This window comes from Lacerta agilis, chromosome 9, assembly GCF_009819535.1.
Source record: "Lacerta agilis isolate rLacAgi1 chromosome 9, rLacAgi1.pri, whole genome shotgun sequence".
Classification (NCBI taxonomy): Eukaryota; Metazoa; Chordata; class Lepidosauria; order Squamata; family Lacertidae; genus Lacerta; species Lacerta agilis.
Genome location: NC_046320.1, coordinates 16,093,567 through 16,162,145, shown reverse-complemented (window position 1 = coordinate 16,162,145; position 68,579 = coordinate 16,093,567). Strand labels below are relative to the sequence as shown.

Here is a 68,579-nt window from a genome sequence, read left to right as displayed (position 1 = left end):
GGCTCGGGCTCACAGCTAGATCTGAGGAATTCTGGAATTATATAGATGGTAGCTACCTTGAGCATCTCACTGAGGAAAGGTGGGGTAAGTGTGCAATCCCACAGACACCTACTTGGAAGTAAGTTTATATTGTGATATTTTCAGCATCAGAATATTCCCCCCAGATTTTAAGACTATTTAAACCAGGGGTCAGCATACTTTTTCAGCAGGGGGCCGGTCCACTGACCCTCAGACCTTGTGGGGGGCCGGACTATATTTTGAAGGGGGGCAAATGAATGAATTCCTATACCCCACAAATAACCCAGAGATGCATTTTAAATAAAAGGACACATTCTACTCATGTAAAAACACGCTGATTCCCAGACTGTCCATGGGCCGCATTTAGAACTAAGGCCTCCGGGCCTTAGTTTGGGGACCCCTGATTTAAACATTTTCAGTGCTTTTGTTGGCTTTATATATTTATTTGGTTGTGTACTGTGTTTGGTTTTATTCTGGGTTTTGGTTTTTTTTGAGCTTTTGTTGATTGTTTTAATGGGGTTTATTGGGTTTTTTTTTTGGGGGGGGGGTTAAGGCTTTTTATCGTTCATTGCCCAGAAGACATTGTGAAATGAGTGGCACACAAAGTGGGAGTAAATAAGTGAATAAGTTCCACTGAAGTCAATTTGACTTATTTCTGAGGAAACACGGGTTGTAAGCCTGCAATCTGAAGCACACTTTAACTGCATCTGACTCCTTTTAAGTGTTGGACTTGCTTTTCTAACGTACTTGTGAGTGCGATGCAGAAATGTTGAACTCCGAAGAAATCTTGACATTCATAGTAGTTTGTACTCTAGACTTATGACGCGCGTGTGCACATGGTTTTGTACCTTTCACAACAATGTTGAAGTATTAGTGGCTTAAAGCCTGCACCTTGTTCCTACTTACCATGGGAGTATGCATTTCATTCAAGAGATCAGTCAACAATCCCTGTTTTGCCAAGGCAGATATGCGGGACTGGTTATTTCAAACTCTTCCAGCAGAGTTGATTTCTACAAAGCTGGGATGTTTTGCAGGTGAGATTTTCATTTGTTTCTCTCTTGTGAATACCGTACATTCCACTTTCTTTTCTGAGTATTCCTTTTGTATTTCAGTCAATATGTGGCAGCAAGTAATCAGGAGACTCTGAAAGGCTGTTTTCTCTTTCCCTCTTCCTCTCAATATCTACATCTTTTGTGCGTCTGCGGCACCTTTTATATATGGGTTCAGATACATTTTCTGCTCAAGAGCCCATTTAAAGTCCTATGTGGCCTTGGCTATACAAGAATTCTGATGCAGGTCATTGGAAGCAGTGAAACACAAGCTTATCCTACGTTTGTCTTTCTCTCTTCATGGTAATCTGTTTACGTCTCATGTTTCTGAGTTAAAATGAAAACTAACATGAAAAGGCACAATTCTTTATTCACACAAACGTGTGCAAAGCCTCTATTGTAATGCTTGTCATTAAGATAAAAAACACCCACATTGAGGTCCAAGGAACATGCCATGTGGGTTATGCTTGGCTTTAAGTGTTTTCAGTACTGTTTGCTCTATGGGGTGGGAAGGAATAAGGAGCTCATCTTAGGTCCAAACTATAGGTACATGCAAAGGTAGGCAATAGTGGGGCTGGTCGACTCTTCTGAATGGAAAAACTGTTGCCAGAGCATGAAATCTGAAATGGAGGAATTGTGGGAAGAGGCCACAACACCTTCTCTCCTTGGCACCCCCACCACCACCCTCACACACACACTCACAGAGTCCAAAATGCAATATGCAGTCAGATTTAAAATATTATGGGTGCATGTGTGTGCAGCAATTTGGAGTGGGGAAATAACAGGCTGGGAAATGGTGAGGCCCTCCCTCCCATCTTCCCCCTCTCTGCTGCTGATCCCAGTCATTGGAAGTGGCTTTTTATCAGTCAAGGTGGTCTGTCATTCTGCAGCTCACCGGCATATTTGCATGTAGCCCAAAGTTTTGTCAAGGCCAATAGTTGTAAATCCATTGAGGGAACAGCAAAATCAGGGCAGCGTAACATGTCGTTTGGGGCTTCCTTTATTTGCAGCCATTTACCAGCTTATCATCTACAACTGGATTTCATCCTCCATGATATCTATCCTCCCATTTGATTGGCCCATTTGACTGCATCAGGTTGCTTTTTAATTGTGGATCTTCCATCTTAATTTATTTCTCCCGTCTGAAACCTTAGACCGAAGTAATCTCTGTGTTCTGCCCTCCATGCATGTTTTGTTTGGGGGGGGGGGGTTGTCGCTCGCTTGACAATTACTCTTGCTCAGGTTAGGATGAAACCTGAGCCGAAATGCAGCTCCGTACCATATCTGTGTGCAGCCACACGGAGCCGGCTTCATTCTTGCCAGTTAATACTAGCACATCCATCACCAGGTTAAGAAATGCTCCCATTTACTGCTGTGACACCTCCGACCTTTTCATATGCCTTTCTCATTTATGCACTCATTTCACAGTTCAGCTGCTCTCTTTGAAGAAAGCGGGATACAAAATGCTCCCATGCCACGAAGTCCCTTTCAAATCCGGCCCATTACCGAACCAGCAATTATCACTTTCTCCACTGTCCTCCCCAGCAAAGAGCAAGGAACCTGATGCTCCCTCAATGTGATTACCGGTAGGTCCAAGATATACCGGTAGTCAAACCTGCTGCTCAAATGCCACCACATTCAGTGGGGGAACTGCTTCTGACACTGCACAGCTGTGCAATTTATTTATTTTTAATATAATTTTTTTAATTATTTTTCAACGTAAGGAACAAAAGAAATACACAAATACAAATACACATAGAAACACATAATAAACAATTCAAACAAAAAACACAATAAACAAAAGAAAACATATACCTACCTAGATAAACCAAAAACATACATTTATCCTTATCTCATTCTAGTTTCAATCTTCTTTTACCAAAGACCTCCCCCGCACACTCGGCTGCATTCAATATCAATATACTTTGGTAACTTTATATCTTTTTCCCATAAACATTAACCATACTTCTTAAAATCTTTAGGACATTAATTACTCCAATATAGTTCATCACTTAAACTACACATCCTAAAATTCTTAAACAATTAAATCGTTCATAACAATACTTCTTTTGCACAATTTTATCTAACACCATCTAGCTAAGACCAATTCATCTAGCTAATTCTGCTCAAATATTCAATTTTACACACTTATTTAAATAATCTTTGAAATTCTTCCACTCCTGATACACCTTCTCCTCCCTCTGGTCTCGGATTCTCGCGGTCAGTTCGGCGAGTTCCATAAAGTCCATTAGCTTCATCTGCCATTCTTCCACTGTCGGGATCTCTTCACCTTTCCAGTTTCTTGCAAGTAAAATTCTAGCAGCTGTTGTGGCATACATAAAAAACACTCTATCCTGACTGGGTATCTCACCATTGGTCATGCTCAAAAGAAAAGCCTCTGGTTTCTTACTAAAGGTAATTTTCATTACCTTCTTGAGTTCATTGTAAATCTTCTCCCAGAAGACCTTTACCCTTGGGCATGTCCACCACATATGGTGGAAGGTACCTTCCACAGATTTGCATTTCCAACACACATTGTTTGCTGCAGGATATATCTTAGCTATCTTAACTGGTGTCAGATACCACCTGTCACAGCTGTGCAATTTTATGGATGCCCCTGAATATGTATGGTTGGTTGGGTGCATCCCACATGTAATGATAATGATGATGATGATGATGATAATATTTTATTTTATTTAATTTATACCCTGTTCATCTGGCTGTGTTTCCTCAGCCACTCTGGGCAGCTCCCAACAGAATATTAAAAACATGATAAAACATCAAACATTAAAAACTTCCCCAAAGAGGGCTGCCTTTTAGAAGCTGTCTTCTAAAAGTCAGATAGTTGTGGCTGCAACACATCCAGAGAAGTCTTGATTGAACATTTTCAGGCGTTAAAAGCTTGAAAATGTGCTACCACAGTGCATTTTCACCAAATATCAATCTATAGAGTGTTGTGAGTTTGAAGTTGGTTGCTCTGGATGACCTCCTTGGATCCTTCCCATCACTGACTTTAAGATTTCTGTGAATGAGTCCTCTACCAGTATAGGTTCCTGAGGGATACCTGATCAGAGCACTGGAGTTCTTAATAACTGGTGATTGGGAGTGGCCGCCGAGGCCATATAACACCGGTCCTGAAAGACCAACATTGGCTCCCACTACGTTTCTGAGCACAATTCAAAGTGTTGGTGCTGACCTTTAAAGCCCTAAACAGCCTCGGCCCTCCATACCTGAAGGAGCGTCTCCACCCACATCGTTCAGCCCGGACGCTGAGGTCCAGCTCCGAGGGCCTTTTGACGGTTCCCTCACTGCAAGATGTGAGGTTACAGGGAACCAGGCAGAGGGCCTTCTCTGCAGTGGCATCCGCCCTGTAGAACGGCCACTCACCAGATGTTAAGGAAATCAACAACTATCTGACTTTTAGAAGACATCGGAAGGCAGCCCTGTTTAGGGAAGTTTTTAATGTTTGATCTTTTATTGTATTTTTAATATCCTGTTGGAAGCCGCCCAGAGTGGCTGGGGACGTCCAGCCAGATGGGTGGGATATAAATAATAAGTTGTTGTTGTTGTTGTTGTTGTTGTTGTTGTTGTTGTTTTAGTTGCAGGTAAGTAGCCATGTTGGTCTGCCATAGTCAAAACAAATTTAAAAAATTCCTTCCAGTAACACCTTAGAGACCAACTAAGTTTGTTGTTTGTTAGGGAAATTCGTTGTTGATTTTCCATTGTTGGCCCACAAGGACTAGGGAATGGGCAGAGAGAATGGGTGGGATTTCACTAAGTCTTATTCAGAGTAGACCTATTGAAATTAATGGACGTAACTTAGAATTGTTCAGGGCCTAGTCTTGTATTTCAATGGGTCTGTTCTGAGTAAAACTTAGTTAAATATCATTCATGGTTCAGGAAAGGAGGATGGCTCTTCTCATTTCACTGAGCTAGGATTCCCTAAATATTCCCCCCCCCCACTATACCATCAGCATTTTAATTATTCATCTAATTTGTCCAACCCTTCGCCCCCGCCCTGCTTTTTTTAGTTTACTAAATTTATCCCGCTTTTCCTTGAGACATATTGTCAAATGACCTTTTGCACTTGTCTTATTTCATTAGGATTGTTACTTATTGCTTTCGCCAACATGACTTTGTCTTGTGCTATTCTGACTTCATTCAGAACATTATTTCACATCCACCTCACTCATAACATTATTTTCCGCCTCCAAAGCATCATTGCTGAGGTAATGTGCATGTGTTATTTGCTTCACTTTGCACACTCTAAAGTGTTGATAACATTGATAACAATAATTCCAGTAAATGAAATGGTGTGGTTGATGTCATGACTTGTCTAGTCCACTCAATCCAAACAAATGGGATTTCTCATTCTACAGTATATACAGCCACTCCCGATTTCTAATGACTAAACTCATTTACAATCTCTTTCTGTATTTCTGGCTATAATCTGATCTTGCACACACCCTTTTATCATTTAATAGCCGAATTTATGTAATCTTCTAGCAAGTTTCAAGTTATAACCACACTACTTTTCTTTCTATAACAAATCAGCTGCAACTTCTTTTCATTTTTTATGTAGCATTTTAACAGTGTTCCGTTATAGAGCTTAGAATCTTGGATATTAATGTTTATAAACCCCGTATGAATCAATTATACGGCACGTTTTCACTTTTAAGATTGCATTTCCTTTTAATGTCTCCTTCACAAGCTCTTTTACATTTCCATTATTTTTATGTATCTATTTATAGAGATGCCACTCCATAAAGATTTGAGGATCCTTGGGGGGGGGGGTGAGGAAGAGTCCTACTATGCCAATACATAGGTAAACAGCCTTATTTATCATGGAGCGAGTTAGCTTTCTAAAAATGAAGTGATCTCATAGTGCAGGAAAAACGCTGAGCCGCGCATTGATTGATGTGGGTTCTAAAAATACATTTCCCCCCACTAAACATGCCAAACTTTGAAGGGTTGGCAAGAATCAAAGAAGTCATTCAGAACACAGAGCAAGAGAGCATTGTTGGGTGATTGGAAGTGTTTCTAGCATATTTTATCCTCACCTATGAATGGTTTCCCATTACTTGTTTTTTTTTTTTTTTTAATCCTTTGGAAATCAGTTCTCGTGATTCCTTGGGGGAAGACCAGTGCCGGATTTACGTATAAGCTAAACAAGCTATAGCTTAGGGCCCTACTCTCTTGGGGGCTCCCCCAAAAATAAAGAAGAAAAAAAACAGCTGGGTGTTCATTTCCAAAATATAAGATAAAAAACAAATAAAATAAAACCTATATACAGCAACAGTGTTTTGTATTGTGTAGGCTCCTATGATGTAAGTAATGGCCCCCGCCTGCTAGCCTATTAGGTCCATAAATTACCATATAGCATATATTCAACACAAAAAACAGTGACAATTTGTTGTTGACAAAGGACAGCTGGACATAGAAAGGGCCCCATTACCTTCAGTAGCTTAGGGCCTCATCAAACCTAAATCCGGCCCTAAAGAAGACATGTGCTTTAAATGTCAGTTCCCAGCCCATGACTAGGCTTGCATTCCGGCAGAGGTCACTTTGGTGTTACTAATAAATTGCTTTTACTAACATAACATTTTTCTTGGGTTACAAAAGTACATACACCTCCTCTATTTTCAGATCATAAAGTCCTTTCTACAGATCAGTTATATTCGGCGTGACACTTTAATGTGTAGCGGTTTGACTCCACCTCCAGAGCCGCACTCCATAGTCTCTTGAGACTCCCCCCAACTTAAGATGTTATGGCCTGAAGCTGGAATGTGCAACCTAACAAGCTTCTTTCACCTCCTCCCTATGCCAGGAGGGCCATTGATCCCAAGGAAGGACACATACATGCAGACAGAAGGAACTAGGTTCTATCACTGGCATCTCCAGTTGAATCAGGGAGTGAGGAATCCATGACCTTCTAGATATCGCAAGACTACAACTCCCATCATCCCTGACCACCGGCAATGCTGGTTGTGACCCGTGGAAGCTGGAGTCCATGACATCTGAATAATGACAGGTTCCCCACCACTGAGTTAAGAATCTCAGGAAAAGACAAAAGATCCTGAGGGCCAATTGCAAGTTATTATTGAGCTAAAATGACCAATAGTTTGACTCATTCTGAGTGTCATGTTCACAAGACACTGGGGGGGAAATCTCATCATGCAAATTTCTCTGTATTGCATTTTCCTGTCATGTTTCTGATGCCAGTTTCCTCACTGGCAGCCACAGACTTGATGGTATAGTAAGATTTGCATTATTATGAGGAAGACGCCACTGAATTCTGCATTTACATATGTTAGCTTATTAAGCTGCTCTGTAGAGCTTGTCACCTTTAACCTTATTCATGTATTGCAGCACTAACGTTAATTTATCCTTATGATGCCTTTGGGAGACTGCTGCTTTTAAATGCAGCACCTTGCAAGATGAAGTATATATACTGATTACATTGCTTCACTGCAGTATTGTGATGGGGGGGAGTAGTCATTGCTTACGATTCCTTTTCATACATAACTGTACTTGGGCAAAACCTATTGTGTCTATAATACCCATTTTTTACAAAACATCTGTGTGTGTGTGTGTGTGTGTGTGTGTGTGTGTGTGTGTGCAAGAGAGAGAAAGCGAGTATACATATAAATACAAACACATACCTGTAATCTTCTAAAGGGCAGTTCTAATCGGTATCATTCTTAATAATGGGGTCTTCCTAACAGTAGCATTTCACTATGATGCAGTCTGGTGGACAGTTGCCCATTTCCTCTGCTTGGGCAAAGGTCTTGACTGGGTGATCAGGGAGTAGATCAGGGGTCAGCAACCTTTTTCAGCCATGGGCCGGTCCACCGTCCCTCAGACCATGTGATGGGCTGGACTATATTTTTTTTTGGGGGGTGAACGAATTCCTATGCCACACAGATAACTCAGAGATGCATTTTAAATAAAAGCACGCATTCTACTCATGTAAAAACACCAGGCAGGCCCCACAAATAACCCAGAGGTGCATTTAAAATAAAAGATCACACTCCACTCATGTAAAAACACACTGATTCCTGGACCATCCGTGGGCTGGTTGAGAAGGCGATTGGGCTGTATCTGGCCCACGGGCCTTAGGTTGCCTACCCCTGGACTAGATCCAGGTGCTCTGGGAGGAAACGGGTTTTCTAAATCCATTTCAATTGGTGTAGAGGCCCAGTGTTGGCACAGAGACTGCTTTGGTCGCCCTGTACGATGACCTCTGTCAGGAGAGAGGAGAATGTGTCCCTGTTCATTCTCCTTGACCTCTTAGATGCTTTTGATACCATTACCCGTGATATCCTTCTGGAGCAGCTATCCGAATTGGGGATGGGTGGCACTGCTTTGTGGTGGTTCTGGTCCTACTTGGATTATCGTTTCCAGAGGGTGATGCTGTGGGGAGTGCTTTTGAACCCCATGGAGCCTTCAATGTGGAGTTCCTCAGGTGTTTTGGGGTACATTATCAGCAAGGGGTGGCAGGTGGCGCTGTGGGTTAAACCACAGAGCCTAGGGCTTGCTGATCAGAAGGTCGTCAGTTCGAATCCCCACAATGGGATGAGCTCCTGTTGCTTGGTCCCTGCTCCTGCCAACCTAGCAGTTCAAAAGTACATCAAAGTGCAAGTACATAAATAGCTCCAGCAGGAAGGTAAACAGCGTTTCCGTGCGCTGCTCTGGTTCGCCAGAAGCGGCTTAGTCATGGTGGCCCCATTACCTCGAAGCTGTACACCGGCTCCCTCAGCCAGTAACGCGAGATGAGCGCTGCAACCCCAGAGTCGTCCGTGACTGGACCTAACGGTCAGGGGTCTCTTTACCTTTACCTATCAGCAATATGCTGACGACACACAGCCTCCTTGGACTGGATGAGAGCCAACAAACTGAAGTTCAATCCAGATAAGTATGAGGCACGGTTAGTGGCTGGTTCCCTAAACTGGATGGATGGAAGGTTGCCTGCTTTTGATGAGGTTACACTCCCTCTGAAGGAGCGGGTGCACAGCTTGGGGGTTCTTCTGGATCCTTTGCTCTCATTTGAGGCTTCCACCAGCTCTGACTGGTGGCCACGTTGTGCCCCTATTTGGAAATGGATAGCCTAACTTCTGTTCTGGCAAACCTCTAGGTTAGATTACTGCAATGCATTGTATGTTGGGCTGCCTCTGAAGATAGTTCGTAAACTTCGGCTAGCGCAGAATTTGGTGGCCAGGTTGCTCATCAGCGCAAGGTGGTTTGTGCATATTACAGCAATCCTGGCCCGACTGCATTGGCTGCCAATTAGTTTCCCGGCCCAATTCAAAGTGCTGGTTTTGACCTATAAAACTTTGACACCGATATCGCTGACTCTTGCAATAACAGTAGCTGTGTAATACTTTGTCTTGCACATAAGTGAATGGGAATAATTTGTGCTCCATTGTTGCATGGAGTGTGGACAGCACCAAAAAGAGTAAATTATTTCTGTTTTAGAATGCAGCTGTAAATGCAGCGCACCCAGAACCAAGGCAGATAAATGGCTGGGAGAGCTACAGAATGCAGCTTTGCGTAAGATATGATAATAGATTCTGCAAGTATAGCCCCCCGTGGAGAAATATACAACTTGAAGAATTATTATTTTTTTGAGGAAAGAAAAGGTTTTGAATGGGGATATGTTGATACTTGGAAGCCATGGAAGATACAAGTTCTACTATGTCTAAACTCAAGATAAATCAAGATAAACTGGAACTTAAAAGTTCTAAAAGCAAAGGGCCCGTGGGATATATATGAAAGCAACCAGTAATGCAGTATCTCCCTTGAGTATTGATATATTCCAATGAAATTTGATGAACACTTTTACAACAGTTTTTGGGTTTGCAGTTCTGTCTTCAGCTTGACGTCCACATCTATATTTAAAAGAAGGGGAAGGAAAATGCAGAAGATACCACAGTGTGATATCTGCCTTCATGAATGAGCTATCAGAATTAAAGCTGCAGTGAAGTTGGTATAAAAGTTTTCACTTCAAGTTTGGATATTATGTCAATCATGGCTTTGGGTCAGGAAAACTCTAAAACATTTTAAAACAGTACTTTCCCTTGAACATTGAAAAATACCAGTGAAACTTCCAATTATGCAACATAATCAAATGGAAGTCTGACTTCATTCCTCCAGCATCTCCCTGCCTCTGTTTTTCAGTGTTTGGAAAATATGCAAAAATTGGTGTAATATTATTATACGAGATTTAGCCTATACTTTAATTGCCACAGAAATAAAACTTAGCTACCTCTGCATCCTTATTGGTTTTGTGTTGCAACTGTGCCCAACTCTTATCAATGAACTTCCAGAAGGCAGTGCATCCATCTTCAGTCACTTGGTTCTCATGCATCAGCTAGTTCTGGCCATTAAGATTTATATACTGATTCGTTCATTAACATAACCAAACAGAAGGCAACTTTTTATTCCATGGACAGAAACTGTTCCAGTGTCTGCAAGTATGTGACCTGCACTTGAAGGGCTATACATTTGCTGAGAATCTAATATTTATAGGACCAATATGTATCACTTTCTCAAAGATGCATTTGTACTTTGCACAATGCTCCTCCAATGTCCTTCCATGACGTCGTTGTCATTGTCATCTGCTAGACACTGGCAAAATCCTATTGTGGCTGAAGGGAGGTATTAATGTTTCAATTTCAGTTCAAATTTCCTGCCAATAACTGAATGGGATTCCCCCTCCCCAAAACTAGCAAATGCCAACACTGCATGACTACTGGGGGGGGGGCAAGTTCCTGCACAGAATTGCACCCAACAACTCCAATGAAGGGTTAAATTACCACTTGATGACTGAGCTCTGAGTCGGGAACCTTTAATAGCTCTTCTTCCTTGCAAAATGCTCCAAATATACCAATTGCATCCGGAGAGGTGCGTTTAACCCTTCCCTCGCCGTCCACTTTCGCACCCTGAAACATCTCCCCCAGCTGCTATTGGCTAAACCCTGGTCCCAAACAAAAACCCAGGCGCGCGCGCGCATGCGCACTAAGAGGTTGCCATCCTAAACCTTGCATTATTCTTACTATCATGGGACTCAGCGGACCTTATATTTCCGTGTAAACCTGCTTAGATGAGGGTTGCATGTGTGAACCCTCCGCGGCCTGGCCCCTGATCTGGAGCAGCAGCTCCGGCCGCAATGTGTTTCTACTTCACCTCTCCAATATCCCCTCACTCATAAACCGAGAGGTGGGGAGAGACCCAAAACAAGATCCCAAAGCCACCTCTCTCCCCTTCCCAGCACCACGCTCCCTCATCCCAGCAACGAACCGCGCCCGCCCAGTCCGCCCGCTACCCCGCGCTTCCCAAGAAACACGACAGCTGTTCCGTTCACAACGTCCCGGCCGCTTCTTTCGGGTTTTTTGTTTTTTTTTGCAGGCTGGGCTTGACGTCAGCGCGCCTTTCTCGAGTTGCCGTCGCGGCGGGTTGGGAGTTGGTGAGGCAGAGAGAGAGAGAGAGCAAGCAAGCGAACAACGCTGTTGCCTCACCAGAAGCTGCTTCCCGCGCTGCGCTCCCCCCCCCCCCCGACCTCGGGCGCTGCTCGGTCCGGAAGGCGCCGCTGGTGGCACGCCGCTGCGCCAGAATCCGCGGAGTGGTGCATTTAGCTCACGGCTGAGGAGCGGGAGGAGTCCTCCTCCTGCTCCTCCTCAGAAGGAGCCGAGGCGCCGGCAAGAGGGAAAGCGGGGCGCGGGATGCCCAGGAGTGAGACGCTCCCTCCTGAGGAGGAGATTCTCCTCAAGAGAAGATTCGAGCCCTCTAAGTGGGAAATGGGGGGATAAAGGGGTCTTCCTCCTCCACCACCACTCCTCCAGCGCTGAATGAAACGGGACCTGTCTCGTGGGGAGAAAACGAAGGAACCCACTTCTCCCAGAAAGAAAGAAGCCGCTTCTCGAAGAAAGTCGTCCCGCTGCAGGCGAGGGAAAAAAAAAACACCCTGTGAGGAGCAAAAAGGCAGGATAAGCGGAGGAGCGCTCGAGAAGCCCCTTTCGAGAGAGGCAATCGCCCGAGGCGCATAGAGAGAGAGGGGGGAGGCGCGCGCGCGCAATCGGGGTTGTGCCACAGAGTGGCCTCTTGTCCAATTGAGGAGAAAGCAGCCCGGCCGCTCGGGCGCGGGAAGGGGGCGACGAGCGCGCACGTGGCCACGGAGGAAGGCGAGTGGGTTGGGCTAGCCCGCCCGCCTTCCGCGGCTGCTGCGCGCGCGGCGTCCGGAGGCACTCGCTGAGCGGCGCGCGAGGCGGCGGCGGCGGCGGGCGCCGCTGTCCCTTCCCGCTCTGCACGCGGCTGGCGAAGGCAAAGCGGCGGCGGCGGCAGCACCACCGGTTCGCCCGCCTCAGCCATGGCCCTCAAGGACGGCGGCGGCGGCGGAGGGGTCGGCGGCGGCGGCGCCACCATCCTGCCCATCAGCGACATGGTGTCGTCGTGCTCCTCTCCGTCGGCGCCGGGGGTCTGCGCCTTCCCTGAGGTGGTGGAGCTGAACGTGGGCGGGCAGGTGTACGTGACCAAGCACGCGACGCTGCTGAGCGTGCCGGACAGCACCTTGGCGCGCATGTTCTCGCCCCGGCGGAGCGCCCCGCGGGAGCTGCCCCGGGACAGCCGCGCGCGCTTCTTCATCGACCGCGACGGCTTCCTCTTCAGGTACGTGCTGGATTACCTGCGCGACAAGCAGCTGGCGCTGCCCGAGCACTTCCCGGAGAAGGAGCGCCTGCTCCGCGAAGCCGAGTACTTCCAGCTGGCCGAGCTGGTCAAGCTGCTGTCGCCCAAGGTGGCCAAGCAGAGCTCTCTCAACGACGAGGGCTGCCAGAGCGACCTGGAGGACGCCAACTCGCCCGGCAGCGGGGAGCTCTTGGTGGCGCCCCACCAGCACCAGCGCAGCGCCGGAGAGAAGCGCGCCGGCTTCATCACCGTGGGCTACCGCGGCTCCTACACCACGGTGCGCGAGAACCAGGCCGACGCCAAGTTCCGCCGCGTGGCGCGCATCATGGTGTGCGGCCGCATCGCCCTGGCCAAGGAGATCTTCGGCGAGACGCTCAACGAGAGCCGCGACCCGGACCGCCCGCCCGAGAAGTACACGTCGCGCTTCTACCTGAAGTTCACCTACCTGGAGCAGGCCTTCGACCGCCTCTCCGAAGCCGGCTTCCACATGGTGGCTTGCAACTCCACCGGCACCGCCGCCTTCATCAACCAGTACCGAGAGGACAAGATCTGGAGCAGCTACACCGAGTACATCTTCTACAGTAAGTCCCCCCCCCCCTTCCTTCCCCGGCGGTGAGAAGCTGAAGGTAGAGGCTTAATAATAATAATAATAATAATAATAATAATACTTGCATGGAAAGCTCAGTTGGTTAGAGCATGGTGCTGATCATGCCAAGGTTGCAGTTTTGATCCCCTTATGGGGCAGCTTTGTGGTCCTGCATTGCAGGGGGTCGGACTAGATGATGCTCAGAGCCCCTTCCAACTCTACAATTGTATGATTCTGTTTATACCCTGCCCATCTGGCTGGGTTTCCCCAGCCACTCCAGGGCTCACAAAAGTGATTTATAAACTTTTTTTTTTAAGGCTCCGCAGTGAGTTGTGGAGCTAAATCGGTCTCTAAACACGTGCAGGGTGCATTTTAGTCTCCCTCCTAAAGGACAGGGGGCAAGGGTGGAAGAACGGGGGACCTGGCATCTTTCCATGCAGTCCTGCATTCTCTTTCAAAGAGTTTCCAACCAGATGTTGCTGGGATATGGAGGTTAGGGTGTTGCTAGGTAATGGAAAATAATTTTCTTTTATTTCATCGCTTCAAAGACTTGGTTGGTCCCTTTTAGAATTCTGCATTAATTTGCCCAGTGCTGCGGGCACTTATGCGTAGAAATGTCTCATTGCAAAGAATCTTGTCTTGTAAAGCCCACCTAGGCTCATGCATACTGCAGAGGGAGAGAAATTTCCATGTGGAAAGTAGCTAAATAAGTTACAACTTATCCATTAACTACCACTGCACCAAGTACTGTATACCACAAATCTTTATCCCTATAGTATTTAAATGTGTGTGGCAGGAAAAAGAAGTGCCCCTAAGCCCTCAGTTTCTAATGTGTAATCTATTTCGACTTGAAACAGAACATAGTCCTGGAAAATTATGATTATTATTAACACTTTTTGAACAAATTCATTGAGATTTGCATACCATTTATAAACTGGGCACCTGTGCAGTGAAATACCAGTAGGAGGGCAAATTTGACTTTATCAGGATGGGAAAGCTCTTCCCAGATGAGTTTAAGGACTTCTGATGTTGTCTCATCCCAAGGCAGATACACGTATTCATGTTCATCACCCATCAGCTTGCTATTCTTCATAACTCAGAGCCAAATATGTGAACTGTTTTCCTGGGAAAGTATTCCTTAACTTGAAACTGGGTGATACGAAAAAGTTCCATATGTGGTGATGTATATCATCACTTTGTACTTGAATGTGTGAATATGTACGTGTGAAGTGGAACTCGACCCATATATTTTGTACTCCAAGAAGTTGCCTTGACCTGATTCAAGTCGTTCTTGTTCGTTTTACTTTGAACCAGTAATTTAAATCAAGAAGATCAAGTTGAAACTTTCTGTGGTGGCACCAAGTCACTAACGGCTTACTGTATTAATATTATGGTTGTTGCAATTGTCAGTCTTTGGAAATGGGTGAATGGGTTCTTATATTTAAGGTTTTAATATTTTTCAATGCAGAAAGTTTGGAACTCCCCGTCCCTGTCTATCGAAACTATTTGAAGCCCCAAAAAACCACAGCCTTTCTCCCTTTTTTAAAGAAAGGTTTAGAGAGTGGTGCTGTTTGACTTTGAAGGTTTCACAGGGTTTGTTGAAGGAAGCTTTGCACAAGATTAAAGCAGGCAATGCTAGAAGTAAGGAAGGGTTTTTAATATTTCATCACTACATTTCCTTCCATTCTCATTAACTACAAAGTAAACAGACTCCATCTGGACACATTTCAGTAGAGGACAGAACAGCAAGAAGAGTCTCAGTTTTCCAAAGGCTACTGAAAAGATAAACCTCAAAAAGAAAAGAAAAAAGCAAGAAGCTTCTCAGTAGGAAAAATTCTTTAAATAACTCTCTCTTAGGTTCGGTGTGCATAAGCGTACCGTACAAACTTCAAGACATTTGCAAATGAAAAAATAAACTGTAGCTGCATACTGCTAGACGACATCCTTAAATCTCACAAAGTACATGTTGTGTTGAACGGTAAGTAGGAAGTGATTTGAACTAAAGAAAAGCATAACTGGATTCCAGATGGGAACGTCTGTTTGGCAGATTTTTCCTTCCCAAGTCTCAGTAAGCTTTAGGTCTTTTTAAAAAAAATGTTTGAAAGGGTTTGAGTTAAGTCCTGTATATAAGTCCTGAGAGAGAGAGTGTGTGTAATTTTTCCTATTCACTTGCTATTGTGTAGGTGCCTGTGTGTTTATGCTTTTGCAAAGGAGGGAACTATGGATAGAGGAAATTGGAGCACTCTTGTGCAGTGGCTTTGTGACTAGGAAATGACTGCAATTTAGCACTTTTAAACAAATCAAACAAAATATAATGGGAAGTCATTTATGGATAGTCACTGATTGGCATATTAAGCAGCAGCTGAGGACAACTCATGCACCCATTAGGTTTTTTGAAATTGCTGCATGTGCCAGCTTCCTACCTGTGACCATGTGCAGGAGAAAACATGTTGTAGGCCATTTCACATCTGGCCCTTTTTTGCAGTGATATTGAAAAATCTTCCCACATTTCATGTGGCGGCAGCTGGTGGTTGCATTGTTTTAAAGAGACCACCTTGAGCTTGGTGGTCATACGAATTGACTTTGAGGGCCAAGCTAGACACAAAGTTAATTGTATGAATGTAGTTAACATGCAGACACAGGTGGCGCTGTGGTCTAAACCACAGAGCTTAGGGCTTGCCAATCAGAAGGTTGGTGGTTCGAATCCCCGTGACGGGGTGAGCTCCCGTTGTTCAGTCCCAGCTCCTGCCCACCTAGCAGTTCGAAAGCATGTCAAAGTGCAAGTAGCTAAATAGGTACCACTCTGGTAGGAAGGTAAATGGCATTTCCGTGCGCTGCTCTGGTTCACCAGAATGGGCTTAGTCATGCTGGCCACATGACCTGGAAGCTGTCTGCGGACAAACACCAGCTCCTTCAGCCAGTAAAGCGAGATGAGTGCCGCGACTGGACCTAATGGTCAGGGGTCCCTTTACTTTTAGTTAACATGCACTTTAGAATACTAGTGTGTAAACAGCAGTCACAGGGAACTTGAGGTAGCATTGGAACCACAGGGAGTGGACAGGGAGAGTTTAACCCTTTCATGGTTCCCACAAAATACCCCCAGCTTCTACTTGTGCTGGAAGAGAAGCCTCAATTTTTGCCATTCCAGCACTAAGTGTACCGCTTCCAGTCATGCAGCTCACAGCTCATTCCATTCTGCGCCCCCTCACCCTTCTTTTCCTGTCAGTGTCCTCCCTATCCCACCCCACTTTTACCTTTCTAGTCTGTGCCCCTCCTTGTGGTTCATTTTGACCTTTAACCCCCAATTCTCCTACTTTGATGTCCCCGATCAAATCCTGGGCTGCTTTCTCCCCTCCACCTATCTGGTTTCATCTCCTTGATGTCCAGAGGTTTCTCTGAAAATATGGACTGCAAACATTAAAGGAGCAGACTATCCCTGGTACCTCCAGTTATTATCACTTTGGTTTGTGTCTCGTGAAAACAGCTCCGGAGAGGTAGGACAATGGAAGATGGTGGCATGATGGTGCTATTTGTCTTTTGCCACTTGTTCTCAAAATCTGCATGCTTACAAATAAGTCTCCAAATCTATTATTCCAGCTTTTTTATAGGTGTAAAAATAACTATCAGAATAATCTTTGTGTTTCAGAGTCCTGTTGAACACTGAGTGTTCAATTACTAAGTTTTTTCTCAACTTTGACTTCTGCTCTAACATACTACTGGAAAGAATTTTCTATTTTGTTTCAACTATGGCAGACCAACACAGCTACCCACCTGTATCTAGACTTAATTACTCTCTTCTTACTACCTCCTGTATCAGGAACAATATTTACAAGGACTTCTACCTGCCATATTAAGCTACTTGTAAATTCTGGCAAGACAGAGGCTCTGTGGGTGATTGGTTCTTGTATTCAAGAACTTGGCCAACAGCCTGCCCTGGAGGGAATTGTACTCACTCTGAAGGAGTAGGCAGGCAGCCTGGGTTTGCTCCTGGATCCAGCTTTGTAATCGGAGGCCCAAGAGATTTCAGTGAGGCTGGTTTACTAGCTTCAGTTGGTACCACAGCTGTAATCATTCCTGAACCAGGAAAGGTTAACCACAGTAATTCAGACATTGGTAACTTCAAGACCAGATTACTGAAGTGCACTCTGTTATAAGAGCGTTCTACTGATTTTATCTGTGTTTTGTTGTTCATTTATTTTTGTCAATATTTTTAGTCATTTTCAGATTTGTGGCTACTGTTCTATTTACTAAAATGGTTCAGTTTTATTTTGTATAGCGCTTTGAGTTGGGGGTGTTGGTGGTCTGTAAGTCTTTCTAAATAAATACATGCATCTTCATGTCAATGGGGAAAGCCCTGCTGGGTAGCTCACTGATATCAGAGGCTCTTTTGGCGGGAACATTGGACATAGCAATCTTCATTGTGGTACCCTAGCCCTGGGTTGTTGTTGTTGTTCAGTCGTTCAGTCGTGTCCGACTCTTCGTGACCCCATGGACCAGAGCACACCAGGCACCCCTATACTCCACTGCCTCCTGCAGTTTGGCCAAACTCATGCCAGTTGCTTCAAAGACACTGTCCAACCATCTCATCCTCTGTCGTCCCCTTCTCCTTGTGCCCTCCATCTTTCCCAACATCAGGGTCTTTTCCAGGGAGTCTTCTCTTCTCATGAGGTGGCCAAAGTATTGGAGCCTCAACCTCAGGATCTGCCCTTCCAGTGAGCACTCAGGGCTGATTTCTTTAAGGATGGATATGTTTGATCTTTTTGCAGTCCATGGGACTCTGGGTTACCCTTCCCCAACAGATTGGTCTTATGTTTCTGCTTATGGCATTCTGTTCTGCGCAGAAGATTTAAAAAATAAAAAAAGAATCCAACAGGGTTTTGGATATTTGGTTTTCTGACCCTAATATTATGTTGTGTACCCAGAGTCCTTTTGCTGGAAAATTTGTATGTGTGCTTTTTGTTTCTTTGATTATTTTTGTACTTTGGGCTTGTCTTAGACTTGTGAACCACCTTGAGTGTCTCATATTGAGGCAGAAGTTTGGGATAGAAATGGTTTTAATGAATAAAATTCACCCAGCAACTATAGTGCCTTTGGATACCACTCTGCGTTTCATGGGAAGTTGCTTTAAACTGAGCCTCTGTCTATGACTAGCAACCTTTTGGATGCTATGCTGGAGTCTGTGGAGGGGAGCATTTCTAACATCGAGGCAGCCTACTGAACCAGACTTGCTTAGTTTCAGTTGCAGGCCTGCATTATGTGCAGTGAAACCATTATCTGAGCTACATGCTCTGTATTAATGTGTCAGTTAAGGACAGAAGAAGAGCTTGCTGCCAATCTCCCATCTAATTCAGCATCCCGTTCTCACAGTCGTTGACACAGCCCTTCAGCTAATGTGTTTACAAGGTCAGGGTTTCTTCTTTTTAATGGTAAGAGGGGTGGTCAAATTCAGTTTGCTTCTCCATAAAAGATTGTTTACACATGGCTGTTAATGTCCTTCTTCATTTGAAAAACCCGGTGGATCTTAATGGATTTCACATTTAACACGTGAAAGGTTCTGGGGCTATCTATTCTTGTGCTACTGTGCTAAGCTTAGATTTATTCTTGCAATAAATGCATAAAAAATGTAACTTTTTTTAAAAAAATCTGTCCATATAATGTTGCTTAGTTTTCCATCTGGAATTACAATTCTCTGCTCCCTCTGGATTGGTTATTGTGGAAATTGTCACAGCCATGCAAAAGTATTTTATCATCAGCCCTTTTGGGACATGAGCTCATCATATTCTTTTCTTAATATATACCTATAAAACATATGACACCTGTCCCGAAACTGTTGGAGGGCAGACTGTAAACGTAAATGCATCACTTGGAAGAGATGAAATATTTTCTTTCTGAATCTGTTGACTTTATAATACCACTGAATATCCTGAAGAAGTGAAGCACATTGATATCACATTGATTATTGGATGTAACTTAAAAGTTTAAAAAAAAATTAAAAGGGAAAGTATCAGGACAGACTTTTCATAAGTTTACCTTTGTCAAACGGTAGCATCAAAACTGTTCTGTAATCACAAAGTTTTTTTTTAATAACCTGATATTAAGGGGCAAACCCTCTGAAGGTGGAAAAATAATAATAATCAAACAACCATATAAAAAAAACAAGTTCAAGCTGCCTGCAAACAAGTTGTAAAAGAAGTTACTTGTGCATGGCTTAGAGAAAACTGCATTTAAGCAGTATATAAATTATCAAAATAAAAAATAAATAAAACAGCAGCAATTAAAACATGAAAGCCAGCATAAAGCCAGAAGTAAAATGCCAAATCAAATATAAGAGTGTTTACAATCTAATTAAAAGTCATTAGCGAGGGTGCCATAAGAACTCCCTCTCCAGGGAACTATGAGGCCACTACTGAAAAGTCCTTGTCCATGGTACCTGCCAACCTGAAAGCTCTTAGCGGTGCACTGGGGACAGAACCTCTGAGTTCATCTCCAGGCCTGTGCTGGAGGCAATCCTTCTGGACCCCAACTATTTAAGGCCAATAAAAACTAAGAACTAAACTAGCAGTTGCAAGTGAGCCCAGAAGCAAACACAGAACCATTGCAACTGGTATTTAGTATCACATAATTCAAACTCTACCTCATGAGAAGAGAAGACTCCCTGGAAAAGACCCTGACGTTGGGAAAGATGGAGGGCACAAGGAGAAGGGGACGACAGAGGATGAGATGGTTGGACAGTGTTCTCGAAGCTACTAACATGAGTTTGGCCAAACTGCGAGAGGCAGTGGAAGACAGGAGTGCCTGGCGTGCTCTGGTCCATGGGGTCACGAAGAGTCGGACATGACTGAACAACAACAACAAAATTCAAACTCTCATCTGCCACAAGCATCTTGGCTGCTGCAAGCTATACCAGTGGAAGTTTTCAAATTGACTTTCATAGTCTAAAGTATTATAAGAATCTAGCATGGATGTAACTAGGGTGTGTATGACTGAAGCTAATAGTTAATCGTAAGAAATTCTGAAGATACATATCTGAACTCTGCTCTATCCTCTGCATCTTACTACTTAGGAGAGTTGCTTTCTTACAGTATGTTTTGTGAAAAAAGTATTCAGCTGTTTGGACTGCTCTTGCATTCATTCTAGAACAGGAGCCTTCAACTTGTTCAGACCAGGGACCTTCCCTAAGACAAAATATGCAGCTTGGGAACTATTTTGTACCATACTTGTCTCAGGGCTCAGCCACGCTTCCACTTGTCTCATGCCTAGAAAGCATAGGTGTGAGTGGTTTTCTGCTGGACCCACACTTTCTAGGCATGAAAAACCCACTCTTTAGCTTTAAATCACGGCACATGCCGATCCAGATAAAACCCGATTGATGTTTGTTCTGATAGAGCTTGTGAGGCAAGCAAAAGTCTAGGTGAGCCCTCAGTTCCTCTGCTCTCTTATTCTGTTCTTTCCTACTTTCTCTGTATTCTTTCATTCTCTTTCTTTTATGGCAACTCCCTGGGGGGTGGGGGGGTGGGGTGGGGTTGAGCGAACATGAAACTCCTGTAGGTTGCATCATGTCCATGTTGTATTCCTGATCCACTTGTTTAAAACCAGTGTTCTAGACATTCGTGGACATTCTTCAGGCTTACAGAATCTACTTTTTTTTACCAGAAGCCAGGTGCAAAATAGTGTTGAAGGAGTTAGAGCCATATGCGAAATGGCGTCTCAACTCAGGAACCACGTATTGAACAATGTGTTCCTTCAAATCAGGGATTCTAACTGCCCAAATTGGGCGGACCAGTTTTGCACGTTATTTGCCTAGGGATGCCTCTGTCGTGTGTGCAATTTGTATACAAATTGAATTTCTGAGGGGATAGGCACTGCGGTTAGGGAGTTAGGGTGAATGAAAATAGTTTTGAGTCTCCTTGGAAACTCGTGTTGTTAGACACAAAACTACAGATCATTGCCCGCTTTCGTTTATATTGTGAGCTTGGGGGAAACGTAACATTTTGAATAGGCAACTTGCTCAAGACTGCCTGGCACTTCTGGAAGTCTGAAGCGGCCCTGAGGCTTCAGGAGCAGCCTTATTTTGTTTTGGGGGTGCCTCAATGCACACCTGTTTAGCACCTTGGAAGACCCCCCCAAATCTCTCTGAAGTGTCTTGATTCAGCTCAGAGGTTTGTATGAGCACAATGAACATTCTAATGCATATACTTACAGCCCTCACCTAAGGTGACTATAGACAAGATGGGGAGCTTTGTTTCTTGATTGATGTGTGCCAAAATGGAGGCAATAAAGTTTGCCTTGCACTATTCTATTGTGTGTTTTTTTTGGTTAAAAAGGTAAAGGGGCCCCTGACCATCAGGTCCAGTCGTGTCCGACTCTGGGGTTGCGGCGCTCATCTGCTCTTAATTACTGATTCACTCTGTTGCTACGTAGTAAGCATTAGTTCTACCTAACTCTTCATACAAAAGTGCAACATTTTGTCAAAGCTTCCAGTTTTGTTTTATGGTTTATATTTTGACTATCAAAAGTCAAGTCATATCAATAACATATAGGTTTCCAAATAAATATATGCAACGTTATCCATAAAACAATTAGCATCCTTTCGGGGGGTGAGTTGGAGCATGTTGTTTCCAAATGGTGTTGTTGTTGTTTTTAATTTTAGTGATAGTGTCACCTGTATGCTAGTTAAGAAGTGTGTGCAGGTAAATACCTTCTTGTGATGCATATTTTTTTCATGTACATACACTATGCATCAGGGAAGAGTCAGATTTATTTATTTATTTGTTTGTTTCCCCTGAGTGTTCAAAGTTAATAACTACCAGTTATCAGTAAACTCAAAGCTATAAAACCCAATACTGGTTCTCCTGGATAGGGCAAAACTATTCTACATACTAATACAATTAAACTTTGGGTAACAATATGTCACCATAACAGCACAAACGAAGTCTCACTTCTTGGCTCCAAGCCACAGAAGAACATGGGGCTTCTCTCATCACCCTCTGCCAGAGTGCAATAAATCATTTGACACGAGAAGGATGGTGTTGACTCCATTACTATTCCGTTGTTAATACAGTACTGGATATCTTCAGACAGCAAAACATTGCCATTGGTTTATCACTTCCGGTTTTGCACAGAGGAGGAAGTACAGCGGTACCTCAGGTTACATACGCTTCAGGTTACATACTCTGCTAACCCAGAAATAACGTTTCAGGTTAAGAACTTTGCTTCAGGATAAGAACAGAAATCGTGCTCTGGTGGCGCAGTGGCAGTGGGAGGTCCCATTAGCTAAAGTGGTGCTTCTGGTTAAGAACAGTTTCAGGTTAAGAACGGACCTCTGGAACGAATTAAGTACGTAACCAGAGGTACCACTGTAACACTGAATATAACTGTTGCCTCTACAGTCGAAAGTGAAAACAAAGTTAAATTTTAGTGCAACTTTTCAGAATTATCTGCAGGGTAAGATATCATGCACATTTCTAGTGCTGGATAAAAAAAAGTTTTTCAAATACAGTGGTACCTCGGGTTACAGACGCTTCAGGTTACAGATTCCACTAACCCAGAAATAGTACCTCCGGTTAAGAACTTTGCTTTAGGATAAGAACAGAAATTGTGCTCTGGCGGTGCAGTGGCAGTGGGAGGCCCCATTAGCTAAAGTGGTGCTTCAGGTTAAGAACAGTTTCAAGTTAAGAACAGACCTCCAGAATGAATTAAGTTCTTAAACCGAGGTACCACTGTACTTAGGTGTCACTATTCCCCCTTTTAAGTCCTGAAAATTACTGTGATTAGGTTTGTTGGAAATACACAGCTTTTTCTGGCAATTACAGCTTTTTCACTTAATATATCCCATGTAGCAATCTTGAAGAGTGTGTGAGAGAAGCCTAGTAGATGGAAGCAAGCCGCAAATACTAAATTTTACCGGCTCAAATTCTCAGAATAATATCAAGAAATTTAACTTTTTAAAAAAAGTTCTGGAAACTAGTTTTGTTTTCAAATAATGCTAGTGTTGCTTTCAGAGTGACAAAAATGGTTAAATGTTACAAAGAGTTTTACATAATTTTCAGGGTAGATATTTCATTGTGGCACAGCTCTCTTAATGAGGGGAGTCAAATGAGAGCCAATGGCTGAATACCTGAATTACTCTCTTGGGACACATCTGTTTGCCTTATTCTCCACTCGGCAGTGGTCAGGGTTTGAGTTGTGGCCCAAGACAAATGTTTCTATTGACTATGACATAGAAAATATGTAAAAAATAATAATATAGCAATATTTACATCAAAGAAAGTAATTTGACCATAATTTCCATCCTTTTAAAGCCCCCTTGATTTCAAATGCTAATTGATCTAATGATCTTAAATGACATTTAAAACTTAGATTTTGCCCAATGTGGATCTTGAAAATACATTAACTACCAGCTTATTTTGGTACGAATATGAGTAAGATAATCATTGATGTGGAAACTATATTCCTTCCATCATTTAAAATACATGGTTGGATGTGATGATTATTATTGCTTTGTTGGGAACATACATTCTGCCCATGCTCAGAAGCAGTCTTGTTTTAATACTTCACATGTTAAGAACGTGAGGTGCCCCTTACTTAGATGGCAAAATATTTGGATTATTTTCATTAGAGCTAAAATGCAAATCAAATAATAAAACTTTCAGTTACAGGTAAGTAGCCATGTTGGTCTGCCATAGTCAAAACAAAATAAAAAATAAAAAATTCCTTCCAGTAGCACCTTAGAGACCAACTAAGTTTGTTCTTGGTACCAAGAACAAACTTAGTTGATCTCTAAGGTACTACTGGAAGGAATTTTTATTATTATTATTTATTTTGTTTTGAATAAAACTTTCAGTTTAACATATTATGTTAATAGCTTTTCATGTTCAGCCAAGCTCCAAAATGCTGCAAAATTACAGCTGTTAAACATGACATCTTTAACAGACATGTTATTTAGGCAATATAGATATGGGACGCGGGTGGCGCTGTGGGTTAAACCACAGAGCCTAGGGGTTGCTGATCAGAAGGTCGGCGGTTCAAATCCCTGCAACAGGGTGAGCTCCCATTGCTCGGTCCCTGCTCCTGCGAACCTAGCAGTTCGAAAGCACACCAAAGAGCAAGTAGATAAATGGGTACCACTCTGGCAGGAAGGTAAACGGTTCGCCAGAAGTGGCTTAGTCATGCTGACCACATGACCCGGAAGCTGTACGCCGGCTCCCTCGGCCATTAATGTGAGATGAGCGCCGCAACCCCAGAGTTGGACACGACTGGACCTAATGGTCAGGGGTCCCTTTACCTTTTAGATATGGTATGGTATCCTATCTTGTGGTTAGTTCCAGCTTCGCACCACTACCTTGGAAGATAGATGGCTGTCAGTGACAGAGTGCTGGACCTAACCCAGATCTTCAACCTTGCCTCTCCTACACTGCCAAGTTTCATATCAAACATTTTCTAGGTATAAGCTATAGAACCAACTTCTGCCCCCCCCATTTCTCATGATAATGGCAGAATGCAGTTCTCTTTCTACCCTTAACACAGGACTACAAGTGTGGCCCTATAATATTTATTTTTTCACATGCGTACTGGGCATTTTAGACTTCAAGAATGAAAGAATGCCTCCTATCCAGCAAAACAGGTCTGAGTGTGTGAACTTATTCCTTATCTTGGCTGCTTCCTCAAGAAAAAGATGAACACACTAAACAAGGCAGAGTGTGCAGCAGCAATTCTGTGTGGTTGTCTGCTCCTCGTTGACACTTTGTTGACATAATTCATGATGCAGACTCTTCCTGAGTGAGTGAAAATGGTGCTAGTATTGCCTTTCTTGGTGCTGCTCACAACTTTTTAAAAATGTCAGCATCAGTTTTTCTCTCCCATCTTCTCAATGCCATCTGACTCTCCTACCTTATAGACCGAGTGGGCAGCAAGAAAGAGGAGAGCTATTGTGAGAGGGAGTTAAAGATAAATGGTGGCAGCTGATCCTGGCAGTGTAGAGCAAACACGGGATGGAATTGTCTGCTATATTTGTTCTACACTTGCTCTCCCATTTCGTTTAGGAAAAAGGGACTAGCAGCGCTTGCTTGCTGCTGGGAAGTTGGAGTATATCGCAAGTGTCACAACAATTATGTAGTTCAGAATGGTGTTTGGGCAGCCATGCCAACTTCAGGTACAAAGCTTGCCTGGAACTATACAAAGTGCAACCATCAACACATGAAATCTGGTGCCTTTTATGTGTGTAAAAATTTCAGTTCCAAGTACACTTACTAGGGAGTGAGCCAGCCAGACTTCTGTGACTTACTTCCTTGTAATTACCATCTAAATGCCCTGCATATATTTGAATTAATAAACATATTTGGCAACATTCTCTTAGTAAAATGTTTTACTACCTTTTCTGTTCCTAGCCTGCAAACTTTCACGGTAAAAAATATATATATATCTCTGGACCTAAATCTTATTTTTAAAAATTGTACTATGCTTAACAGAATAAAACTTGACTCTATGCACTACTGCAAAAAAAAAAGAAGTAACCTAGAAGACCAGGAGAGGGATTTTAGCATCATAGTAATGAGCTCTTTAGAATGTTCTGAATAGATGGGATACACTTATTGATACTGCTCTATAAAGATGTCTGAATTTATGCTGTGATGTTTCCTTTAGTGGAAAAGCTACAGGGCTTATATCATCATTGTAAAAGAGGTCTTTGCTCAACAAGAAACAGATGCTGCAGTGTAAACATCATGCATAGTAATAAGGTTTCATTGCTGGAAATTCAGTAACTGATACTACTCTTACCTTCTGGCACCTTAAAGATCCCCCCCTTTGATCACTTCATGGGGAATCTGTTGATAAAAAGCTACAGTGACTCAATTGAAGGAAATGCTAAAGATATTTGAAATGTATGAACTATAATGCTACTTGGATCAGACTGCAAGTCGAACCCCCCCCCCCCCCCACATGACAAAGGTTTCACTTGTTTAATATTAGCATGTGAGTCCAGGAGAATTTTGCAAACTTTGCAGCGCTTGGCTGTCCCCAATCAGTGGCAAAAGAGACTGAAGGAAAGAAGCAGCATGGTTGGAGCGCAATGTTTTTTTCATGAGTTACCAGTGTAGCTTCTTGGATTGAGAACTTTGAGCGGTTACTTGTTGGCTGTTGTGAAGCTCTGAATAGTATGAATCTTAATGAAGGCAGCCTATGATGCATGCAGCTGGTTTGAGCCTGGGGACTAATTCTTGACAATACTGCAGAATAATCTGCCCTAATCAGTCTTTTGCCACGAAGCCGCTAGGTAGCCTTACACAAGCAACCAACTCTCAGTCGCTCCCTCCTGATAACGTTGCAGAATAGTGCTGAGACACAATTTTTTAGCTTCACAGCATTCCCACCTCACCACCCTTTCCAGGATAAGCTTCGGGAGCTTGAACAGAGGTAGTTCCTTCTCTGTCTCCCTCTGCCCTAATTTGCACCATAACATTCCATGGATAAACTGGGCTGAAACTCAGGGGGAGAGCATGCACTTTGTATGCAAGAATCCCAGATAAATTCCCTGGCAGCTCCCTAGGTGTCAGAAACTGGCTAGATGAGAAGTGATGGAAACCGTAGGGCCAAGAGCCCCCCCTTCCCCCAGGGAAAGCAGAGGGAGAGGATTTGAATCCCAGCTCTTGGTGGTGGACAAATGGACACACCCCAGAGGAGGGGATGAGCTGGGAAGTACAGGAGACTGGGAGCTTGGAGGTTGAGGAAAAGGAGGAAACAGGCAGGTGCCCCAGCACAGAGCAAAGACGGGAATCAGCAGCTTCACCACAGAGCCACCTTGACAGCTTTTCTGCTGACAACATGCAAGCCTTCCCTCCACCCACAAAAAACCCCAAGGCGTCCGATTCATATCACAGAGCAGAGAGCCAGGCAGAAACAGAGAAGGGTCCCTCAGGGCTCCCTGTAGACAGTGTGGGAATGCTTACTTCCATAGGGAAAAGTAGCTTCCTTTGTTCTCCTGGCTGGGAGCCAAGGAGAACATCCTTGTTGCTTCTTGAACAGATGGAGACAAAATGCTGAATGAACCTGGGATCTTGTTCCCAGGTAAGACCACACCTACTTCTGGTTCCTGTAACTCAGTCCAGGTAAACAGGAAGTTAAGCCTGGAGGACTGAGTTACCTTCATGTCCACTCTAGCAGTGTTGGGTTTGACTGCTCTCTGTTTACATCCCACAGACAGAGGGAGAGGCCTGGCACATAGGGAATGGGGTGAAGTGGGAGGTACAAGCAAGACCAAGCAACTGTGAAGGCCAAGGTGGGAGCATACCTCCGAGTTCTCTGTATGTTCTGCTTCCTTACTAAAGAAACGTAACTGCAAGTTAGCTGGTGTTTCCCTGACTTTCTCTGATCTGTGAAAGAGCTGTTCTCCTTTTCAGCTCCCCGACACCAGGTAGGGCTGGGAAATACTCCTGCATGAAACTGCAGAGAGCGACCATGTGAAGCATAGAGATCTAGGTAGGCCATGGTTTGACTTGTGGTAAGGTGCCTTCCTGTGTTTCTATGCTTTCCATATCCCCTAGGTTATATAGGCATGTAGGTCCATGTCAGGCCATTTGGCTTTTTCTTTTTCTTTTTCTTTTTAAAAAATAAATTTAAATTTATGCATTTCCCCAAGTATGTAGAACTATAAACCATACCTTGATTTTGGATATCCCACTTGGCCCATCTGAGCTTGGAATTGGAGGGAATGACAGTTAGCTTTTTGGATTGGATTTGATTGGGTTACAATACAAAATAAAAAGCTAATTTTTCTTCTTTCATCTCATTTTTTAGAAAGGGAATTTTCTGAAAATCAGTTAAACAAGATCCAAACTTGTACATGTAGTTCACTTAGCCTTTCTTTTTTCTTTTTTGAGACTGGAGAAGCTATTATACCGCGATACCTTGGAATTTGAACAGAATCCGTTCTGGAAGTCCAAATCGCAGCTTCTGATTGGCTGCAGGAAGTTCCTGCAGCTAGTCAGAAACCGTGGAAGCCCCGTCGGACATTCGGGGTCCAAAAGAACGTTTGCAGACTGGAACAATCACTTCTGGGTTTGCGGTGTTTGGGAGCCAAAATTTCCAAGTTCCAGGGCGTTCGACAACCAAGGTACGACTGTAGTAGCTATAGTTGACAACATAACTAGAGAGTGGTTTTGGGGAGCCATGTTTAGTGCAAATTGCCATAGCAGTTTACGTATAAACAGGAAAAGCAATAATACAATCGTGGCATACAGACAGCACATTTCTAAACTAAAATAGCAGTGGCAAGACAGCATAAGAAACTTCAGAGATAATCAACATGGATATGCAGGTTTCCACATTCCTGTTCCACTCAGCAGTGCTTTACTCTCCTATCTGGCGATTTGTTGTTACCTAAATCCTAGCTTATCAAATTTTGTTCTCAAAGCTAAAAGACAAACATGGCAAAACTCTTGTCAGGACTGTGCCATTTAAGCCCTTTGATTGTACATCACCCTGTATTTGACTGATTAACCCATGTAAAAAACCCAGTGCACCTAAAAAGCTAAGCCACCAGGAAGAGAGCTAAGTTCTAGAAGTGCCTTTACAATGCAGAGTACACACAGTTCACAGAAGTGGTCGAGCTGCAATACTTTCTGGCTCAGATTTTTCTTTAGTCGTTCTTTTTTTCTGCGCAGTTTTACAGAGTGGTTTTGATCTACACTAGATGGCAGTACACCAGTAGGATGGTTTGGTAATCTAGAATGGTTTAATAACCAGCTTTCTCGAGGTTAAGGGAGAAATCATCTCATTTACTGTTTTCCTTTGCATACAGAGAACAGTTTGGTCTTGACTAAAATGAGAGCAAGTAAATCAGAAGTACACTGCAAATGATCTTTCTCTCAAATGCTTATGAGAACTAGTCACATTCCTTCCGTAGAGACTCGATGCAGACTCAATTAATCTCTCTCTCTCTCTCTCTTTTGCCAAACACCAATTCATGGGCATTTGAGTAGTGCATTTCTGGCGCTATGCCTTCTCAACTTCCTTTCTGCGTCAAACCAAGGGTCCGTTTATTCTGGTATCCTTCTCCGTCAATGGCTGCACAGGTGCCAGCCTTCTCTGGGAGCTCTCTTGACATCTTTAGCTCTTCTACAGCAATCCAGTTACTGTGTGCATACATCCCACTTTGCCCATACCCATTGCTGCTTTACTCTCTCACCATGGCATCTTTTCCCTGGTTCCCCTTCATTAAGCATCTTTATGCGCCCGTTCCACCCCCCCCCCCCAAGAAATGGCTTTTGGAATTGTACTTGGCTCACCTCTCTGACCTATAGCCAGCTCATCCCTGGGTCAGAAGCCTCAGACTGACCATATTGCTGGAAAAAAGCCTGGTCCCATGAAGATTGCGATTCCTCTTTCTTTTCTTTCTCAGAAGCCCAAACGACAATCCAGCTTGTACAATTTGCTCATTTCTTAATAAGCAAATAGCAATAGTTGTTTCATGCTTTGGTGCTGTTGTATCTAAACCAGCTTATCTTTACTGGAAAGATTTGGAAGAACATTGTGTGTTTGACTTTAGGAAACAGAAATGTCTTAAATGCTCTCTGCTCTGGAAGTTTTATTATTCATTAGATGCAGTTCTGAACCTCAAAAGCTTACTTACCGTAGGTTGCATAGAAGTTGAAACTGGCAACTGATTCAAATATTACAGCCACCAAAGAACGTCCAATAGAAATGTGTGAGGGGGGGGAGGGAAAAATATATCCAAGTTCCTCACAAACTGGAGAGTCATGTGGAGAACTTCTGCATCAGTGGCTGCAAATGTTGATGTTGAAACTCTCCACATGATCATCCTTGTCCATGTAATGAATAACCTAAAAGCAAAAGATTTCTAGAACTTTCCATGTGGCTGTTCTAACATTTGATCCAATGCTTAGAATTTTGTGAAAGGAGGGTCACCAGTAATCTATTTTACTGATGAAGAACAAACTGAAGGGCCTTCCTGAAATAAGACCACATTTTAAAATAATATCTACTAGTTCACATTACTTTCTTTGATCCTTAAGAGTAAATATGTTTTTACTCATTGAGCTACAGGGCTAAATTAGACATTTTTAAAAATGAGAAATTGGCTGGGAAAGGTTGAAGTTACACACAAGCTGATTTTCACTGCATGAGAACAAATATACATATGTTAGGCAGGATTGTAGCCTTCTCAGGCTGCTTTTCAGTTAAACAACAACACTGTTGAGGAACTTGGTCTCACATTTAATTTGGCCCCTGGGTAACCTTACCATCTGTGTTGGCAAAATATCTTACATAATTCTGGGATGAATCCCATGATGCCTTGGCAATTAGTGGCCAGGTTTCTCAGATGGCACTTTTAATCTAGTGTCTGCCATAAACTGAAAAATATCCCAATTGCTTGGACCTGGCACACACCAAGTGCCATCAGTTTAGACTTGAAGGGTTTCTCAATTTCTGGTCATAAATAAATGCCTTACAGTTTATACATTTTGCTTGTTCTAGTCTTGTAATTTGTGCACCTTTTAAACTCCTAATGGATTTTAAATTATACCGTTGCATGCCACCCCAATCTCTGAGCGGTGTGAGATTCCAGGGGTTCCAGACACTATCCCAGGCTTCGTGTTTCCTTCAGGAATAAGGCACAGTGGAGACTGTGGTGTCTTTATGATATATGGTTTATCTGCACATACATACATACATACAACCTTAGCCTGCAATAGTGGGGTTCGCAGCATTAACACACCAAGAGCGTCTTCTGTAACCATAGCCTCAAACAGATTTTGTCAATGTCCCCCTTACAATATGCTTAACAGAGCTCAGTACATTTCTCCAAATATGATTTGACCAGCACAGAATAGAGTAGAATTATTACTTTAAAGCTACTAGGTAGTTTCTTTTTTTATCCTTTAATTGATTATACTCTACATTTGCCCTTCTGTTACTTGCAATCAGCATTGTCCATTTATAAAGAATAGTGAATTTCCAAGCTAAATCAAGCAACAATTTCAATACCTGCTGCGAGTTTTCAGAACACTGGACCCCAACTGTGCTTATTAATATTGCATTGTTTATTAGGAAAGTAACTTGGTGATTTCTCTCTCTCTCAAGCTAAAGGCCAAGGTTGCACCCCACTGAGATTGTAATGGTGTATTTCCTTCTACAAAAGTATTGGTCTAATTATTTTTAACTATATGAAGGAAACCCATTTGACTGAGGTCTTCTGCTTCTTCATGCTATAAGATGTCAAATACTTTTCTTAGAGCAACTGTCCTGAATTTTTAATAGGAGAAAGAAGAGAAATGATGAGTTACAAATACAGGATCAATATTTTTATTATTAACTATTGTATACCTTTTCCTTTTAAAGTGTGCATTGCATATAGGCATTTTAATTTAATCTGCAGTGTCACTTGGGAGTAGGAATAGGGCAATCATAATTAGTAGTCAGGACCAGAACAACTGCAGAATCACAGGAGCATAGGAAGGTGTTTTTCATCAAGTGAGACCATTGGCCCATCTAGGTCAGTACCGTTGATAATAATAATAATAATAATTTATTATTTATACCCCGCCCATCTGGCCGGGTCTCCCCAGCCACTCTGGGCGGCCTCCAACAAATACCAAAATACAATACAGAGTCACAAATTAAAAACTTCCCTAAACAGGGCTGCCTTTAAGTATTTTCTGAATGTCAGGTAGTTGTTTATTCCCTTGACTTCTGACGGGAGGGCGTTCCACAGGGCGGGCGCCACTACCGAGAAGGCCCTCTGCCTGGTTCCCTGTAGTTTTGCTTCTCGCAGTGAGGGAACCGCCAGAAGGCCCTCGGCACTGGATCTCAGTGTCTGGGCTGACTGATGGGGGTGGAGACGCTCCTTCAGGTATACAGGACCGAGGCCGTTTAGGGCTTTAAAGGTCAACACCAACACTTTGAATTGTGCTCGGAAACGTACTGGGAGCCAATGCAGATCTCTCAGGACCGGTGTTATGTGGTCCCGGCGGCCACTCCCAGTCACCAGTCTAGCTGCCGCATTCTGGATTAATTGCAGTTTCCGGGTCACCTTCAAAGGTAGCCCCACGTAGAGCGCATTGCAGTAGTCCAAGCGGGAGATAACCAGAGCATGCACCACTCTGGCAAGACAGTCTGCGGGCAGGTAGGGTCTCAGCCTGCGTACCAGATGGAGCTGGTAGACAGCCGCCCTGGACACAGAATTAACCTGCGCTTCCATGGACAGCTGTGAGTCCAAAATGACTCCCAGGCTGCGCACCTGGTCCTTCAGGGGCACAGTTACCCCATTCAGGACCAGGGAGTCCCCCACACCCGCCCGCCTCCTGTCCCCCAAAAAACAGTACTTCTGTCTTGTCAGGATTCAACCTCAATCTGTTAGCCGCCATCCATCCTCCAACAGCCTCCAGGCACTCACACAGGACCTTCACCGCCTTCACTGGTTCTGATTTAAAAGAGAGGTAGAGCTGGGTGTCATCTGTTGACATGGGGCAGCAGTGGCTCTTCAGGTTTCATGCAGGTACCTGTGCCAGCTCTGCCTGCAAATGCAAGGGCTTGAACCCTGGGGTCTTTTGCTTGCAGAGCATGTGTTCTGCCACTGAGCTACAAGTCTTTGTCTCAGGGGTGTGTTTCTTGTCATTCTAAGTCAGTCTTGCAACTGGGTGTTCACCTTGGGCAAGCAGCAAGTGCCCTTAAATGAGATTTAGGTACCCGAGTAGAAAACTGCTCCTGTCCAATAAGGCCATGCAATCTCTCTTTCAGGCACACACATTCTTTCACTACTACTTACTTTGTACTCACAATGTAACCTGGGAATAAGCCCCCCATGTAATTTAATGGGACTTACTTTTGGGCCAAGCTGTATAGAGTTGCATCTAACTATTCATATTGAATATAAAAAATGAATGCCCCCATTTGAGCATGTACTTCATTTTTCTTCACACAAAAAATACTCACAGAATGTTAATTCTTAACACATACTGTTCTCTTATGTTAGATAAGTAAAACTTTTCAAACTCTCACTTGAAAAACCCTGATGCTTTAGTTCGATTACATATTCCCTTAGTTGCAGATATTCAGATCATGAAAGATCTGGCAATATTTTTAGATCTAAAGTTAAACAAAATGTTCATGGCTTAACAATACTTTGTAAGTATGAAAAAGCACTTGTTTGCATGACTAAAGTGCTCCTATATATTATTTAAATAAAATTCTGGATCACCTTTTACAGACCCTCTAGGTGATTTACTCAGATTTATTCTTTCCTTATATCTGTCCCATATTTCTAGCAATGGTTTCATAAAATTTGGGGCTTTAGAATTCTTCTTTCTACCTTTATTATTTAGTCATAAAATGTCATGTAACCTTTGAAGTACGATGTTCTAACTTTTTGTAACATCCAGTTTTAAGTGATTCATCAACCCACTCTATAATCCAGGATAAACAATTGATGTGATAATATAATCTAAGACTAGGATAATTCAAGTTATATCTTTTAACTCTGCATGGTAATATTATTTTCTAATTTGATACTGTTTTGCCTGCCCACAAGAAAACTGGCAAATAATTGCTGCCCCTCCCTGTTTTAAAAATGGTACAATTCTTCTGATTTAATAGCTAAACTTTCAAATAAAAAAAAAAATAGAATGGCAATGACAACATTTACGTAGCTGAAGCCTTCCTGAAAATATTTATTATGAAAATAATTAAACATTGTGCCTTCTTTGGTAGAAATATAACCAAAGCTGTATAGATAATTGCAATTGCACAGAAGAATCAAGTAGCCTGGTTCAGATGATCATCAAAAAGCCATGATTTGGGTGATAAATAAGCCACCAGAATTGAGCCTTCATGCACCCTTGCTTTTCTGCACATGAAGTGAAGGGTGAAAGCTGCATCTCTCACTTTTGACTATACTGTATCACAGTTGGATCAAACTTTGGATTGGTACACTGCCTTGTTTCCTCATTGGGGTTACAATATGCAACAGTTACACAAATTTGTAATTAATGGGAACCTGTTTTCATTAAAACTGAAGGAGAAAGGTACAACTTTCCTTCTATCAAGAGCGAACAGTGAGAGTGTAAATATTTATTTAAAATGTTTATAAGCTGGATCATGCCCACCTTTTCATTTATATATATGGTAAAAATTATTTTGTTGAGAAAACTTTTCATCCTTCCTCATTCCTGAACTTGTTTGAAAGCTCAGCTTTTTAAAAAGTAGCTGTTAGCTTTCATTTGTATCCAGAATTAGGACAGCAGCCTGTGTCAGTAACGAAAAGTCTCTTTTACTAGTATCTTGGAAATTTTGCTTGCCTGGGGTCTTTTGGAGCAAAGTGAATTTAAATTATTACTGTAAAGTAATTCTGTAGAAAATGGATAAGGCAGTGTATTTCAGAATGCCATGCAGAGTAACTTCACTTTGCAGTGCACAAGAAGAAGCATGAGCTTTTTGATTTCACACATTTTTACAAGATGCCTTCCTCAGCTAAGTATTAAAACGATACAGGCACACAAGTTGAAAGTCCTGAGCAGTTGTCCTGAATTGATGTTGCTACTTGTATAATAAATTCTATATGTTAAGGAGATGACTACATTCGGGAAGCAGAAGCAAACTTCCTTTTTTTTTTTTTTTTTGGCTTGGAGAAATTATGTTGAAAAAGCAACAAGGAAGGAAGGCCAATAAAATATCCCTCGCCAATTGGCAGTACAATGCAGATGAGCAGTTGATTACATGTACAGGTGAAACTCGAAAAATTAGAATATCGTGGAAAAGTTCATTTATGTATGCAATTGTTTTCATTAGCTACTGGAGTTTAATATATGAGATAGACTCATGACATGCAAAGCGAGATATGTCAAGCTTTTATTTGTTATAATTGTGATGATTCTGGTGTATAGCTGATGAAAACCCCAAAGTTGAAATTATTAATTTGGGGTTCTCATCAGCTGTATGCCACAATCACCACAATTATAACAAATAAAGGCTTGGCATATCTCGCTTTGCATATCATGAGTCTATCTAATTTATTAATTTCACATTTTACGTTGAATTACTGAAAGAAATGAACCTTTCCACGATATTCTAATTTTTCGAGTTTCACCTGTATATATTGGTAAATTGCCATTTGAAACGTTGCCATCAGAATCCAAGTTCTTGGGTTTTGGTTTTAGCAGGAAGGTGCGGCAGGGCAGAATGAGAGTTATGTTTCTCAAAGTGGTTAGAATGCCAAATTTGGACTCGGACTCTAGAGGCTTTGGGACAGTTCCTTTACTTCTCTCACCCTGCAGGGTTATGTGGGGGTGGGGGGAGAAATGAATAAGATCAGATACACTCCAGATACTCCTTAGAGAAAGGGTGTAATGCATATTCTATATACTATTTGCTGTATAAAGTTTTCTACATCTTGCGGAATAGAGTTGGACTATGTGGTTTTAAGCAGTAAGCATAGGTAATACTCCATCCATAGATACAGACTGGACCTACCTAGAAACAAGCAATTTGGCAGCTAAGGGACATTGAGATTTCTGCTGTCATTGTTAGATCTTAGCAATAGATTTTTTTATTGATTGATTGATTGATTGATAGATAGATTTGCATACCACCCTCTTGCCAAACTTCAGGGCAATGCACATAAAACATTTAAAAGCAATTTTTTTAAAAAAAATATCATTGAAATGACTGGATACTCAAGAGACATTTTAAACAACTGCATAGGCCTGTTCACAAAAAGAAGTCTCTTGAACATCAAAAGCGAGAGTGCCTTCCAAATCTGTGCTGGGAATGCTCTGCAACTTGGGAGCAGCAGCACTAATTGCCAAACTTCTGGCTGAGATCAGTTGGGCCTTGGTTACACAGGGGCAACTAACAACATTCCTCCATATGATATAAGCTGGGATATAAAAGCTCAGGTGGTCTTTAAGGTATACTGGGCCCAAAATGTTCAGGGCTTTGTATATCAGCTCTTCTGAACACCATAGCATAGGTGCCAGGGAGTCAAAGAACACTCTTCCAATGCTGTTCTCTGGACTTGACCATGCATGCAGGATGGAGTACAATGCCTCCAATACCATCCCACACAGTTAACTCTGAAGGATACCATGCTCTATGGCAGGGGTAGGCAACCTAAGGCCCATGGGCCGGATGCGGCCCAATCACCTTCTCAATCCAGCCCGCGGACGGTCCGGGAATCAGTGTGTTTTTACATGAGTAGAATGTGTCCTTTTATTTAAAATGCATCTCTGGGTTATTTGTGGGACCTTCCTGGTGCTTTTACATGAGCAGAATGTGTGCTTTTATTTAAAATGCATCTCTGGGTTATTTGTGGGGCATAGGAATTCGTTCATCCCCCCCAAAAATATAATCTAGCCCACCACATGGTCTGAGGGACAGTGGACTGGCCCACGGCTGAAAAAGTTTGCTGACCTATGGTGTCAAAAGTCACTGATTCTGTAGTAGAAGCAGCGTCACACTCCCCCATTTGTCTCTTGATATAGGTCATCCATCAGGGCCACTAAAGCTATTTCAGTCCCGAAACCAGGCCTGAACCCAGACTGAAGTGGATCCAGATAATTAGTGCCATCCAGGAACACTTTCCCTCAATCCAGGGTGTTTTTTATTATTAATGTTTGCAAAACATTGAATGCTTTTTATGTGGTTGGAAATCACTCTGAATGTGATGTGTGGTACAGAAATGCAACTGTAAATGGCTTAATTTCATAAAAGCAACACTTCACTGTAGAAGCTCCCTAAACTCGAGCCAGACTTTCTGCATCCAGTTTTCAGCACAAAGTAGCCTCACACACTTGACAATTTGCTACACCTAAAACATAGAAATATTGCTATTTCTAAAAAAATGCTGGCTAAAAATGTATTTACATGAAAAAGAAACCACTGAGGCAGTGTGAAGAATCCCACAACTGAAATAAAAGACAGAATGGAAGAAGTGAGGATAAAATAGCAAATAAACTGTTGTGAATCAATTATTTATAGCTTTCTTTCTTGCAGCTAAAAACCTTCTGGTTGAAAAACACTGACAGTTTTAGGTAGCTGATAAGAAAGCAAAGGTAGAGAAATATTAATATGCAACAGCTTTATGTATTGGATCCTGAACAATAATGTTTATATTCAGCATTTTATAATACGTGGTGTTGGAAAAGAATGTGTAAGACTTCTATACAGTGCATATTTGAGCTGTAGTCACTCTCTGGAATTGGGTTTTTTTAAAAAAAATAATAATGAGAGTATTTGTGGACTAATGAGTGTGTAAAAATAATTTCCCCATTGGGAAGTTTGCGTCTGTTGGTGGGCTAGTTAGTTATTCATTTCTGTGCCTCCTATGTGTTGCGAGAGTGTGCCACAAATTTTAAAAGCAACACTAAGGTTGCTGTGCCAGTTCCAAGCTGGCGTATAGCTCACTGGGGGGTTTCAGGTTGTTGTAGCATGAGTCAAAGCTATGGACATTGCTTGGAATTGTGGAAAACAGTGAATCAGGGAGCCATTAACAGCTTCCCCTAGACACATGTCAAGCTTCCACTTTAAATCCTTCTCACTTGTTCAACTCAGCTTGCCCATACAGGTATGTGCAAGAGCTACATGAGGATAACTTAGACACTAACATACTTTAGTAAATTTTGTGTGATTGGATGGCAATGTATTGCAGATTCACTCACAAGGCAGCAGGATAGCCTCGAAAGTTGTTAGCTATGAGACAGTGACCAATGGCCAGTTTGTTTTTGCCAGACCAAGGCACCATGAAGGTTTTGTTCTCTTACCTAGTGTCCCTGAGTTCATTCCACAGCTGATATATTGAGCTGGAAGGAATCGGAGCTAGAGGGCTATTTTAGATGGAGCCCAAATAAAGGCTATGTTGAAACTTGAAGCATAGCAAGTAGGTAGACATCTCTGTGGATCACACAAGGGCAGAAAGCCAACCTTGTATGAGTTATAGTAGTCCTGGCTACTCCAGAGGCATCATGCATGCCTGCCAAGTGAAGCGAGCAATATTGCATACACTTCTTGCTTTCTATGCCTAAAGTGGGTTCACTAGACCAGGGGCCACCAAGCTTTTGGGACCTGTTGACACATTTGCAACTTGGTGAAACTGTTGTGGGCACTGTAACCATGCACACACCCCACAACCATGCACACATGCACAGCAACTATACACACCCACCCTTGCCCCCTGCCTTGTCCAGCAATTAGTTCAGAGAGGAATGACATGAATCGGCCACATCCGTTAGTTTTGAGCTCTACGAATAGAACAATGTAAAAATGAAACCACCTGGGATATAGATATCTAACAGAACTGGAAACTTCTGATAATTTCATTTGTTCTATATATTTTAATATACACTCTGCATATTTTTTCCATAGGAACTTGTGCATAAGCAGCAGCACAAGAATGTGTCTTACCCACCCACAAACATAAGACATTGAAGAATAAAAACTAAGCATTAGTGATTTCAGTGCATATGAAAAATTCATACTGCTCACAATTTTCTTTTCGGCTAATAAGATATTTATTTCTGGTAAGTATTTGAAAATTTAACCTTGGATGTCATTGGCAAACTTCCAGTTGCCTCTTCAGGTGTTACATGTACCTAAAATTTCTCAGTTTCAGCAGTATTATATAAACAATTTATGATGATCTTGTTATTCATTGCTGTGCAGGTACAGAATGTGAATTTTCAATTCTAAAGCTCCAAAACGATGAATTTAATTTGCATATTCTGTCTGGTGTAAAGTTAGTTCTTTCCATAGACATATTTACTAGTTGCCTCAAAGCTGAAAAGTGAAAAAAGAAAAACCAGGCAAGATTAATATATAATTTCACATGAATTCACATTTCACATGATAACTCTTATACTTTTTATGTGTATAACGCATTATCCAGAGATGCAGTACAGAGTTAAGCAAGTCTGGAGACAGTTCTGCACATGCTTAATGTACCCATTAAAATTAATGGAATTTAAAAGTGCCTAACACAGACGCAGGTGGTGCTGTGGGAAGGTAAATGGCGTTTCCGTGTGCTGCTCTGGTTCACCAGAAGCGGCTTAGTCATTCTGGCCACATGATCCGGAAGCTGTCTGCAGACAAACGCTGGCTCCCTCGGCCAGTAAAGCGAGATGAGTGCCGCAACCCCAGAGTCATATACGACTGGACCTAATGGTCAGGAGTCCCTTTACCTTTGCCTAACTTTGTCTAAACATCTACTTATTGCAGTAGACTTAAAGAAGACATGTATAATTGGGAGATTATCTCTTGAATTGACATGGACTCCCAAGTCATAAAAATTTAGCCTTTAAAAAACACATAGGAAATACTACTATTCCAAACTAAAAATATTAGGAATTAACACACACACAAAAAGAGTTCCTTGAAAGAATTGCCATGGTTAAAAGCAAAACTGAACTTGCAAGAGGTCCTCCCTCTCCAAGATGAAAGGAGGCAGGAGTGGGGGTGAGCTGGCACTGCTTGGGTTCATGGAGGCTCGTGCACACTATGCTAAACCATGGTTAAGCATTAGGTGTGAACTGAGTCATTCCTTGTTTGCACAGCACAGTAAGCCAAACTGTGGCTTGCACTGACTACAGAAATGTCTGGGCTCCTGGAGAGGAACTAACAACCTGTGTTGCTCCTTTCTGGTCCTTTTTACTGCCACACTGCATTGAGTAAAGGAAAGGTTTGACTTAGCATGTTGTCTGAATTTTTGGTTAATTTCTCACCTCACTAACCCTGAGCCAACGTTTGTTGTCATCCCATATTGCAGAGCTTTCCAGATTGTGTGTTGCGATAGGTTAGTGTGTCGGCTGCAATGTGCAGGTGTGTTGCGCAAATGTTCCCTGCATTCCTCCCAGGGCTGGAAAGGGGTTAGTTTAATCTTTGGTTTGCTAGGAAAACAGAATTACTGTGTCGCAAAATGGTGCATATCTAAAAAGTGTGTCACCAACGTGAAAAGTTTGGAAAGCTCTGCCATGTTGTTTCTCTTTTTCAAACTTTTTTCATTTACCTTTTTTGTTTGTTTGTTTGTTTTGTATACTGCCTTTCATCTGTAGATCTTAGGGCAGTTCACACCACAACATCAAATACAATATAAAAATACATGCTAAAAACAAGAACAAAAACCACAAACCAATAACCCCCCTCCCTTCCACAAACAGCAATGCAGCTGTTAGACTGATTAAATTACTCTGTCAACTGTTTTTACCATTTTCATGTTCCTTCATTGTCCTTTCCTTCACTGCAAGCTAATAGTACAAAATATCATATTCTAGGCGTTCTTGAGTCATCATAAATTAGCTTTTGCCAGTTTTTATTTCTTAGTTTGCTCTGCTTAAACCCTGCTGTTCTTTATATCATGCATTGTTTCATGTCATACGTAATCTATTTAAAATTTTCAGGGTGGATTTCCTTCACTTTCCCCCTATGAATTAATTTGTAATACTGTTTCAAAACTGCTGAGCATGGAGAGGCATAATGCAAATTGGTAAATGCAGCTCAGATCAGCCAGAACTCTTAGCGCTGATGGGTTTCAAACCAAACTATCTGGATTATTCCCCTGAAAATAAGAATCTCTCCTCGTGAAGTCAAGTGAAGTGTAGAATCTGATAAAAAAATTCATTTCCGGTTTAACAAAGTAATTGGTGTCTGCTGTAAAACCATATTTTATAAAATTAGGAGAAAGTTAGATGATATTAACAATGCTTTCTTTCTTGCCCGCCCCCCTCCATGAATGACCTAAAATGGGGGGGGGGGCTGCCTGTACCAAGTAAAATTTTGTTTCCACGTTACTCCACTCATTAATTTTACTTGGCATTCATGCATTCTGTTTGCAGGTTGTTGTTTCAAAACTGTTTCAAAACTTTTTGTTTCTTGTAAAAGTAACAGTCTTGTGTCATGTTAACCATTGACAAATTATTATGGCATAAGCTTTTGAGTTAATTGTTATTTTTTGTGGGTGGGTGGTATTATAAACAGTGAGGTCAGTTGGAGACAAAATGCAGAAAAGTTTGGCATGTGATTATTCCCTCAGACCAAAATATTCCATAACACCGACTTGCTGCTATCGATAAAGCCAATTAATGCATGCGGGGTGATAAAATCCATTCTGCCAATTCAACCTGTATTGAACCTCTTGATATATTCTAATTCAGTGGTTTCACAGTGCATGCTCCCTTTGAAGTTCCTTTGTTTAAGGATGCTAGCTTTAAGTTCTCGGAGGCTGAAACATTTATCTGTGGCTTCTCTGTGTTGCCAGAGTTGTGACTGACCTGTTTGCCCTATGTAGAATGCAGAGGGCATTGATAGCAGATGGTGGCACAAGGTACCTTGAGAAATGCGTATTGTTGGTGGATGATGACATATATCACATTGGAAGATGAAGGATGTGAACGAACCCCTGATGCTTTGGATGGCATTTTTAAGTCCTGTAATACTGCTGTCAGAGTAAATATGGGGACAGAGTTAGCATCTGGGTCTGCCCCAGGGTCTGTTCCCTTTGCCTGTATTCATGTTGGGTTTTAGGTGGTGTGTGTGTGTGTAAGCAAGTGCAGGCCTGCCACCCAAGGCCTGTGTGAGAGAAATGTATTTGTCCAGGATGGACTGTAGACAATAGATGATATGGTTTTAAGTGAGAGTGGCCTGTCACTTTCTTATCTAGTGCTGTCCTTGTAGTACATTGTTATTGGCCTTTTGTTCTGGTTTTCTCCACTTTGTTGGGTAAGTACAGTAATCTAAAGAATGCTTGATGTAATTTGTTTAAGTGTGAGTCTCTGTCTGATGAATCTGAATGGATGCAGTTGCTGGAAGGTAATCATAACTGCATGCTTCCAGCTTCCACCCAGAAACACCACAAATTCCACTGTCTACAGTCAAGCCCTGGATATAACCACATAAGTGGAACAAAAAATAAAATAAAATAAAAAATTCCTTCCAGTAGCACCTTAGAGACCAACTAAGTTTGTTCTTGGTATGAGCATTCGTGTGCATGCACACTTCTTCAGATACACTGAAACAGAAGTCACCAGACCCTTAAATATAGTGAGGGAGTGGGGAGGGGTATTACTCAGAAGGATTGTGGGAAAGTTAATATAAACAAACCAGGATCAAAGTTTATTTTACGACACTGGTTTTCTTAAACCAGGGTTTCCCAAACTTGGGTTTCCAGCTGTTGTTGGACTACAACTGCCATCATCCCTAACTAGCAGGACCAGTGGTCAGGGATGATGGGAATTGTAGTCCAAAAACAGCTGGAGATCCAAAGTCTGGGAAAAATTAGCTTAAACTAACTTGGGTTTGAATAAACCTAACTCTCTGGGTTTGGTCATTATAAGGAATTGTGCTTTTATTCTCATCTGTCAAAAAATATATGAAATTTTAGATTCCAATCTAGATAAGAAATTATTACTTGGTGAAGACAGGGCTGGAAGAGTAAGGTGGAAACAGAAGGACTGTTTCACAGAAAAATGGAAAGAATAGTAAATAACAGAATTACAGGAGCCATCAAAAATTCAAAGAAATGTAAGCCTTTGAAGAATTAGTACAGTAAAACAATAAATATAGATTAATACTTTCAGTACAATAATTCTCCAAATTTTAATTAATCTGGGGAGCATTGAAGGCTGTGATCAAAGAGGTATTAATACAAAAGACTTCTTTATTAAGGAAGAACAGAAAGAAAAAGGTGCAAGATATTACTTTGCAAATATGCCAGTTGGAGGAAGAACATAAAAGGATATGCTGAAAGGATGAATATAGAAAATTGGAAGCAGTGTGGAACCAATTAGATATATCTAAATTGCTTCCAGGTAAAAAACAACTCTCATGTTTTCTAAAACTGTGTTGTTGAAAAAGGCAACAAACTGGATAGACTATTAGCAGCATAATTAAGAAAGAAGCAACAGCAACATTTCGTGAGGTATGTAGATTATAGTTGTACACCCGGGAGATATAGTAAGTAAATTCAAAAAGATTTTCATTAAACTTTATTCATCTGAGAAATCTTGTGAGGAAAGTATTAAATCTTTTATGCGGAAGGTATATTTACCTCATTTATTGAAGGACAAAGCTGAGAGTCTTGAAACTCTGATAGCAATGGAACAAACACCGAATGATCTAAAAAAAAAAAAAGGACAATAAAACTCCAGGACTTGGAAGTATTTACGGATTAAAATTATAAAATCATATTTTAGTCTGTAGCTTCCCCACTATTAAAAAAATGATGACATTTATCTAAACGTGTTCTGTAAAACATAAGAAGAGGTCAAAGTTATGGTTGTCCCCAAACAGGGCAAAGATTATTTTAAACCTGAGTTCTGCAAGCTTTGAAGCATAGCAGTAAGGAACCTCCAACCCATAGGCTTCAATTTGGCCTGCAATGCTATACAGTGGTACCTCTGGTTACGAACTTAATTCGTTCCGGAGGTCCGTTCTTAACCTGAAACTGTTCTTAACCTGAGGTACCACTTTAGCTAATGGGGCCTCGTGCTGCGGCCGCTGTGCAATTTCTGTTCTCATCCTGAGGTAAAGTTCTTAACCCGAGGTACTACTTCCGGGTTAGCGGAGTCTGTAACGCGAAATGTTTGTAACCCGAGGTGTTTGTAACCTGAGGTACCACTGTAATTCAAAATCCACACCTACATGCCCCCTGCACTTGTGGGTAGGTTTGCAACACTGGAAACTGCCTAGTGTGGCTGAGGGAGAACTTTCACCGGGAACTGCCTATCGCAGAGCAATCCATACCCCCAGTCTGCCATGCTTGTCTCTGTGTGGCAGGAATCTCCTTCCATTTGGCTCTGCAGCAGAGGTGGAGCTGGCCAGCCGAGGATCCATGGGATCCAGCTACTGGCGGTGTGACTGATCCATAAGGGAGAATAACCACTTCCCACCCTGGCCAGCATAAGGAGCAGAACTTTGGATGTGGAGGTGCTTCCCCCCCCCCCACTGCTCCATTCAGCCCCACTATCGCAAGATGGGAATTAAGACTAGAGGAGCAATCCTATTGCCTCCTACAGCTAAGTAATTTAAGCCCATTAATTTCAGTGGGTATACCCTGAGTGTGATGCAATGGAGTATCAACCTTTATAATTATTATGTGGAAACTATGGGTGAGATTCAGCTAAGATTCATGTGTGGCAGAGATCTCCTTCCATTTGAATGAGGTTCACTTGCTTAATGGGACCCTCACCCCACTCTCTTCCACCTGCACCCACTAAATCTGTTCTGGAGAGTTGGGGGAAAACACAGAACAGGTTTAGAGGGCATGTGGGGTGAGGAAAGTCTCATTGCGCTAGCAGACCTCGTTCCCCATATGAATATGCCACTTAGCACTACATTGAATTCTAGTTTCTGTTTTTGTCATACATACATACATACAACACACACACACACACACACACACACACACTCACACACATATATGTATCTCTTTCTTGAAAAAATGAATCATTGATAAATACTTACCGCATTTAAAGAAAATCAACACCAAGGCAGAATCCTTTTAGAGGCTGCATTTTCATTTCATTTTAAGGATTAAGAGATTCCATTTCAGGCCATCTGCTTCTTGTCTCCCTGATTTTCATTGTACATATCAAGACTTGTCCCTCCCTTGTAATTAGGCTTCTATAACCAATTTTGTTTTCCGCAGATAGAGACGTAGGCTGGCTCAAAATAATTCTGATTTTTCAAGGGCAGTTCATACATTTTCCTTTGTAAAATGCAAAGGAACTCTATTAATATAAACTTTTACAAGCTTTTATATGTCAGCTGTTTCTACAATCAAGACGCCTTTTTCTCTTGATCTGCTCTGCTGAAAATACTCTTTCGACTTTCCAGCACAAGCAATGCATTCTTTTACATTCGGGAAATGTTCGTGGTTCAGCTTACTGATTTAATGGGGAATTTGTTGTAGACTGGTGAAAATGTTCCCTAGCCTCTGAGACTTTCGTATATATGTGAGCGTTTGAAACTGAAATATTTAATTTCATTTTCAAGTCCAGAAATTTCACTTGCATGCTTCGACCAAAACTCAGTGTAATATATTTGCAGTATTTGTAAGTTTAAAAAGTATTAGGTTCTCCAGTCTCCTACAAGGGTGTGTAAAAGGGTAGTATATTAGTGAGAAATATTCTTCAGAAATACAGATGTTTTAAAGCAAGAAGTGGTACTGTATTTTGGGGGGGGTTATAATTTTATTCCCCCCCATTGTTTTCTGTGCATATGGCTATGGGTCTATTTCTATGTTATATTCATTCTTAGGCTTGGAAAAAAATATTATTCATTTACAGCAGCTGTTTCCTTAGAAGGTTTTTATGTTTGGAGGAAGGCTTGCCTCAACCCAGTAGTATCATCAGATAAAACATTATTCATATTAAATGTGCAATCATATACATATTTACCTGGAAGTAAGCCCCACTGAACTTAGTGGGACTGACTTCTGAAAAGACATGTATGGAACTGCAACCACACAGAGCTTCCATGCCTTTGGAATAAAGAAGAAATGGTTCTCTATCAGAAGGAACATCTATATAAACTTCTGCTTGCAGTAGCCTAGTTCTTAGTACAGTGCAACAGATGAATCCAATGGGTACCTTGTACTTTCAAAATATGTTGTTGTTGTTCTCCACAGCATTGGTACACAAATTTATCAAGAGCAACTCACAGATTTCTTTCACTAAAATTACGTATGCTGCTTGGAACTATTTTGCCTGGAAGTTTTATTTCATACAAATAATAATAATATTTAATAATATCTATTATTTGTACCCCGCCCATCTGGCTGGATTTCCCTAGCCACTCTGGGCGGCTTCCAACAAAAATCAAACACATTAAAATACCACACATTAAAAGCTTCCCTAAACAGGGCTGCCTTCAGATATTTTCTGAATGTCAGGTAGTTGTTTATTCCCTTGACCTCTGATGGGAGGGCGTTCCACAGGGCGGGCACCACTGCTGAGAAGGCCCCCTGCCTGGTTCCCTGTAGCTTTGCTTCTCGCATTGAGGGAACCACCAGAAGGCCCTCGGCGCTGGATCTCAGTGTCCGAGCTGAATGATGGGGGTGGAGACGCTCCTTCAGGTATACAGGACCGAGGCCGTTTAGGGCTTTAAAGGTCAGCTCCAACTCTTTGAATTGTGCTCGGAAACGTACTGGGAGCCAATGTAGATCTCTCAGGACCAGTGTTATGTGGTCCTGGCGGCCACTCCCAGTCGCCAGTCTAGCTGCCGCATTCAGGATTAATTGCAGTTTTCGGGTCACCTTCAAAGGTAGCCCCACGTAGAGCGCATTGCAGTAGTCCAAGCGGGAGATAACCAGAGCATGCACCACTCTGGTGAGACAGTCTGCGGGCAGGTAGGGTCTCAGCCTGCATACCAGATGGAGCTGGTAGACAGCTGCCCTGGACACAGAATTAACCTGCGCCTTCATGGACAGCTGTGAGTCCAAAATGACTCCCAGGCTGCGCACCTGGTCCTTCAGGGGCACAGTTACCCCATTCAAATGGTATCTAAATTTTGTGAAATAAATAAAAAATAAAATTGGAATCAAAGTTGCCACCTTTTTATGATAAGGCTTATGTACCTTTGAACAACAGCATACCAGAAAGACATTTGGAACTGGGATACTTTTAGAAATAAATTTCGAACTGGGAGAAACTGTTTCACACAGCTTTTAAAAGCTTTGGAATCATGCCAGGAATAGCGGATGTTCATATATGCTTAATATGTTAATTTTAATACATTAAATGGGTAGGAGCAGCATTACAGCACAGGGGGCAGGGATGGGGAGATCATTCCATTGGGGAAGCCAAAATGCTGGTGCTGATGTGCTCCTTAGCTCTTGGCTGAATTCCATCCCATATGTTTAAAAGGTAGAATTACTTTCATACGCCCTTTTAAGCATCTTCCTTTCTTTCAAAGGCCATAAGATGCAAAATTTAAGGCTTTAATAGGCATTTCCTTGTCTTAATATGAAGTTGGTTTGGATTGGCTTTATACAATTTGCCTGTACTCGTAGTGGGGGTCTATCATAAATAAAAATGATCTGGTGACTCTTGAGGCTGGCATTTCCCCCAGGCTGTCAGCAGTCCGAAATGAAGATAAGTGTAAAGCTCCATTTTGCTTCTCCTGCTGGTTGTTGCACAGAGCTGCTTCCTATCCGTAGTCTTGAGACAGTCTACTATCTACTGAATTCTGCACTGCCTCCTTAAAATACTTTTAACACTTCTCTAGCAGCAGAGAGTAAGAGTGGTTTGAATCACTTCTGACTTCTACCGTAAAGTACAATTTGTTCTCAGTGATATTGTGGACTCATGAAAGTTTAGCAAAGGAATATGATACACTACTTGTCCCTTTTTCTACTTACTGTTGAGTGTGGGGGAAGTGGTACTGAAGGGAGAGAATTCAATTCTCTAGTTTTATTGTCTATAGCTTGTAAGGCCTATAGGAGTTTTTTCTTCTGTATCAATATTCTACATGCTGTGTATAGGGTGAGCAGCTAAGAGGGCCCCTCATTCTGCATAGCATGGTCATCTCGACCCAAGCTGGCGTTAAACTTTTTGGCATGAAAAGCCCATTCCAATTAAAAGGCTACATTTTCCTGGGGGCTCGTGCCGGGATTTGGCGTTCCCCGAGGTTGAGGGACAAGGGACCGGAGCTGTCTCTGCTAGGCGATCAGCTCAGGTTCGGTTTGGGGCTCCTGTGCACATCCTACTAGCTTTGTAGGAGGAGCAGCCACTCCGTTCTTGAGTGGAGACGCAGCAGAAACGGAGAGAAAGAAGAGCGGCCGCACAGGGGGTGCACAAGGGGTGCACAGGGGGTTTGGAAACCCAGAGGTAAGCTCTGTTGTGAGAGCTAAAACAGGGATCTGATCAATCCCGGCCGGTAGATTGCAGTTAAGTGCAACTGGCAGAGGAAAAGGCTGGTAGTTTTGCAGTAAGGTGCAACCAGCAGAGGTAAAAGGGAAGTGAATGTGTGTGGGGGGGGACACTCCAAGTGTGTGGAGTTTGAGTGAATGAGACGCTAGAACTCAGAGTCACTGGCAAGGCGAAATGTTGGTCTGTAATGTGAACGTGGATGTGAGAAAAAAATTGGTTAGGTGGGGGGAGTGTCCCAGGTCATGGGGAATGGGAAAACAGCTAGCCTGCGCTAGCTGAGATGGGGAATTGGAATTTTTGTTGCTGTGTAAAATTTTTATGATTTGTAATGTTATGATAATGTGAATTTTCTCTTGTGTGTGATTCTGTATGAGTCCGACTGTGTTTGCAGTGATGCCCCTTTGACAATGGAAGCAAGATGATCTGTTTGTCTACCTGTTGTGCTGTTTTTCTCATTTTTAGTTTTTATTATGTAAAATAGCCCCTCTTACATAACAATCAGAGTAAGAGGAAGGAAGGGGGGGGCCTCACAACCCCTCCAATATACTGTGTGTGTGCTAGTAGGAATTAGCCAAAAGGGAGCTAAGTTGCTATAGGCTCCATGTATGTTTTTTTTCGTTTGTCTTTTTTTTCTTTCTCTCTTTGCCTTAACACTCAACTTTGTTTAGGTCGAAGACAGCTTCGGGTCCTGGTGAGCTGGGATAGAGGAGAGAAGATTCCCCCCCCCCATTAAAGTCCACCCTCTTTCACAGCTCTATCTCTGTGTATGAGGGGGGTGGCTTACCCCAATCTTGTAAGCAGACCTTTGTCTCATCCCTTGGCCCTTCTTGTGGGAATTTGGAATTGATGGCTGCACAATGGCAGCTTTTTCAGGTGGATTTGGAATTGATGACATGTGACTGTACAGTGGCAGTCCCCTTGTATGTCTTGTTTTGTGTTGTTGTCCCTTCAAGGAATCTGTTTGAACCTAGGGTTGAGTGAATATTATTTACCACTATTTGTGTGCCAAGGCTTGTATCCCAAGTGTGTCTGCACAATTTCCCTTTCGAGGAATCTGTTTGAACCTAAGTGAGTGAGTGTGATTTATAAATTGTTTGTGTGCTAAGGTTTGCATCTTCAATAGAATGGGCTGTAAAAGTCTCTTTCTCTGCAAGGTTCAGGTGAATGTGAATGCCATTCTGAGAATTATTTCTGTGGGAAATGTGAGGTTTAAGGTTAATTGCTGTTGCAATCAGGAATGTTTGTTTGTTTGTTTGTTTTTGAAGCTAATACAGTCCTTGTTTGCTTCTCGATTGATATTTGTTAAGTAATAAAGGAGTAACTTGCTCATTAAAGGAATGTGCTAGGGAGATCGCCCCTATCTCTAATAAAAGCCTGTTAGCAGGAATAGGAAGGAGGGGGAGACAGACAAACCTCATTTTAAAGAGCAAAAGTTTTTTTCTCTCTCTCTCTTCGCAGCAGCAAAATCTTGGAAGGGAATCGGCTCTCCCACCAGCTTGAGGGAGAGGTGATTTAAGCAGGCTGATGATTTTCAATAAAGGTTTATTAGAGGAAAAGTTTTATTTTATATCCCAGGTTTTAATTTTTTTTGTTTTCTGGAAAGATCTTGAAGGTATAGTATGTGGGAATTTAGATGAAGGTTTAAAGTGGAAGGAAGGTGGCAAGTATAGAATGGAATGTAGGAGCAGAAAGGGAAGGGCTATTGGCAGCAATTGTGACCGAAGCCCGGACGAAAGTGAGGATTTGGGGGAAGTTTGAACCTCAGGAGAAAAGGGGGCAGAAATTTGGAATGATTGGAAGGAAAAATGATGGCAAAGAGAGTGTGTGCATATTGAAGGAAATATTTATCTTTTGCAGATTTGAAGTGTGCTTTCACCACCCACCGTGCCCAAGTTGCAGAGCACATCTCAGGGGTGACTCCATCGCCCAAACAAGGCACCATGGAGCGGGGCTGGTGGCCCGGCAAGGAGTTGGCGGTCCGCCAAGCTGCCGCTGCGGGACCATGGGTCGATGAGAGGAGCCTGGAGATGGCTCTGATATTACAGAGGTGGTAGGATATAGCAAACCCTTCAAAGACTGTTGTAAAAGAGACAGGGGCTTTCCTATTGCCCTGTCCATGATTCGTTGTTGTCTAAAAGAACCCTGAAAATTGTCACTTTTGAATTAGCACATCGAGGGATTGACTCCATTGTCCAAAATTGAAACTTTGCTAAGCTGGCCGCCACGCAGCATGAGATGATGGGAGTGACCTATCGATGGCTCTGAATCAAAACTGATGGCCAAGCTCTGTCTGATAACCCATTTCTGTAAGAGCTTGTTCCCTTTTGCTCTGTTTGCAGAACCCACCCTAAGTTCTCCTGAGGGTCAATAATGGGCTGGTGGTTTTGGTCAGGTATTAGGAAAGGGGACCATAGAAGCTGACATTCAGGTGAATAATATGGCATGGTAGAGGTTATGTTTCCATCTGGACAGCACTTAATCTGTGTGATTTCTGAGTAATTGAATATGCTTGTTATCCACAGGTGATGGAGGCTTTGCGTCTTAAGTTGACATGGACTCTCCAGTCTGCTTGGATGCAAACAAACAGAAGAGGAGGGAAAGTTGATCTCTGATATTGTTGTTGGAACCAATAATAAAATTGGGATGGGGAAATGGATCTTATTTGGGAGATATTGTATCTTTCTGTTCCCTGACATTAGCAGAGTTTTAATGCTAAATTGGTCTGAAATAGTGAAAATAGTAATGATAACGGTAATAATAATAATAATAATAATAATAATAATAATAATAATAATAATAATAATAGAATGTTACCTTTCAGTGTATGGATATTTGTCTAATAAAGGTGAATATCAAGTATTACAAATTTCGGTATTATGGAATGGAATCAATCCCCTGGGGATGACTGAAGGGTTAACGTATGGATAAGAATATATAATTAATATATTTATATATCAATCTGATGTGCAGGAGTTGGAGTTATTAATGCTGTGAGTCTAAAAGTTCTGGAAAATGAACTGGCATCTTTAGGTGGTCATCTTGAAATGATAGATGTTGCAGGAAGCTGGTGTGTTGATTCAAGATATAAAGGTTATATTAAAATATTATCTAATCATATGATTGGACAGGAGCAATAGATATTAAGGGCAAGATCTACCCTATTGCACATCTATGGAAATTGGAATATATTATTCAAGTGGAAGTGCTGAAGGTATTAACAGATAAAAGATATATCTCCAATATCAATATGAATTGGAAATGGTTCAAAATATGTGGTATTGTGTATTTGTTTATATTTGTGTGCATTATAAGGTTAGAGTGTTTGCATGGATTGGGAAAAATGAATCAAATTATTGCTCTGGGCCAAAAGGTAGACCATGTAAGGTCAAGGGTGGAGTTATGGGATAATAATTGCGGAAGAATATTGTATTTCGAGGAGATAGTGATCTGACATGGTCAGCCTTACCTTGTAAGTATATGGGAGGCCATCCTTATTTGTTTAAAGTATTCTAGCTTACCTCAAACCGGTAGGAGGACTGAGGTGTGACCATTATCGATCGTACCCTTTAAGCGCAGATATTATCTCTGTCACGTGTCTTCTATTTTTTAATAGGAAAGCCCTCAAATGCTCGCCGTGTAGTTTTTCTAAGCCAGTTTATCCCTATGCAGCGGTCCTGCAATCTAAGTGACTGAGGTGCCTCCCTGCTCGTGCAGAAGTGAACCTGCCGCAGTGTGCTGGACTATCCCTAGAAGCTGAAGATCCGGAGAAACCCTGTCTCTGACCCCACCGGGAGCGGGTCAGAGCACGGTCTCCAATGGCAACAAAGGCCTGCTGCCAATGCACCGGGAGCCATTGGCCCTGCGCACGCCTATAGAAGAAGGGGAAGAAAAGAATACTGAATGGGAGGACCGGACAATCGTATTGCTTTAATTTGTGTTGACCAGTTACCAGATAATGTGACCAGTAGAACAGTTTCTGTAATTAGTGTTAGGAACATTCGAAGTAAGGGATCTTTAGTTGAACCTGTTGGTATTGTATCCCCCATTGCACGTAATGAGCGCCCTTCCGGCCAACCAGAGTGTTTTGAGGTAGGCTGCTACTCCTGTGGTTGTAAGCATTTGGGAATATCCCACGGGCCACACGGAATACCATTTGCCCTACCGCTTGGCCATAAGGCCAGCTCCCACCAGAGGGGCCCTGCAGGAAAGTTAGAGGAGGTATTGTCCGAAAGGAGGTGGAATTTCAGTGATCCTGAAAGCCAATACATTTTAAGGGAAGCATATTATAGAGCAGGAGGAGATTAGAATGGATTGGTGTGAAGAGCCATGGAAATACTGGTTCTGGTGGGTTGGAACAGTATCAGGAGGAATACTCACGTGGCTGATAGGTTATTTTTGTTGGCACGAAAGGAATGGAATCTGTGGTCGGAGGTGCCCATCCCCACTAACCTTGGGATTCTCCTTTTGGGAATGGTAGGATGTCTTCAACAAGAGCTAGCATTTAAGCAATGGAATTGTACCTGGCTGGACACTCCATTGAAGCTCTCCTGATTGGGGTCTCAGCAGTTAATCCCTGAGCCCAAAAGGAATTCTTAATGAGACATGAGATGGCAGACAGATAGGTTAACCAGTCTAGGATGATTCAGGGGTATTTTCATTATATTAGTAAGTCCCCTTGCTGTTTTGTTGCTTTTATGCCTCTGTATTTCTTGCTTAATGCAATGCATGCATGTAATGATTCATAAAGTTGTGTTACAGATTTTTTTAGCTTATTGCCCTTGTTAGATGATATCAGTCTTTTGCCAAGGACGAGCCGTAAGGCTGTCCAAAAGAAAAGGAGGGAATGAAGGGAGAGAATTCAATTCTCTAGTTTTATTGTCTATAGCTTGTAAGGCCTATAGGAGTTTTTTCTTCTGTATCAATATTCTACATGCTGTGTATAGGGTGAGCAGCTAAGAGGGCCCCTCATTCTGCATAGCATGGTCATCTCGACCCAAGCTGGCGTTAAACTTTTTGGCATGAAAAGCCCATTCCAATTAAAAGGCTACAGTACCAAAGAGGTTTAAGTGAATGGGTGAACATCATTGTGTGTGCTGTTCAGCTTTTACAGTAGCTAAAGGCCTTTAACACACTTTGCTGTACCAATAATCAAGGCCATATCATACAAGCTTTAAAATACAACTGTTTGATTCCCTTTCCGCTGCATAAAAGAAACAGAATATGGGTGCTGCAAGCTTTAATCAATAGATGGACCTAAGTAGGAGTGGGGAACCTCCGGCCCATGAGTCTAATAAGGTCTGCCAGGTCTTCGAGATTGATCCACTCATTTTGGACTAACCAGATGTACCATTCCCTGGCCTGGCATCAGGTGCAGGATATTTCAAGATGTGGCTTGAAGCTTGCAACTAAACAAAAAAGATTTCAGAGTGTATTCCTAAATGTGCTGCTTATTGGATGACTAGTATTGGGGGCTCGTTGGAGCCAAGCCTGGGCAGACCCTCCAAAGTCTCTCTGATTAAGCCAGGTATTTCCCAGGTTAAGCAGAAGGCTTGTAGCAGCTTCTCTTTAGCAGCCCACATGTTTTTGTGTTCTCACTAAGCCATAGTTTGGCTTACTGTATCATGAAAAACAGCTCACATTGGGACATTACCAGTCTAATATACTAGTTCATTTTCCGCTTTTGAGTTCATATTCTCTTCAAAAGTAGTTTAAAAGCAGTTTTCCAGAAACCTTACTATGAAATCATATCTAAAAGTTCAATGCACATTATCATTGAACTAATAAGAATTGGACAGTTTAAATAAATAATCACATGTAGTATTAAATATAGCTATTCCAACAAAGGAAGATGCTTAGTATGTTTCCTATATATCTTCTGAATGTGTTATTCACTGATTACCGGTAATTGGGAATCATGCTGACTGGTGCTGATGAGACTTTGGGTCTAACACCTTCTGGAGGTAGCACCCCACCCTGCCTCCAGCAATATATGGTTGTTTCACATCAGTCAGATGATTTCCATTGCAATTTGTCTCTTTCCTGATTTACGGCTGGGAGAGAGGGAGGGAGCCTATTAAATCAAATGGACTTCTGGTACACGTTTATTGGGATATTGATGTTTTATCACCAATTAGATTGTGTTCCTCATCTCATTATCCTGTCAGCTTCGCTTTTTAAAAATCACTTTACCATATTGGGTGGAAAAAGGTTTGTCTGGCATTTTAAATTTGTGTGTGTGTGGTTTGGAGAGAGAAAGAGGGTCAGGGAGGCAGGGAAAGCATGCATAGAGGAAGGAATAATTAACCTTAGAATGAGATGTTGGACAAGTGAACCATTTAAGGCAGGGTTTGCCAATGTGGTTGCCTCCAGATGTTGTTGGGACTACAACTCCCCTCATCCTTGTCCACTAGACATGCAGGGAGGAATAGCCATCTGAAAGACGCTACTCTGGATGTCCCAGATTTAAAATATAGGTCTAGTAGATAAGCAGCCTATATTTTACATGTGTTGTGCAGTAAAAGAATGTCTTGTGGCATAAGAGAAGTTTTGTTTGCATTATGTGAGCACCACACGTTGCTTAATTTGAATACATGATAATTTAGGCCCAGACTGCACAAATGGCTGACTACATTACACCTGGTCTGCACCACTTCAGATTACAAGTGAAGGGTTATATTACTCAGCGCTCCACTATATAGAAAACAAGATATAATTGAGGAGAGTTTGAACATATCCTTCTTCCTGATTGTGCTATATTTCAGTATCTGTCCACCCCTTGGTTTCAGTGGAGGATCACTCAAGCATTCAGCACTAATTGTTGTCTCCAGTCATGCTGTCCCAAAATAATTTGACTATGTGATCACCCGTCTGGCTAGATCAGGCTAAAGACAAGAACTGGAACCTGAAACAGCCTTAATTACCTACTCCATCTTTGTTTATATGATTTCAGATGGCAATATTAAAATCATTTGACTTTTGCTATAGCTGGCACAACATATCTGAAGCTCAAGAACTTCTATTTCCCCCCCCCCACTTTTTATTTACAATACTTAAACTTACACTCGTCATACTGAATATAAAGAGTAATAATACAAAATCAGAAAAAAAACAATAATGATATAACACGAGATACCGACCAAAAATAGCACCAATGAAAACATTAGCACATAACAACATATGAAAACTTATATAAAACAACTGATCAGTTATTTTATACACACCCACACCCACACCCACACCCACCAACACCAACATTACAATTCTTCTTTACTTCTTGACTAAAGCTCAAGAACTTCTATATGAATCCAGTGTGAGTGGCCATTAGGTGATTAAAAAACCCAGTGTTATTAGTATGCTGATGATGATACCCACTTTGTTTCTCTCTAATACATCGAAATTAAGGGTGAACGGATTATTCTGGAAGTAGAAAGGAGGAAGTAGAAAGTAGGCAAACTTCCCTCATTCAATCAGATCACAAGAAAAGCACAAGAGACCTCACAATGGCATGGTCCTTGGTTCACCACCAAGAGTAGACTTGAGACTGAGTATGGAGAACATGTCGGTAGCAGCAACATAATGCACCTTTCCATTGCTGAATCAGGGTGGTTGTCTTTATAGTCAGCTTTTCTCCATAAGTGGTTAAAAATACATATATTCTTGGTATCTCTGTACCTTATGGCAACACCAGTACTCTTCATTATTTTAAAATCAAGATAAGATTACCGGTACTTTTTTCCTCAGTGACAATTGTTTACATCTTCAGGCTGTTTTAGGATTTTCAGTTTATCATAGAGCTAAAACTTAAAAAGGAAAAAAAAAAAAAAAACGAACCCCCAAATGGTATGGAATGAAGATCCTTTCGAGAAGAAGGAATATTTTCCTGAATGAGTTTCCATTAATTCTAAATGGCTGCTTAAAAGTACTCAGCTGAGGAGTGATGCTTTACTGCCCTGGCAGTATATGTATGGCAGTATTCCCAGGCAATTATAACTTTCCACTGGCCTGACCTCCAATGTGACTGTCCAAGCTGTGAGAGGAAAATAAGGCCAAGTGGATGGAATCTGACTTAACAAAACTAGAGTGAAGTCAGTTTTTGCCTGTTTCTTTTAGTCCAATTTGCTTGGGATAATTAAAGCAGTAGCAATAACCATTCAATCTGTTTTCATTAGTAGAAGGATTAAATGTGGTCGTTGGGGGGGGGGAGCTGGTTCTCTTTGTGTATGAAGATCTGAGATACTCATCTAGAAGTTCTATTGGAATCTGCTGTGTTCTTTAAGGATTGGATTTCTGCTGCTTCCATTGTTTTTGCATGTTATTTTCATCCAATAACTATGGAATCTGCTACTATAAATAATGCTATATGTGTGCCTTCTCGTGCACAATTATACATCTGATTTCCCCCCCCCCCCCAGCTCATGGGAAAACAAACATTCACAAAACCTTTTTTATTAAATAAAAAAGGAAGGACAATTTATTATTTTGACACAATTGTGTTTTCAGGTGCTGAGTGACTGCACCTCAGGCTGAACCAGTTCCTACCCCACCCCATCCTTATTTATATCTGATTATGTGTTCAGTGCTCATGGTCAATATGAAATGTGCCCCATATTGAGCTTAATGTGGTTCACTTGGGCATGCTGCTGTTAAATCAACTAGAATGTGTCTCTAAGGGTGTGTTTTCTAGGCTACATCTTGAGTGGGGGTGGGGGGAGATAACGCTGTCAGGATCACATCCCTGATTAGTGTTCCATTTAATAGTTCTGTTCTGGGACAGCCAAAGGGTATTTGCTTTCTCCCTCTGATGTTGGAAGAGAAATCACAACGAATATTGCCCGTGCCCTCTGGAGCTACTCCATTGGCTGAAAAGAGCTTTATTCTGCCATTTAAGTTGAAAGTCCAAGCCCTCTTCCACCCCCTCCCCTCAAGGCAGTGGATCTGCTTTTGAGTTTGCCATGAGCGAGCAGCTGCGAGGAATGTGGAATGAGAGTTTGGAGACACATGAAATGATGGTTGGCTGCCATGCAGTAAATGCTTCTGAACATGATGGCCTGGGTGGTGATCAGTCACCACAGAGAGATAGTTTCCAGCTGCAATGTCTCTACAGGGGCTATAATGTGTGCTCCAATCCTTGGACCGGGCTCCTATCTGGAAAACTGATAATTAGGAAGTGAAGAGAAACTAGGGGTTTTTCTGCATAGTAAGAGTTTCTATTGAATTCTTATGGTGTAAGTTGTGTCAATATGTGGGTGCTGTTGTGTAGATAGGGAGAGGAGAAATTCAGGAGCAAAGGTGGTGTCTTATGCTGAAAGCAATAGAGATTTATTTACAAGGTTATTCAGAACTGCTGCTGTGCAAAACACCCTCTCAAGCAACTGTCCCCCTCCTTATCACAACTTGCCAGCGATAGCTGTGCTTAGCCCTTCATTTTGAGCCCACAGTAGAGCATTAACTTCCTAGACCAGGTGTGCCCAAGTCAAATCACTCAGGTAAACATTTATATTTACCAGCTCAATTGCTCCTTTAACCTCATGAACGCATTTTCATCACAATATCAACTCAGTTTCCCTTCTCTTTCTTTGCCACAGCACAATATAATGGCTTAGTATCTTTTAAAAAACAAACAAACACAATGATCCTATTTTCTCTTAGCATTCTTTACTTCTGTTACTAGCAGAAAGTGTCTGGTGTTGCTCAGGAATTCTACAAAACCAAAAAAATCAGTGTGGTTTTTGAAAACAGTGGTTAAAATCCATGCAGTTTTGAAAGGTTCAACCCACCATTTTGATTCAGAATGGTGTCCAATAGTATCCAAATGTAGGCAGGAACCTGCTCCTTCATCTCAGGAGCCAGCATGCAAAAATTGTTTATGATATCACAAGAGGTGCCCAAATGCATAGAGATCAGACAAAGAGACAAGCAATACTCCAAAATGCATTTTATTTCCTGATATTACAGTATTAATGACCCTGGTGTCTAGGAGCCTGCTGTATGGATATGAGTTCTGTTCAGACCTTTGGTGCTGCAGTTGTGGGTAGTGACAGAATTCATGATTCTACTCCTACATCCAGGCACTGAAATCCCCAAATATACAGTATAATGTGTACAGGATTTATATTACATACAGCAGAGCTATGATATAGTAAATGGGGGTTGAGCTGATGGATTAAAGCCTGATTTAAAGCTGTGTTCTTCAAATTGGGAACATACTTCATTTGATTTGTAACCAGGATTGGTGATGACCACCATGTGGAATGCCAAAAAGGAGTGCTTATTTATTATATTTTTATCTCTTCCTCCAAAGAGCTCAGGGTCACGTACATTATTCTCCTTGCCCTTCAGAACCCTGTGAGGCATTTTAGTGGTTGAGGCTGAATGAAGCTCATGCAGTAACCTTTGTGGCTGAGTGATGATTTGAACTCTAGGGCTCCTACAGACACCACCCCACCCAACAATTGTGGTGATTTCTGCTTATAATACTATTAGTGCAGTCATATGTGATCCTACCATTTGGACCTGCAAAGGTTTTGGGGCAGTCACACAGCTTCACTCCCAATCAGTTCACATCCTGCAACTTCCTGCTGAAATTCCGTAACTTTTTATGTTCTGATTTATTTTCGTCCTGCTTTTATTGTATTAGAGCCCCTCCAGACAGCAATAATGTAGTAGCATTGGGAAGCATCACAGAAAATACTAAAGCAGAATGAATCCACCACAAATACACTATTATTGTGGCAGAATACTGTACATCCACAATAAAACACCAGTCTGGAAAGGTCCCTAGTCTCTCAAGTCTAAGTCTAAAACTGTAATCACAGCACCACAACTGGGAAATCCCTCTCACTTATCATAAAAGTTGTGTGGGTAAGTCTAGCTCAGTTCCCTTGTTAAACCAGGAAGAATCCACGATTCCCAGAAGTTTGGAAGCATTGCTTTAGATGAATGGCTTATCACTTAGAGACATAGAGTCCTGTTCTGAATGATAAATTGCTTCATTCATTTCAAGTCACTACATAACCGGTCACACACCATTGAGCTCAATGCTATTAAAGGGTAATTTCCCTTATGGGAATTGCAGTCACTACAACAGAATTCTACACAGCAAAACCCTTTTATCCCTAAGTAGATAAAGGAATTTAAAATCAAAGGCAACTTCCAGTTTCAACTACAATCACACAGCTGGCCCTCATTTTAAAATGCCCACAGTCCCAAGAACATAATCATATGCCTGAAAAACTTTAGCATTTACACAAAACTGCCAAATCTAATTATGAAAGTCATCTGTTTTCCACTCAAGGAAGTGAGATGGCACCACCACCAATGCTAATACCACCAGAGAACTGTAATTATTCTGAGAAACTGCCCCCCCACTTAACATTATTTGTAGTCAAACCTAATGAAATAAATCAAGACAATATTTTGCCTTTGTTAGCCCTGGTCAGACTCATCACTATGTTTGATTTTCTCAGTTTCCCCTTGTTTTTGTTCTCAAACCTATTAAAGGGCTAATTATCACTACAGCAACATTTGTCTTGTGACCTACATTATAGATAGGGTTACTTTGAGGTTTCTCTTACAACTCCCAGTTATTCTGTGCAATCCTCTTTCAGTCAAATGCCTTCTGAGTGGAAACCCCTGCGTGTTCATCCAGAGTTGAACATGTTTCAAAAGATGTAGCGAACTCCAGGTATTTAGGACACCCTCATTCCTTGTAGAAGGATGCATGGAGAGCTCCGTGGACTGCCACTTCTTCCCGCCGCCCCCCCCCGGTCATATCATGCAGAAGAACCTGGCAGGTAACAGGAGGTCTGTACTGGCCTCCCATGTCCCCATCCAGTTCTCCCCCCCCCTGTGTTGCTCAAGTTGCTCGATATCTAGATTGTAGCAGCTCTGCACTTCTCCTACAGAGAAGGCAGACTGGATGGAAACACAGAAAGCACACGTAGACCTCCCAGTTCCTGGAATGTTCTTCCTCATGATGCTTCTGCACAGGCTGAGGTAGGGAGAGGGAAGAAACTAGGGCTCTTTTGAGCCTCATTGAATTAAGTAGGGCTTGCTTGCACTGCTTACCGAAAAACACCCTCCCCATCATTCTCACATACCGGTAGTACCCAACCTCCCATTTCAGCATAAGGTAGCCAACAAGTCTTCTCACCTCCATTCCCACTGCACCCCCACCCCCAGCAAAGCTCTCTCTCCCTTTTTATCAAAGGGAGGGAGCAAGGGCAAGCAAGCAAAAAGATAGGTAAGGTAAAGGGACCCCAGACCATCAGGTCCAGTCGTGTCCGACTCTGGGGTTGCGGAGCTCATCTCGCTCTATAGGCCGAGGGAGCCGGCGTTTGTCCGCAGACAGCTTCCGGGTCATGTGGCCAGCATGACAAAGCCACTTTCTGGCGAACTAGAGCAGCGCACAGAAACGCCGTTTACCTTCCCGCTAGAGTGGTCCCTATTTATCTACTTGCACTTTGACGTGCTTTCGAACTGCTAGGTGGGCAGGAGCTGGGACCAAACAACGGGAGCTCACCCCGTGGCAGGGATTCGAACCACCGACCTTCAGATCAGCAAGCCCTAGACTCTGTGGTTTAACCCACAGTGCCACCTGGGTCCCTTAAGCAAAAAGATAGTCTCAAACAAACAAACAAACCCCTTCATTTTTGATATGGAGGAAAGCTATTTAGGGGAAACCAACAACATAAACACCACCAGAAAACAAAAACAAAAACTCTACCCCCTCTTTTTTTCACTGGCGGGTGGGTGAGTGAGGGAAGAAATAAGTGCTTTCCAGTTCTTTGTTTACGTTCTTTGTGTGCATGCACACGAAAGCTCATACCAAGAACAAACTTAGTTGGTCTCTAAGGTGCTACTGGAAGGAATTTTTATTATTTTTTATTTTGTTTTGACTATGGCAGACCAACACGGCAACCTACATGTATCCTCCTGGATTGTTAGCAGGCTCTAAGTGGAAAGATACTGGTGAAATTGAAAGAGTTTGCTGGTTTGTGTGAGAGCTTATCATCATTTCTTATTGGTTAGGAGGGAGGAGGGAGGAGCAAACAAAGCTGGAGGTACAGTGCCTGCAAATTATCTGTGAAGTTCAGTTCAGCTGTCAAGCCTCCACCTTTTGTTCACTGGCAGATAACGATGCTATTTCAATATCGGTATTCAACAATATGGTGATTTATCGTACAGCCCTAGTAGCTAGTGGCCGGCTTCAGATATTGTTGAAGGAAAAGGATTATCTGGACCAATTTCAGTCTGACTTCAGGCCTAAATTCAGAGCCAAAGTGGCCTTGATGCACTGAGTGCTGACCTGTAGGACTGTTACCAGAGAGAGGCATTAATTCAAGGAAGGATCAGAGGGATGAACATTCAAAGCCTAGCGGTCGCAGAGCTCACTGGCTGACTAATCACTTTCAGAGTTGCTATAAAAATAACATTGGGAGCAGTGCTATTTTTCTAGAAAAATAGGTGCCGGAACTCACCACGAACACCTCCCTTGTTCTCTTATAATGGCAATGGCACCCACCGGACAGGTGGCTGGAAAAAAGAGCCCTGATTGGAAGGAGAACTGTGTTCACTCTGAACTCTTTGGCTAAAGGCAGGATTTTTTAAAATATATAATGGGTAGTCAGCGTTAAATTTTACCCAGAGTAGACAGATCAAAATTAATCAACAGGCTGAGTTAGGGCCATTAATTTCAGTGGGTATACTGTGAATACTGCTCAATGTAATATTAAGGAGTATGGTTTCCCCCCTAAATTTTCACCCTTCTTTTTGGCCCAACAAGCCTACAAGTTAGCCCACAGTAAGAAAACACAAATCAGTCTGTAAACAGTCCTATTGTTTATGGATTATTTATTTAGTTATTTCATTGCCTATTCATACTTTTTCTCTCCCCACTCCTCCTTTTATTAGGACCACCACAGAAGACAGTGTCTCCCAAACAAGACCACGAAGATAAGAAGCACGAAAAAGTTGCAGACAAAGGAAGTGAGAGTGGGACGTCCTGCAATGAGTTGTCCACCTCTAGTTGCGACAGCCACTCTGAGGCCAGCACTCCCCAAGAAAACGCTGCCAGCGCTCAGCAATCTACAGGGCACCAGCCAAATACTCTAACATTGGATCGGCCCTCTAAGAAAGGCGCAGCACAGTGGATGCCTCCAGCAGACAAACGCAGGAACAGCGAACTTTTTCAGACACTCATTAGCAAGTCCAGAGAAACAAACCTGTCCAAAAGGAAGGTATGTGAGAAGCTAAGTGTTGAAGAAGAGATGAAAAAGTGTATTCAGGATTTTAAACAAATCAATATTCCGGATTATTTTCCTGAACGGAAACGCCCATGGCAATCTGAACTGTTACAAAAATATGGGCTATAGTTTTTTCAGTATTTTATGACTTGTCGGTGGTGCATTTGATGTATATTAAGTTGCCAGTTTATACTGATGTAGTTCTTTTTGATCTACTCATTGGAGTGATTCCTGCTGCTTATTTCTTTCTGTGAACTGGATGTTGGGTAGGACATGGGTTTACCTTTTTTCCCCTTTTTCAAAAAAGGAAGTAATAAAATGAAACTAAAGCATTATGGATTCTTTTATAATAGTTTAAAACGTGCATGATGAGGAAATTTTGGTTTTCAAACTTCACATTTGTGAAAGAAATATATCATGAGATCATTCATCATCCACAATAGCAGTGATACAAAATTCCACTGGATGAAGAAGAATGGGGCTTATGATAACAGAATTAAACATGAACACTATTTAAAATGTTAATGCAATAAAGCAAATGTCTATTTTGCATGAGCACAATAGTTGACAAGTAGATCACAAAAGAGCAAGAGGTTTGTCTGCTTGGATAAATATTTTGTTCAATGCCAAGACGATCAGTGTAAAATGTCTTTGGAATTGAACTTTGTGAGGATTTGTGTGTGGCTGTGTGTTCGTTTTGTAAGGATGGTGTAAATATGCCTTATACTGTTTTATGATTGCACCAACACACATCTATTAATGTTTGTCAGGACTATTTCTGTGAAATGCAAAACCAGATTGTGAAAACTGGTTTCATGGTCTGAAAAGTTTCTGTTTTCATGTTAGCCAACAAAACTGGAAAAATAAAAAAGACCTAAACATATTTATTAAAAGGGGCCTACTGTTAAGATTTTTATTTATTTATTACTCTTACGTTATTATTAGTCTTTTGTCTGCATCTTCAAGTAATTTTAAGGAGAGTTTCTGCAGCGTTCTCATTATGCTCCTACTCTGCTTCCAAATTGCAAGCAACACATTTCAGCCGAAAATGAATAATGCTTGGGGTATGTGAGTTTTAATTAAAATGTTCAATAGAGATTCAACATGATGGGGGGGGGAACAATGTTATTGATTACTGTTCAGTACTGTAGCGATAAAATCTCAACCAAGAGCACACAATGAGAATTTGAGTTGACAAGGAGAATATTACTTCTGACAACTGTTGTGAAATTACTGTTAAAATACTAAATTTAAGATGTCGTTAACAAGGTACACCAGACCAAAGGAACTATTTTCCCAGTACACATAAGCTAATATTCATCCATAATGACACAAAAATAACCTGATCAAAAACAGGCACGCTTGGGATGAATGAAGAATTTGCAGAGACTTATGAAATATTGTTGAGTATTAGATTTTTATATATACAAGCAATTTGTCTTCTTTTGTCTGATGCTTTTCTTTACAGTAGTAACAGCATCTCGGCTAATTTGACAAAGTGGATCACATCTGTAAGGGTTGCTTGGTGCCCCAGGTCTATACTGAATAATCTTCAGGCATTCAAATCTTGTAACTCAATTCATTCACTGAATAAATTTGTTTCAAAGCGCGCTGTTTCTATTTGGGTCAGTTCACACATCACAGTGACTCCCATGTGCTTATTTCAGGAAGATGTTTGTTGGTCAGTGTTGTTTGCGTGATTTCCAGGGACTGAGTATTGCAGGACCCTATCTACAAAGAGATGCTAGAAATCATGAGCAGGGGCTAGCTGCATGCTGGTGGTCTTGTTTGGTCTCAGGCTGGTTGGGTGGGTCCACTATGATGTGTGAATTAGCCTGTTCATTTTATTCATTGACTTCTGATATTTTTGCACCACCTTTCCATATAAGGTGACGGGAGGGAAAACTTCATGTAGAAAAAGCTCCTCATTTGTTAAGATGGATGTGATTGAAGTGTGGGTGTGGGTGTGTGGGTGTGGGTATAGGCACAGGATGGTGGAAAATAGGTCTTTGCAATGTGAGAATAAGGATGGTGGAGCAGCTTCCCTCATGCCTCTTTTAAGACAGAAGGTTTTGGGTTTTTTGCTAGTGTTGGGCACAACCCTCACAACCCACCTGGAGCTAGTGGTGAACGCAATGCAAATGGCTGCTAGTCCAACGAACCAGCAGTGATCGGTGTTGTCAAGCTGAGATGGATGCTGAGATTGACACAATTTGGGTTTGTGTGTGTGTGACCATGATGCCAAACCTCCATCGTGGTAAGTACTTTTTTCCTCGGGGCATTTCTTCCTCCAACTTTGTGTGGCTGTTCAGTCACTAGGAAAAGAAAATTCTCAAAGCACCCCATCATAGAAAACGGAAGAAAGCAGTGAAAAATGAACCACATGGTTATTAATTTTCTTTCCCCTTCCCATTTTTCTATGCTTTCCTGGGATGATTCTTTAAAGTGGACAGTTCATTTAATAAATACTGTGTATATATATATATATATTAGTAGCTTTTCCACTAAAATAAGTTCTCAAAAAGTGACTGTGGCGTTCACCCAAACTTCAGAGTGGCATAGAAGGTGTTAAAAGGGAATAACCAGTAAGAACCTTGAGGGGGCGGAGTTATGTGGGCTATATAAACCCCTCCCGGGGAAGGAAGGGGGTCTTAGTTCTTTGGTCTGGGGTTCGTTGGGTCTTTGGTTCTTTAGCCTTTAGGCTTGTCGTTGGTCTTTAGCTAGGGGGCTTGTTGTGGGTATTGAGAGCCTGGTAGAAGGGTGGCAAGGGAAGGAGTAGGAGCAGGGGTGGGAGAATTCGTTGGGCACTGTTGTTAACAAGAACACAACCAAGAAAGTATTGTTTATTCAGAAACCACATGCTTATGTACTAAACTTCAAATAAAACAGTTTTGTTCCAATATTCTCCTTGACTGAACTGAGTGAAGTAAATACCAGACAAACTGGTTGGTGGCAGCGGTTAATTAATAAAGTGGTGAGTGCAGGTATCAACGGACCGTTAAACGTCTGGGGGACCTGTGCAGGTTGAGCGAACCGCCACAGTGACTTTTCAGGAACATGATATAAAGCTATGAGAAAACAACAAAAGCGACATCTACGAAAAGAGCACAAATGAAGATGCTTTGCATATAGAAATGTTTCTTCTTGGCAGCAGAAAGAAAACTGGCAAACAATCTTGGCAAGCAGTCTCTGGGGGAGGGGCACCACAGAACAGGATTATACTCTGTGTTTAAACCAATCTCTGTCACCTCTGAAAGAGAAGCAGGAGCTTTCCCTCAGGACTTGGGAAAAGATGTACAGGAAGCAGCATTCTGGAAGGTAGGAGTGGGAAACATGCAAAACCCTTGGTTTTTATTGGCGTCCTATTCAGAATGGGGGCAGTAGTCCAACAAATTTTGGAGGGATACAGGTTCCCATTTCTGCCCTAAGATATGCAAGGAATCCAGCCTTTAAATGTGACAACCAGCACCCCAAAGCTAAGAAACAGCAAGTAACAACTGTGTGTTCTCCAAGGGAACAGTCACAGCATTCTGCAGAATATAGAAGCATTTCTGCTACCACCCTGAAAATAAATAAATACACACACTTACAATTTTGATCATAGACATGTATGTTTGCCTTATTACAACCTCTTCACACAGTTAATGTTCCCAAAAGGAGATGAAAAGTCTGCCTCTGTATCAAACTATATTGCAATCCATCAATTGGTACAGAGCCAAACCTAGGTCCTCTGAAGCAGCAATGCTTGATCTGCTAATCTTTTCTCCTTCCTAGCAGTCTATCTGTTGCTTTGAGCCTTATGTTCCTATATCATTTCCTAACCACTGGGATATTTATGGAAGTCTCTGGCATCCAACCGTATCATGGAGGAATTGCAAACAGCAAGCCAAGAGACTGCTTCCAAAACGCCACACGTCTCTTTCGGCTGCTTTTCCTGTCCCGATGAAACTAGGGTGTTTCGTTCATTGCCAAATAGTAAGACATCGCTCTGCATTTGAAGATGAAACCTGCCCCACGAGGGCTTGCTGAGGTCTTAAAAAAAAAAGCATTTCCACCAGATTTGCTTTGCACTAAAATTCACACCCACAAAAATGCTGTTTGATGTGAAAGCCTTGCTTTTGTTGCTTGCAATGAAGACACCCAAGTCCCGCAATGCTCAGAGAAGCAGTGCCCAGCTCTTGCCAACATTGACAGCATGGTAAGCTCCAAATCAGAAAATCATCTATATAATTAAGGGTTGGGTTTTGAAACTTGCATCTTTATATCTCAATGAACAACAAGAGTCTGCTCGGGACATTAGTATCCCATTATTGGTTCATAATGTGTTGCCATCACTGTTTTCCAGATTAAATTACCTTTATAATGACTACTGACTTCCAACAGCTTATCCCATAGCAACGTGGCACAAGGGAAGCACTGTCTATGAGAGGCAGCATTTATGCCTCATAACAGGCATAAAGCCCCAAATAGTGCATACAATATTGAGCATACTTTGAAGGCAAAGTCTGCACCCATTGCAACAGATGTTTTCTTTCCTGGTGACCAGCAAGAACAAACTCAGTACTTATATTATAAATTTATTGTTTGTTATGCGATGTATCTGTGCTTTTACTCTGCGCCAGCCACAGCTTAACCTACCTCACAGTCTTGTCATAAGGATAAAACGAGGCTGAGAACTATGGAGGAATGGTTGAATGTAAATGCAAAAAATAAAATTTGCCCAGTATAATACTTGTCTGTTCATTACAAGATATTGTTTGCATGTAAAGGACCCCTGACAGTTAAGTCCAGTTGCGAACGGCACTGGGGTTGCGGCGCTCATCTTGCTTTACTGGACGAGGGAGCTGACGTTGTTTTTTTCCAGGTCATGTGGCCAACATGACTAAGCCACTTCTGGCGAAACCAGAGCAGCACATGGAAACGCCGTTTACCTTCCCGCTGGAGTGGTACCTATTTATCTACTTGCACTTTGATGTGCTTTTGAACTGCTAGGTGGGCAGGAGCTGGGACTGAGCAACAGGGGCTCACCCCATTGCAGGGATTCGAACCGCCGACCTTCCAATTGGCAAGCCCTAGGCTCAGTGGTTTAGACCACAGCGCCACCCGCATCCCTGTTACTTGCATGTGTTGAAGAGCTATTACTAAGAGAGTACCTGATGCACACACACACACACACACAACCCCTAGCTATCATTAATAGCATTTGTTACATGAAACACCAAATGAGTGCACTTTAAGACAACCAGTTATGTCCACGTTGAAAATAAGTTATGCTCTCTTTGGTCTCAACTGTGCACAAATAAGCCTAAAGTGGTTGATAAAGGATTGCTAAAATCTGGATAATTTTACATGGTCAGATAACAAGCCATTATGTTCCATATTCAAGATTGAAGCCCATAGGAGATCATTCTATGGAATGTCAGGAGTAACTGTACCTGTCAAGGAAGCACTATTAGGTCGCAGAAAGTCAATTGATACTTTTTTACTCTTTAAAAGGCAATCTCCTGGGTTTGATTTCCTCCCTGGTATGTGCAGTGGGGAGACCTGATCTTGCACATTTTTTTTTCTTGTTTACATTTGACCCTCAGTTGCCCAACAAGTGGATATGATGTTTATGCAGGACTGCCTACTCAAGACTGGTAGCTGTTCTCCAAGCTGGCAATTTCCTCTTGACTTGCTCAGATTAAACTTCTGTTTGTTCTCATCCATCCCAGAACTGCCTTTGGGCATTGGTTCAGATCTTCAGCAGCCTTCTTGGAACCCAAAGATGAAAATGAAAGGTAGAACTGAGTGTCACCCATCTACCCATTGGCAATGCCACAGCCCAGACTCTTAAATTACTTCTCCTAGTGGTTTCATGTAGATATTGAATAGCAAAGCCCTGTGGAACCCCAACAGCATGAACACTCCAACAGATCCTGCTTCTCCATTAGGTTTTCAGAGAAGCCCCAAAGTCCATCTTAGGTTCAGCACAGAACAAGACATGTCTCTCTAGCTTTTGTCTCCCTCACGCAACAACTCTGGCTATTGTTCTTCTACCTACCAGTCAGGTGAGATGGGTGAGGGAAAGACCCACCCATTTGCTCTTTTGAGATGCGGATGTGGGGTACTTAAGCCACATGTTTTTGTTTTCTTA

At 42.1% G+C, this 68,579-nt stretch overlaps 1 protein-coding gene across 1 annotated transcript; it reads left to right on the top strand.

The window, feature by feature from the left end:
- Nucleotides 1-12,431: 12,431 nt before the first annotated feature.
- Nucleotides 12,432-64,052, top strand: KCTD8 (potassium channel tetramerization domain containing 8). The gene is made up of 2 exons (XM_033160784.1): nucleotides 12,432-13,330; nucleotides 62,112-64,052. Exons 1-2 carry the CDS (start codon nucleotides 12,433-12,435, stop codon nucleotides 62,570-62,572), a joined length of 1,359 nt encoding a protein of 452 aa, XP_033016675.1. The 5' UTR covers nucleotide 12,432; the 3' UTR covers nucleotides 62,573-64,052.
- Nucleotides 64,053-68,579: the final 4,527 nt, after the last annotated feature.

Excerpts from the sequence above, each read along its gene's own strand:
- KCTD8 (XM_033160784.1), top strand. The coding sequence starts at position 12,433 with ATGGCCCTCAAGGACGGCGGCGGCGGCGGAGGGGTCGGCGGCGGCGGC. Across the intron at positions 13,331-62,111 it reads CACCGAGTACATCTTCTACA|GACCACCACAGAAGACAGTG; the intron begins GTAAGTCCCCCC and ends TCCTTTTATTAG.